The sequence below is a fragment of the Oratosquilla oratoria genome, chromosome 12 (genome assembly GCF_046742065.1).
Source record: "Oratosquilla oratoria isolate Oo_2021 chromosome 12, ASM4674206v1, whole genome shotgun sequence".
Lineage (NCBI taxonomy): Eukaryota > Metazoa > Arthropoda > Malacostraca > Stomatopoda > Squillidae > Oratosquilla > Oratosquilla oratoria.
The window spans coordinates 53,709,697-53,773,912 of record NC_134788.1 but is presented as its reverse complement, the minus strand read 5'-3'; the positions used below and the strand labels follow the sequence as shown (position 1 = coordinate 53,773,912).

The following is a 64,216-nucleotide window of genomic DNA, read 5'->3' as shown; positions in this document are numbered from 1 at the left end:
GGAATTTTTAGTTGGGGAGGCTAAGGAGGGGGGGGGGGTGCTGAGCAAATTTTTGGGGTGGCTTATACTCGTAGTACAGTACTATAATTTCCGCTTTAGCGCCAATCCGAAAGGCGTAGTCCAAGGTCCGCCATGGGGTCAAAGGGGCCGGCCTAGGGTCCTTGGTGGGGTCCAGGGGCACCGCCCTAACGGGAGCTCTGCTAGGATTTTTTTTTTTTTTTTTTTTTTTGGGGGGGGGGGCTGAGGAAGGACTCGACATGTTCACGAGAGGGGGCTCTCAGAAAATAAACGCAGTTGATGATCATTCACGAACATCTGAACATGGGAGGCAAACCATGCTGTTTTGATCCCGGTAAAAAAGTTGATTTTCTAACCTCACTTATCTATTGTTCGAGTGAGGTATATCGAGTTTCCAAATCCACTGCAAGAGGTCTATTATTATCACTTCACCAAACTGCTATTCCACTTAGGTTGCACAAAATTACACGGTACTTTGGGCAGGATTGTAATCAAAACCCCCTCTACATGCTCTGCATGCTGTGACTAGGGTTTCTTGAGCTGGATTGTATGTCTATGAATGGGGTATTATTGTCTGTCAATCATCAAATTGTGTAATTGGGTAAGGAAGGAAATCAAGTGTATATTTTTACCGTGACCAATTCATCATGCAGTACATGCCATAGGAAATTCAGGGCCAATGTGGAAATTCAAAAGCTTCTTATATAGTATTGTGGGCCCTGGCATCTAATCACCCTTTTAACCCATGTAGCATATACGTCTGTAAATTGCTTCATGAAACATTACTTGAAGTAGACTGTATTTCTTCAATTGTAGAATAAACAAAAATTGAAATAAAAACAAAAATAAAAAGGTTTTACGGTTTGTAAAACATTTATATGAATGAAAATGAAATTCGTATATAGCTGAACAAACTTTTGAAACATAAGCACTTCCCTAGAAACTATTGACATATTTCGATAACACAAATGTAATCCTCTTGCCAAACTTAATTGCAAGTTGTTCCTTAAGAATAGTTTTAAAAACAAATAGAAATACATGTTTTCTTCATTCAGTGTCCTTCATATGAAAAAGCCAGTAAATCCTTGATGTTTTGACATTTCATGGATTTCAACCATAAACAGATAAAGTTAAAAAAAGAAGAGAAACTCACGATGATATATCTCAGGAAATACATCGTTCCACCTAATTTAAAATGATACGCCTATTCCTATGGTTGGCAGCAAATGCATCGATAATCATATCCCTGTCTAACAGCTTTGCTCTTTGGGAATTGATGTTTAATACTCCAAGATTACAGGTACGTTTGTCACCGCTACTGTTCAACAAGTAGGTTTTCAGTTGCTTTAGGCACGAAAAGCTTCTTTCACATGATGCTGAGTTAACTGGAAGAATAACATTAATACGCACAGGCTTATACAAATCCATGAATGCATCTTTGTACGGTTGGTGCATGATGGTAAGTTGCATAGGTGTGTCCACTTCCTTTCCCTGCTCCTGCTTTCTGGCAATGAACCCTCTTAGTTGGTGCAGCTCTACGGATAGATCTTTGTCCTCCACCCCGTAATTTGCAGCCATTCCTGATAGTCTTTCCTTGTTCAAAAAGTTTGGATGATTGGGGTTGAGGGCAGATACTCCAATAAGTACCTGACATGCATTGCCGGAAAACCTTCTTCTCAACTCACCGAGAAACTTGTCTATCACGGAGTAGTAAATCCGTCTCTTGGTAACATCGGAGTCATTCGAATCATCATCTTGTCCTATGCCGGATGTTATGACAAACTCATCCAAGTATCGTGGGGCTGCCCTTTGCCTCTGACGTGCAAGTTGTCTGCGAATCCCTACAGTCTGGCACAATTCTTCAGCATGATTTCGTAGTTGCTCCCAGCTCTCTTCGTTTCTCATCTCTGTGATACTAGACATCACTGCTTCAACCAAATCAACTGCTGAGGCAAGCTGGAGATCGGGGGACTGGAGTTGATCTGACAAGGTTTTCGTCAAATGCAGCAAACTCTCAATGAACACCAGATTCGTCACAAAATGGGGATCCAGAAGGGCAGTGAGTGACCTTGCTCCACTGGCCCTGTCCACATTTTCCCCTTCCATTAAATGTTTTAGGGTTGCAACGATGCCAGGCAAGGTCCTCTTAACAGCTTGGCAGGATGAGTGTTGGCATGCCCATCTGGTGTCCGATAACCGTTTGAGTTCTATATGTGGTCTTTGTGGGTTCAGCTCCTTTTGGAATTTTAGACATTCCTGATACACCACCGACGAGGAGAAAAAATTGTACAGTGATTAGATTGTGACGAAAAACCCGACATTGACCTTATATTGTTTACACAGTCTACTAAAACGAGGTTTAGCCTATGAGCATAGCAGTGGATGTATACAGCCTGTGAAACATCTCTTCTGAATCTTTCTTGGACCCCATTGGTGCAACCCTACATAACTGCCGCTCCATCATAGCACTGACCGACACAGGTATTGTGGTCAATTTTACATTTGGCTAAAGTTTCTTTTATTTTCTGGAGTAACGATTCTGCATCAAGGCCTTCAGCTAGTATGAAATCCAAAAATTCTTCATGAAGTTCCTGATCATGGAGATACCTCACAGCAATAGAGATCTGCTCCTTCTTCGCTATATCCTTCGTTTTGTCCACCATGATGGCAAAGTGCACTGCTTGTTTCACCTCATCACTTATCTCCTTTCTGATCATACCTGCCATTATTTCAAATAATTCATTCTGTATATCGTGGTGAGTATATTTTGCATTCCCCGGACCGTTAACTTTTTTTTTTTTCTTTTCTTTTTTGCAACTGTATGATCATACTTGGCTAGCACATTAAGTAATTCCAAAAAGTTTCCTCGATTGTCGGATTCATCCCCTTCTCTGTGCCCTCTCTGGGCAACATTTTGACATGCTGTATGGAGAAGTACATCAATAATTGCTTTAATGTACCGCCGATTATCCACCACTGTCTTGGCATGCTCGGCTTCAATGGCTTGATAAATTGTTGCCCCTGTAACTTTCTGCAATTTGAATTCTCCCCAAGCTTGCATCGCAAATTTATGACATGGTTGCCTTCTTCCAATTCTTGAATCCGTTGTGGGTGAATGATTGTTCAGCTCGACCAAGATGGGAAGTTGTAAAATGACGACACGCAAAACAGTAAGCTGCATCTTTGACCACGGAATATTCAAGCCAAGAATATTGTTGGTGCCATCTTTTATTGAATGATCTTGTCTGACCACCTTGCATGTGTGAAGGATATTTCTTCAAATCAGGACAGGTAGGCCCACTATCTGGCAGCAGGCTGATGTTGTTTGGCCCTGGAGGACGTCTTGTGTTTTTCTGGGTACTGTCATCATCCACCTTCTCTTCCAACTCCGGATTTTCAGTAGAACTAGAAGTACATGGTTCTTGATCGTCGTCATTAACTTGTTGCCTCTTGTGGGGAATTAGGAAGCGATCCATGACCTATACAGAAAAATAGAACACATGATTAAAAATGGGGGTGGGACGAATTTTTCTTTAAGTACTATAGGCCCTATACATAACACACTAACAATCAGAAATTGTGTTCATTTTCGTGGTTCATTCAGCCCTCGCTAGCAATGGCTGATTCGGACCACTTATAGACTTCGTGACTCATTCGTCAATTGTCACCATTGGGAAATACATTAGGTAGGTTAGGTTCACTTTAGGTTAGGTTTTAACTGAATTAGGTTCGGTTAGGTTAGCTTAGGTTAAATATTTGTGTAAATATTCCATCCTTTAGATGACTTTTGTTACAAAAATATGTTAAGCTTATTGATTTTTACATTGATTCTAATTCTCTAAGAAGAGATTAATATTTCTTCTTTAACATTTCTACCTTTCTTCTGTATCTTTTAACACAAAATTCATATAAAACATTATTGGCGTTCTCAATATCACTATTATCAAATAACAACATTTATAGTATAGTAAGAGAGTCATCTTGATAGGGTCGCTGGATTCGTTTAAAATCCAATATTGGTAATATTGGACTCGAAACTGAGCGGATCCCCCTGCGCTAATGTGCTGCGAGCAACAACCACTAAACGAATAGAAATCATTCTTAAGAAACAAGACCCTGTACAGTTATTAGTGGAACTGTGAAATTAAGAAAGAGCATGTGCTTCACAACGAAACAAGAACAATGGAAAGTACATATACAGTTTTTTGTATATTTATGCATACAAATGCCCATATATCAATAGCAGCACCACAATATAAAAACAGATACATGAAGTGAAATTGTTGTGGTTTGGTTCGAACAAGCCAGGGAAAATGAAATTCACTTTGGTCTCTTATTCTAATCTCTTTGGTAAAACCACAAGTAATAGCCACTGCTTAGTGGATCTGATCAGTCGTAGCTGGACGGTGAGCCTAACGTCAGAGGCGGTGGCGGCTGATGACGGCGAGGCTCGATGGGACTGCTACAAGACTGGACGAGATGTTGTTGCTGCTGCCGTGGCTATTACTATTCTGCCCTGACTGGCCGCCGCTGCCCTATTTAAGGGTCGCTCGCGGCTCAGCGTAGTTGGCAAGAGAGGTCGCTAGCCGCTCGAGAACCATTTGCTGGCTCCTGATTGGCCAGCTCATATTCACCTCTTGCCAACTATGGGAAGTGTGTGACCGCCTGTGGCTGCGTCACTACACCACTCCCCCTCTCTTCGAGAGCGGGCGTCGAGGGAGATAGGGAGCGACGCGCGCGACGTGGTTGAATCGGTGTGGCCTTCGTATCACTCGCCCAAAACGTGTGGTCATTCCATCAGGGGGCATGTCTGGCGAGGAGGGCCTTGATGGAGGGGGGCTCGAATGCAGGGTGGTGTGGTCGAAGTCAGATGCCTGGCGAGGTGGGGTCGGTTGAGTATGGAGCTGTGGAGACATAAGGTTGGGTGAGAATTGTTGCATTGCGTGGTAGAGTGGGGGCGTAGGGTGGGGAGGATCTTGCGGGGTGCCGGGAACAGTTGTAGAAGGATGTGGTTGCGGGGTGGGAGAAGGAGAAGGGTTCGCTGTCGTGTGCGTGTGATCTGTGTATGGTGAAGAGTCAGGGGCAGGAGGGGAGTGTTGGTTTGGAAGGGAGAGTGTTTCGGGGGGTGAGGAATGACTTGGTTCGGTGGTGAGGATGGGGTTAGGACCATGTTGTAAGATGTATTGTAGTGGCCCTGGAGGGGAGTGTTGGTTTGGAAGGGAGAGTGTTTCGGGGGGTGAGGAATGACTTGGTTCGGTGGTGAGGATGGGGTTAGGACCATGTTGTAAGATGTATTGTAGTGGCCCTGGAGGTTTGGTAGGGGGATTGATGGGGAGATGGGCCGGCTTGAGCCTGTCGATGGAGACGCTATCCGGTTTGGCACCTCGGTTGATCACGAAGTACTTTGGTGATCTGCTGAGGACTCGGAAGGGGCCGTCGTATGGGCGCTGAAGAGGAGCTCGTGTGGAGTCTTTCCTGACGAAGACGTAGTCACTTGTAGACAGGGCCGGGGGAAGGTGCTCCGGCTGTGGTTGTGGTGGACGAGGGGGTGTTGGCGAATGTGTCCTTGATGAGTTGGAGGAGGGCGTGACGATCCGGATCGCCGACGGCAGGCGTGGCAATTTCCCCAGGGAGGCGAAGGTTCTCAGCGTAAAGTAGCTGCGATGGGGAAATGTCATTGTCGACCTTAGGTGTGACGCGGATCGTGAGAAGCACCAGGGGAAGGGCGTCGACCCAGTCGCATGAGGGTTGTGCCTTCAGCGACTCCTTCAGTTGGCGGTGGAACCGTTCCACGAGTCCATTGGCTTGGGGGTGGTAAGCGGTGGTCCGGTTACGTTTGGTGCCAAGGAACTTGAGGAGGCTGGACCATAGGTCAGATTCGAACTGGGAGCCCCTATCGGTGACAATGATGTGAGGTGCGCCGAATCTGGATACCCATCCAGAGAGGAAAGCACGGGCGGTCGTCTCGGCGGATATATCCGGAAGGGGGATCGCTTCTGGCCACCTGGTGTACCTGTCGATACACGTAAGGAGGTAACGCATGCCGCGAGAAGGCGGAAGGGGGCCCACAATGTCCACATGAACTGACTGGAAACGTGCCGTTGGTGCAGGAAAACGCTGGAGTGGTGCGTGGACGTGGCGCGTAACCTTGGCCGTCTGGCAGGGGAGGCAGGTCCGGGTCCATTGTCTGACATCCTTGTTGATGCCTGGCCAGACGACTCGATCCGTGATGAGGCGTTGTGTCGCGCGGATGCCCGGATGACTGTGGTCATGGAAGGAGGAGAAGACGTCCTTACGGTGACAGGCGGGGATGTACGGACGGGGTTTGCCTGTGGAGATGTCACACCACAATGGTACGGGGTTGTTGGGAAGCTGTCTTAGCTGTAGGGATGAGGTGTCGTGCATACGTAGGAGGCGGAGTTCACCGTCGTTGTTCTGAGATGCGGCGATGCGTGCGTAGTCTATGTTGTGGTTAGGGAGGATGCTGGAGGTGATCCTAGACAAGGCGTCGGCTACCTGGTTATCCTCTCCCTTGATGTATTCAATGCGAGTATCAAATTGGGAGAGGAAGGACAGCTGCCGGGAGACTCTTGGGGAGTGATGGTCGGAGACTCTGTCTAGGGCATGGGCGAGTGGCTTGTGGTCTGTAAGGATAACGAAAGGCCGGCCTTCCAGGAAGTAAAGGAAGTGCTTGACAGCCGAGACTATGGCTAGCAGTTCCCTGTCAAAGGCGCTGTAGCGAATTTGAGGAGGGTCCAGACGTTTGGAGAAAAAGGCGATAGGCTGGAGCTGGCCGTTGATCTTCTGTTGGAGGACGGCGCCAATTGCTGTGGAGGAGGCATCAGTGGTAAGGAATGTGGGTGCGTGAGCTACTGGGTAGGACAAGCGGGCGGCTTCAGCGATTGCCGCCTTGGCTTGTTCGAATGCCTGGGTCGCTTCGGAAGACCATCTCACAGGTTTGACCGACCGCTTGGAATGGTTCTTGGTGAGGTCGTTCAAGGGAGCAAGTTTTGCAGCTGCGTTGGGGATGAATCTGTGGTAATAATTGACGATTCCTAGGAATCGTCGGAGCATCTTGATGGTTGTTGGCTGTGGGAAATCTTGGATTGTGTCTACTTTCTGAGGGAGAGGATACAGACCTGCTGTTGAGATGCGGTGTCCGAGGAAGTCGAGAGATGAAACTCCGAGGAGACACTTGGACGGATGTACCCGGAGGCCATAATCTTGGAGGCGGCGGAAGAGGAGGCGGAGGTGTTGGCGGTGTTGGTCGTGGGTATCGGAGGCTACGAGGATGTCGTCGATGTAAACGGTGATGAAGTCGAAGTCTCTGAGGGCATGGTCTATGAACCTCTGGAACGTCTGGGCGGCATTCCGGAGGCCAAAGGCCATCATCTTCCACTCGAAGAGGCCGAACGGCGCTACAGGTCAATTTTGGAGAAGACCTGCTTCCCGTGAAGCTTGAAGTGGAAGTCTTGAGCGTGAGGGATGGGGTAGCGGTCGGGCTTCGTGATGCGGTTAAGTTGACGGTAGTCACCGCAAGCCCGCCATTGGTTGGGCGGTGGGGGTGGCTTGGGAACCATGTGGAGTGGTGATGCCCAAGCACTCTCCGATGGTTGGATGATGTCCTGGTCTAGGAGTTCTTGGAACTCCTGTTTGGCAGCGGCCAACTTCTCTGGGGAAAGTCGTCGAGGCTTGCTGTGTACTGGCGGTCCAGATGTCTGGATGTGGTGCATGATGTTGTGAGGGGTGGTGGTGGTGTTGGTCTTGTCTGGCGATGTTAGCTGGGGAAACTCCTGCAGGATGCGTACATAATCGCCAGCGGACTGGAGGGACGATATCTGGTGGGATTTGGCGTTAGTGGTGGTTCCCGGTATGCTTGTCGTGCCGTGGTACAAGCAGTTATCCTTGGCGCTATCTACCATATCGTAATGTAGGAGGAAGTCGTAGCCAAGAATGGGGTGCTGGACCGCTGCTATGACGAATGTCCAAGGGAACTTGACATCGTGGAGGTCCAGGACGCTGTGGCTGCCGTACGTTGCAATGGGCGTACCGTTGGCTGCAAGCAGGTCGTAGGATGGCCACCGTGTACCGTGGTTGGGTTCTTCCGTCGGGGGTATGATGCTGACGGCTGAGCCCGTGTCTACCAGGAAAGAGAGGCCAGAGTGGCGATCACGCACTGAGAGGAGGGTGTGAGTATGGTTAGCGGGGGTAGGAGTGCTTACCGACCCCCGCGTTTGGCGTTTCCCTGCGACCAGCTGCATGGTTGTGTGCATCTGAGCGCCTTGGCTCCGAAGCGGGTATGGTACCAACAGGAGGCAGTATCCTGTCGTGGAGCGGGGATAGGTGGTGGTTGAGGGGGGGTTCCCTTCTCGGCAAGCAACTGGTTGAGCAAGGTCTTCATGTCGGCGACTTCCTGCCGTAGTTGCTGCATACTTTGGTCACTGGCACTATATGACATGGGAATGTTTTCACTCACAGCACTATGGTTGGTAACACCTGGGTTGTCACTACATTTTGCACGAACACTATGCACTGGTTTGTGTACCGAGGTATGTCGCTGGAACAACCTATCTGCTATTTCGCAGTATTGTTCGTCGTCCTTATCGCCGGCTAGAGCTTCCAGGTGTAAGTGGAGGGCGTCCGGCATCTTGGAGAGGTGAATGGAGCGGAGGAGTTCCTTGGGCAATGACACCTTTGCCCGGGTGTTGAGGTTGGCCATACGGGTGTATAGCTGTGAGGGGGTGGTGTCGCCGAGTTCGCTCTGCTGGATATCTCGGTAGAGCTGGTCGTCAGGCCTGGCGCATAGCTTCCGTAAGGCAGTCTTGAGGGCGGCACACTTGCCTTCTTCCGGAGGAGAAGAGACGGCGTTACGGACAAGGGCGATGACGTCCGTTGGTAGAGCGGCGATGTACGCGCCGAAGGCTTGGTGGTCCGGAACGTCACCTTGAGTGGCTAAATAGGCTTCTGTGTGAAGTAGCCAGCTCTCCAAGTCACGGGAGAAACTGGGAAGTTTCACTTGTGAATTTTCCATAATCCTGGTTGTCCTTCACCGGGGTCACCAATTTGTAGTGGTTTGGTTCGAACAAGCCAGGGAAAATGAAATTCACTTTGGTCTCTTATTCTAATCTCTTTGGTAAAACCACAAGTAATAGCCACTGGTTAGTGGATCTGATCAGTCGTAGCTGGACGGTGAGCCTAACGTCAGAGGCGGTGGCGGCTGATGACGGCGAGGCTCGATGGGACTGCTACAAGACTGGACGAGATGTTGTTGCTGCTGCCGTGGCTACTACTATTCTGGATTCTGGATTCCAAGAAAAGACCACCTCGCTTGCGCGGGATCGGGTTTTGTGGGAGGGGAAGAATGTCTGTTAGAAAATGAAAAGATAGTAGTGTATAAAAGAGGGCTATTGCCACCGGGCGAATTGCGAGCGATTAGGGGCTAGTTTGTTGTCGTGGCTTTAGGAGAACTGGGCTAGGAACTTGGACGGTGGCGCCAATGCCGGGAGGAAGAGCATATTATATCACCAACGAAAGTTTGGAAAATGGTAGGAGACGTAGTAGGAGAGAAAGGGGGAAAAACGGAAAAATCTTTAGTGGGAGGTAAACTGAAATGAGAAGATGTAGTATAAGAGAAAGTGAGAAAGGAAACGAATTTTAGTCGAAGAAAAAGGAAGTGTATATGTTTGTGCGTGGGATGCGGCTATGTTCGTGAGAGGTGTATGTGTGTAATTTACGGTTAGTGAGTAGATTTCACTTCCCGCGTGTAGAGGGCGTACCTGATTAGCCCCAGGTAAGGCATGAGAATTACTGTTTTACCCCAGGTCGGGTTTGAGTAGCGATATTATTATTATTATTATTATAATTATTATTACCATTACTATTATTATTATTACATTATTACGGTTATCACCAGTCAAGCCGGTGAAGGGGTGTGTTACTTGTTGCTGCGGATATACACGTTTTATCGTGTACACCGCACGTGGGACGGGCGCAGCTGACAGATAGTCTGTACGGTGTGGTCTAGGTGTAATATGTTGTATCAGATGTTTGTGTTTGGCGTGCAGTTTTTCTAGGTGTCTTGAGTGAAGTTTGTGTTTGTGTTGGTTGAGTGGACGGATGTTGGAAATTTGGTGTAGAGACTCAGTGGTTCTGAAGTCGCTCCATCGCGAGCCCGTGATGAACTGGACAGCGGCATTCTGAACCTTCTGATGCTCGTAGTTATTGGTGGCACATGTCAGCTGGCTTAGTCCCGGGGACTGGCACAGAATCGGTCTGACGAGGGCTAGGTACAATCGACGTTTGGTTCTCAGTGTTGCAGTTTTGAAGCGTCTGAGCTTACCCAGCACAGCCCTAGCCTTCGCTCCCTGCTTGCGGAAGTGTGGGGTCCAGGTAAGGCCATTATCAAGTGTGCTACCCAGCACACGGGTATGGTCCTTCGCTGGGATGTTTGTGTTGTTTATTTTAAGAGGAGTGTTTGTGATTGTTCTGTTGGTTCGTTTGCAGCGGAAGTGTACAGCATTGCATTTCGACGCGTTGGTCTTAATGCGCCACTGTTGCTCCCACGCGTGTGCCCCGTCTAGGATGTTTTGCATTACGTGTAACGCTCCCTGCAGCGTTTTGTGTCTGCTTATGTGGTTAGTGTCGTCCGCATACGAAAGAGTTAGAGCCTGGTTGCGAGGATAAGCCGGCTCTGGCAGGTCATTCGTATATAGATTGTACAGAGTGGGGGCAAGGACTGACCCTTGTGGTACTCCAGCCTTCGGCACAAAAGGTTGGGACAGACAGCCCCGCCACTTTATTCTAATTGACCTGTCGTCCAGGTAGTTGCAGAGCAACCTTGTGAACGGCAGGGCAAAGTCGAAGTTGTGGTACAATTTGTACTTAAGGCCTTCGTGCCAGACAGTATCGAATGCCTTCTCCACATCCTTACAAACCAAAATGGCCTTACCAGGGCGACCGTCTGGCGGTCTTTGAACCCATTGAGTGATTATGGATATTACGTCTTCTGCACCGCGCCCCGGCCGAAAACCAAACTGGCAGTACTATTCTGCCCTGACTGGCCGCCGCTGCCCTATTTAAGGGTCGCTCGCGGCTCAGCGTAGTTGGCAAGAGAGGTCGCTAGCCGCTCGAGAACCATTTGCTGGCTCCTGATTGGCCAGCTCATATTCACCTCTTGCCAACTATGGGAAGTGTGTGACCGCCTGTGGCTGCGTCACTACACTAGTAATGATAATAATAATAATAATAACAATAATAATAATAATAATAATAATAATAATAATAATAATAATAGTAATAATAATAATAATAATAATAATAATGATAATTATAATAATAATAATAATAATAATAATAATAACAATAATAATAATAATAATAATAATGATGATGATGATAATAATAATAATAATAATAATAATAATAATAATAATAATAATAATAATAATAATAATAATAATAATAATAATAATAATAATAATAATAATAATAATAATAATAATAATGATAATAATATATAAGTTTATTTGGCAATAAATACATCAAATACAGATAAAGGAAAACACATAGTTCGAAATTATACTTACAATTACTGAAGATAACACAAAAAAGCATGTAAGCCTATTTCCATTGTGGTCATCATATCAATCCCAGCCTTCAACCCCGAGTCTCCTGCCCACACCTCCAAAGCCACGACTCCAGGAAATGGATATCCCTAATCGCCCGGTAGCAGAAGCCCTCTTTTATACACAACTATATTTTCATTTTCTTACAGACATTCTTCCCCTCCCACAAAAACCGATCCCACGCGAGCGGCTGTTCTTACCTAGCTAGTCCACTACACGGACAACATTTGTAGGAGGGGACCAGAACAGTCATGAGTAATACCAATCAGTACACATAATACACATAAACATTATCATCGGTTTGTGAATAATACAAAATGTTCGTAACATATAGGATTGAGACTAAAATTTGAGCACCATCATATTAAAGGAACATTGTATTATGCATCAGGAACTACAGAAGAGTACTAAAAGGTACCAAAACAGTATGAGTGAGTACCAGATCAGGTAAGTGGTCATTGCAAGGATAGTAATATATTTCAAAATATCAGGTAACAAAGCTTCGTCGTTGTTGTATTGAATTCTTTGTGTGACATCAACCAGAATAAAACAGCATAAGTCTTAAGTAAGACTAAAAAATTAACTTTTAAATGTCAAGAGGCATATTTCCTCCGAGTCAAGGGATCTTTGATTGTTTACCGTACGAACAGCCACGAACGGCCAATTGTTGATCCAGATATTGACTGGGAGGAGACTGTTTATCTTAACCCAATTATTCACCAGTTTGATTACACACTTACTTTGGCAGCTAGTAGTTGTTCTAATCCCCCCCCCATAAAAAAAATGCAGGTCCTCAAATGGCATTCGTAGGTCAGAACAGACTTTGAGTTTGATACGTTGTTTATATTTCTAGTCTGTCAGAGAGTACGAGATTATTAAATTTTTCTACCCGTCAACGGACAATTTCACTTAATTATGAGTGTCCTTTTTCTGGTCAAGTGTTAGGCCTGGTTCAGAGTAATTCCAGGACAGCAGATATTCAATTACCAATCCAACTGATACCTAACCTAACTAAACCCTCTACTCCAGTAGGGGTCCAGCTTTTTTAGGTAAAATTGTAGAAGTGGACACCTACATGATATAGTAATGGAAAATTAAACAATAGTTTTGTAAATTATATATTAATGTAATATACATTATTATTACCAATCCAAAGAATATAAGTTTTAGAGATATGCAGCATCCCTAAACACAGATTCTAAATTGTAATTCCTGCAGTAATCTAGAGTAGTTGCATACCTTAAGTAAAAATCTGCCTTGTTTGATTATCTGTTGGCCCCTTGTATAAACATGAACCCTGTCATCATGCAGCAGTGGTCTATATGTCCAGATCACTTCCAAATTGTGTAGGCTCTGTTTTGTGTCCTCTGTGTCCTCCCCTCAATTGACCTTGACCGGATGTGTCCACAAAGACTTCCCTCAAAATTAAGTTTAGTCTCCTAATTTGCCCAGAATTAATCAAGTCTCCTTTCAAATTGTACTACAGTAGAATCCTGATTTAATGAGTCCCTTTCATTAGCTCGAGTTAATGAACATAATTCCATTCAACCAAGCATATTCCATTATTTGCAGTCATAATGAAAGTAGGCTGAAAAATTATTCAGCACATGAATCCACCTTTCATTATTCACCTGATTTGGATGGCAATTATAAATGCCGGTCAGTTTTTCTTGTATTTTCTTTATATTTCTGGCTGTGAGTTCTTCATTCTTTATCTAACATTTCACATTTTGTGAGCTTATTGTAGATATTTTTTTAGCCCATTCCATCCATTTACCAATGCTACAAAACAAATATTTTCTGATGTTTGATTGTGAGCATTCCTTATTTATATATGTATTTTTTTATCTTACCAATCACCCTATCATCTGATTCATTTAACCGATATGCTTTTTAAATGATTTTTTCCCTTAGTTTCCCTTGGAGTGACACCAGTATGGGTCTGGATTTTCCAGTTGCACTTGACCAATTTGTGTCAAATGTTCCAATTCTCCTTACTGCAGTAATATCAACATTGTGGAAGTTTTGGCCCAGGACGTAAACCCACTCTGAGAATTGGCACAAGAGATAAAACACCAATTCCTGAAGTGGGTTTATGTCCCAGGTGAATATGCAGATAAACAATGAATCTGTCACATGATCCAATAATATGCTGGTTACTGCTAGGAAAAGGAAACAAAATTTGCAAGGGCTTCTCTGTAATTCATATATTCAGGGGAGATACAGAAGTGGTATAAAATCAGTTGCACCACTTTTGTGTCTTGCCTGAAGATGTGAATTACATGAAAGTGCATGGGACTTTTGTATTTCTTTGTCTTTAGATACAGTGTGTGTGTGTATATAAACATATATAATATATATATATATACATATATATGTATATATATATATACATATATATGTATATTATATCATATATATATATATATATACATATATATATACACACATACATATATATATATATATATATATATATATATATATATATATATATATGTATATATATATACAAACACACACACACAAATTTGACATACAAACAAAGATTGGATAACTCACATCTATTACTACTGGAACAGAGAAGAGAAAGAGGTGGTTTGCTGTTTACAGAATTATGAAAACTATGGAAGATCTTGATAGAGATGACTTATTGAAATGGGACAGAAGAGAAACAAGAGGACATGAGAAGAAGCTAAAGAAGGACAGTTACAGAAGAGATTTGAAAAAGAATAGCTTCCTACACAGAGTGATTGATGTCTGGAACAAACTAAATGAGGAAACAGTGAGTGCCAAAACTATACAAAATTTTAAGAACAAACTGGATGCGGAGAGATACAAGAATGGGTCACTACGAGCATAGCTCTCTTCCCATAAAATACTAGGTAAATACACACACACACACACACACACACACACAAACAGAGTGAAGAAAAAAAACAACAAAGGAATCTACGAAGAGAGGATTGGAAGTGAGTATAGTTGAGAGCCCAAGAGGTGTGATACCCAAGCACCACAGCATTTTGGATACTCCAAAGAGAAACACAAGGTGGGAAAACAATGTATTTTCAGGTTTTCAAAGAAATGCAAACAAAATAGGAAGAAGTTTTGATATATATAGAGAAAGTAGGTATAGCAATGCACTAAGAAATCGCAAATTAAGTGAACTAATGGAAGAAATCATACACTTGAAATATAACTACCGGGCTGTTGAAAAGGAACTGATTACACTACAAAAAAGCAATGAGCAAACTATCACAGAAATGAGTGACCTATAGAGTGAAATAGAAAGTCTTAAGAGAGAAAACGAAATACTGAAAAATGAGGATAAAAATAAAAATGACAAACTAAAAAAGGAGGTAAATGAACAGTTGCAAGTAGTGACTGGTAAAGTAGCAGAATCAATTATAGAAAGAGACCTCATTGAAATAAAGAATCAATGGAAGAAAGAACAGGAAAATGAAGAAATATCATTTAGAAAAATATTAAAAGAGCAGATGGAAGAAAATACAAAAGAAACAGTTATAAAAGTAATCGTAGAGAAGGAAAATTTGGTGAGAGACAGTTGACAAAGGCAAGTGCATTGCAGTCCATGGCATACAGGACAAGCATGATATGTATAGATACCAAAAAGAATAGGAGGAGAAGGAACTAGTCAAAGAAATTCTGAAAGAAATACAGGATGAAGATCAAAATCTCGTTAAAGAAATCTACGAGATTCACAGGATAGGCAAATACTCAAAAGAAAAACACCGAAGACCTCTAAAAATAAAACTAAGAACACAAATGATGGCAAAGGAAGTATTATCAAAAGCGGTCAAACTGGCAAATAGCGAGAAATTCAAAAATATAAGAATACAAAAGGAAATGAGTGATGAGGAAAAAGAGAAGACAAAGTGCTCAGAATTGAAGCAAGTGATAGAAATGAAAAGAGAACAGAGACGGAAAAAACGAGTTTTTTTTTTTTAGAGTGCTGGATTTGAGACTGAAAAAATGGAATATAAAAAATGGAAACCTAAACAGAAAAAGAAAAGAAAATACGAAAATAAAAGTGGCATACACAAACATCGATGGTATGATCTCTGGAATCAAAGAACTGAATGACTATCTAGAAACAGAAAAACCTGACATCATGGGCATAGTAGAGACAAAACTGAAAGGACCGCTATTAACAAGCATAGTGAAACATGGTTTATATAACCACTGGGCAAAAAACAGAACTGATAAGCTAGGAGGTGTCATGATATTGACCAAAAAAGGTTTAAATGTAACGAAGATAGTCGAAGGTTAGAAGTAATTATGACTGAAATTGCTAACAAAAAGATGAAAAGCAGAAAATTTGTAGTAGTGTATGTACCACGAAAACCCATGCGTGGCCAGATAGTGAACATTCCAAAATATTGGAAGAACCAATAAAGGTACTAAACGAATCACTGAAAGAGAGTGGAAACATAGTAATCAAGGGCGATTTTAATGCAAAAGACATAATTTGGGAAGAAATGACAGTCAAGGGGGGAGATGAACTCTGGAGCAACATGCTACTAGATATGACCATCGAATACACTCTAACACAATGGGTTAAGGAGAATATTAGATATAGAAACAATGAGGAACCATCAAAACTAGACCTAGCATTAACCTCTGAACCAGATATTGTGAACAGAATGGAATATAAAACACCAATTGGAAAAAGCGATCATATACTAATAGAGTTTGGATTAAAAGAACAGAACAACATAGAAATGACAAACATAGTGAAGGAATATTTATGTACAACAAAACTTTGTAGAACAAAGGAAATTTTCCAAAATGCAAATTGGGATAGGTTCTCTAAAAAAAGGAAACAACTATGGATGACAAATGGAACATGTTTAAAGAAAATTATAAAGAGGGAGTTAACAAATATGTACCAAAAAAGAAACAAAAAGAAATTTATATAAAATGTTGGTTCAACAAAGATGTAGTGAGGCTAAAGCCAGGAGAGATAAAGCATGGAAAAAATGGGGGAAAGAAAGACAGGAAAACATCCAAATGGCAAACATAAGAAAAACTTAGAAATGAATATGTAAACATACGCAGGAAAGAAAAAAGCGAATATGAAAGGGATGTCATAGACAAATGTAAGGATCAACCAAAACTCTTTTACAGATGTGTAAACGACAAACTAAAGGATAAGCATGATATAGTAAAATTGCGTGAAAGAGATAAAGAGTACATAGACGACACAGAGATGGCAGAAGTTATGATCAGACACTTCAGGTTTGTTTTTACAATTGAAAGCTCACAACCCCGGGAGGACAAACAACTAGAAAGTTCACCCATGATGAAGAAAATGAAAATGACACAGAGGGAAACAAGAGACCAAATTTAAAGCCTAGGTGTCAGAAAGTCGCACGGACCAGATGAAATTGCAAATTGGATATTGTAAGAGTGTATAGATGAACTGACATATAAACTACACAAGATAATAGACTTCTCATTTTAAAAGAGGGAAAGGTACCGCAAGATTGCAAAGATACAAACATAGTACCAATATACAAAGGAGGAAACAGAGAAGATCCTACAAACTTTAGACTGGTGTCCCTCACAAGCACAGTAGCAAAAATATGCAAAAAGGTTATCAGGAACAGATGGACCAAACACTGGGAAGAAAATAAAATAATAAACCCCAAACAATTTGGTTTTAGAAGTGGAAGATTGTGCACCACAAATCTAATCTGCTTTTACTCGAGACTAATTGAGATAATACAAGAAAGAGATGGATGGGCAGACTGCGCCTTCCTGGATCTACAGAAAGCTTTTGGCAAGGTACCTCACAAAAATTAATAAGTAAAATTGAAAAAATAGGAGGAATTCAAGGTAAACTATTGGAATGGGTGAAGGACTTCTTAACTGGGAGAAAAATGAGAGTGGTACTTAGAGACAAAAGTCCAAAATGAGAAGATGTAAAAAGTGGCATCCCACAAGGCTCTGTTTTGGCTCCTTTAATGTTTGCCATATACATAAATGATATGGAAAAAGGAGTAAATTGTTACATAATTTTTTTTGCCGATGATGCCAAATTACTCAAGAGAATGAAAACAGAAGAAGATTGCAGATTGCTACAAGACCTGGATAAAGTATGGTAATGGAGCCAGAAATATGAGATGAACATCAACATCAAGAAATGTAGCATAATGGAATTTGGCAGAGGCAAAAACAGAGTTTCGGAAAGATATACGTTTGGAAACAGAGAAGTAAAGAAAGTAAACTCAGAGAGGGACCTATGAGTAATCATCTCAAGTGACTTGACACCTGACAAACATGTAAATACACTGTTTGGAGAGACTTACAACTTATTAAGATCAATGAAAGGGGCCTTCGACTACATGGATGAACAGATGGTTAAGAAAATAATTACTAAATTGATAAGACCAAAACTAGAATATGCTATATCAATGTGGGCACCAAGCACAAAGAAATTAGAAAGAATCCAAAGAGCGGCAACAAAGATGGCACCCACACTATCAAATTTGACATATGAACGAAGATTGGAGAAATTACAGCTGTCAACATTGGAGCAGAGAGGGGAAAGAGGCGACCTGTTGACTATCTTCAGAATTATGAAAGGGATGGAAGTTCTCGATAGAAATGACCTATTGAAATGGGACAAGAGGACACGATAAAAGGCTACAGAAGAGACCTGAAAAAGAACAGTTTCCCGCACAGAGCAATCGATGTCTGGAACAAACTAAACAGTGAATGCCAGAACTATACACGAGTTCAAGAATAAATTGGATGTTGAGAGATACGAAAGCAGGTCACAACTAGCATAGCTCCCGTTCCGTAAAATACAACTAGGTAAATACACATACACACACACACACACACACACACACATATATATATATATATATATATATATATATATATATATATACAAACATATATTTACCTAGTTGTATCTTACGGGAAAGGGAACGATGCTCATGGTGTCCTCTGTATCTCACAGTATCTAAATTGTTCTTAAATTTGTGTATGGTTTTTACAAACACTATCATTTCATCCAGTTTGTTCCATACATCCACCACATTGTGGGGAAACCTGTTCTTTTTCAGGCCTCTTCTATAACTGTCTTTTTTGAGTTTCTTTCCATGTCCTGTCATATTTCTTGTATCCCATTTTAGTAAGTCTTCTCTCTCTGACTTCCATACCTCTCATGATTCTATAGATGGTCAACAAGTCTCCTCTTTCTCTTCTTTGTTCCAGGTTCGGTAACTCTAGTATTGACAGTCTCTCTTCGTATGACAATTCTGAAAGTGTGGGGGCCATCTTTGTAGGTGCTCTTTGGATTCTTTCAATTTTCCTTATATTGTTTTTAGTACTGGTGTGACCAGTATTTTCTACACCATTTCTTTGTCCAAGTAAGTAAATGCCACTTTTGTTTACCTCACCAAGTTGTAGGTTTCTCTGACAATTTTGTTTATCTGTTTGTCAGGTGACATGTCCTTTGTGATGATTACTCCCAGGTCTTTTTTAAAAACCACTTTCTTTAAATTCTTTTCACCAATTTTATATTTTCCTGATATCCTGTTTTTACTTTTTCCAAATTCCATTATACTACATTTCTTGATGTTGAAGTCCACTTCCCACTTCTGAATCCATTCCCAAAATTTGTTTAGATCTCTCTGCAGTGACTCAATCTATTTCAGTGCTCACTTTTCTCAAAAATTTTGCATCATCAATAAAGAAGTTCATGTAACTGTCCACACCCTTGTCCATGTCATTCACACAATAGCAATCATTATTGGAACCAGTACCAATCACTGTGGAACTCCACTAATCATCTCTTCCCAAGTAGAACCTTTTACCTCTGAGCACTATTATTTTTCTTCCATGCAGGAAGTTCTCCATCCATTCCATTAGTTTACCTTGTACCCCTCCAATGTTTTTCAGTTTTGTATGTGGCACTTTATCAAAATCTTTTTGTAGATCTAGGAAAGCATATTCAGCCCATCTGTCCCTTTGCTGTATTATATCTAATAGTCTTCAGTATGAGCAGATCAGATTTGTGGCGCGTGATCTTTCCTGTATGAATCCAAAATGTCACAGGTTTAGTACATTATTCTCTTCTAGATGTTTTGCCCACATATTTTTGATAATTTTTTCACAAATTTTGGCTGCAGTACTTGTAAGGGAAATCAGTCTGTAATATGATGGGTCTTCCTTGTTACCTCCTTTATGTATTGGTATGATGTTAGCCTTTTTCCAGTCTTCTGGTATTTTTCCTTCCTGAAGCAAACAACCTATTATATTGTATATTTTGCCTACCAATTCTTCTTTACACTCCTTTAGTATCCAGTTTGTAATTTTATCTGGGCTGTGTGATTTTCTGACATCAAGGCTAGTTATTTGATTCCTTATTCCAGGTTGTGTTGCTATTATTTCCCCCATAGGAATGTGTTGAGGTATGGCTGTTGTATTTCTTTGGCTTTATCTGTATTATAGTGTGTGGATGTAATTATTTCATCTGTTTAGGAAGAGATTTGTATTTCTGAGGTGTGGGGTGTGGGTATGTCATGCATGTATAGATTAAAGGTGGGGTAGTCTGTCCCTAAAATTTCTGGTGTGCAATGATTGACCATTATTTGACATATAGTCATTTCTACCTGCCAAATAAGATGTCATGATACCCACACAGGTATTCTACTGGATGTGACAAGAAAAAATATGTAAAGCACCTCTACAATATCTCAGGTCAATATTATTGATTATGTTTTGCTTAAATAATAACAGGTACACCACTTATCAGTGTATCTTAAACGATGTGACTTGCATCACTTTATAAGTCAGATGAATGAGATGAACTGAATAAATCTTTGTAGAGTAGTTCATATTGAGAGTCAGGTCTTGTAAGCCCAAATGTGGAATTTTATTGAGTTAAAACAAAATATGCCTTTTTGGCCAGCTGGGCCATTCCCCATCACATCTCATGACACGAGGAAAAAGCTACAACAAAATTTGAGTCATTCTGATCGTAATGGAGTGAGTATGCATGTAGATTTTGGATGAATTTCAGTACATTTCTAAAAAAGTACAAGTAGAATGCAATATATCATAGCACCCTGTTAGTGTTTCTACACATGTTGGTGATGGCAAGTACAAAGAATCTGTTTAGGTATGAAGGGACTTGAGTATGAAATGTTTTGTGTACAAAACATCCACAATCTGATTACAGTGTATTACACAATTTCAAAGAGTTACATGTCAGTCTTATAATTACATTTTTTTTTTCCAGGATGAGGATAACTATCACCATTTCTTTGGAAGAGCTATCTGTAGATTTCATATATATATGATGAAATCGATCCAGTATGATATCTGCAGCACAGGTATGTCACGAGTCATCTTAGATATTGTATGATGACCCACACAAAAGAGAATAACCAGTGTGACCTGTATAATTCTACTTTCTCACAAAAGGGTGATCTCAAATGGCACAAAAGTCACCTAAAAACATGTGGTGACCCACTCAGGAGAAAGTCAATCCACTGTGAGCTGTGAGATTCTGCTTTCCCAAAAAAAGATGGTATTGCAAAGCATATGAAAACCCAAACAGGAGAAACGCCTTTCCAGTGTGACGTGTGTAATTATGCTTTCTCACAAAGAGGTAATCTCACACAACATATGAAGACCCACACAGGAGAGAAGTCTATCCAATGTGAGCAGTGCAATGGAGCTTTCTCATGAAAGAATAACCTCAAATTTCATATAGTGACCCACATTTGAGAGAAGCCATTCCAATATAGCCTGTGCAATAAAGCTTTGTCACAAAAGAATCAGCTGGAAGATCAGACAATGATCCACATAGGAGAGAAGCCTTTCCAATGTGATGTTTGTGATTCTACTTTCTCACAAAAGGATTCTCTCACAAATCATATAAGGACCCACACAGGGGAGAAGCCTTTCCAGTGTGACCTTTGTGATTCTGCTTTCTCCCGAAAGGGTCATTTAACACAGCATATAAGGACCCACACAGGAGAGAAGCCTTTTCAGTGCGACCTGTGCAATTCTGGTTTCTCATGTAAGAGTGCTCTTACAAGGCATATAAGGACCCACACAGGAGAGAAGCCTTTCCAGTGTGACCTGTGCGATTCTGCTTTTTCAGAAAAGGGTCATCTCAGAAATCATATAAGGACCCACACAGGAGAGAAGCCTTTCCAGTGTGACCTTTGTGATTCTGCTTTCTCAATAAAGGGTTCTCTCACACAGCATGCAAGGACCCACACAAGAGAAAAGCCTTTTCATTGTGACCTGTGCAATTCTGGTTTCTCATATAAAAGTGATCTTACAAGGCATATGAGGACCCACACTGGAGAGAAGTCTTTCCAGTGTAATTTGTGTGACTCTACTTTCAAACAAAAGCGTTCTCTTACAAATCATATAAGGACCCACACAGGGGAGAAGCCTTTCCAGTGTGACCTTTGTGATTCTGCTTTCTTACATAAGATTTCTCTCACACAGCATATGAGGACCCACACAGGGGAGAAGCCTTTCCAGTGTAACCTTTGTGATTCTGCTTTCTCACGAAAGGGTCATTTAACACAGCATATAAGGATCCACACAGGAGAGAAGCCTTTTCAGTGCGACCTGTGCAATTCTCGTTTCTCACGTAAGATAATTCTTACAAAGCATATAAGGACCCACACTGGAGAGAAGCCTTTCCAGTGTAACTTGTGCAATTCTACTTTCTCACAAAAGGGTAATTTAACACAGCATATAAGGACCCACACAGGAGAGAAGCCTTTCCAGTGTGACATATGTGATTCCACTTTCTCACAAAAGAGTTCTCTCGCACAGCATATGAGGACCCACACAGGAGAGAAGCCTTTTCAGTGTGACCTGTGCAATTCTGGTTTCTCAAAGAAAAATGATCTTACAAGGCACATAAGGACCCACACTGGGGAGAAGCCCTTCCAGTGTGACCTGTGTCATTATGCTTTCTCAGAAAAGGGTTCTCTCACAAAACATATGAGTACCCACACAGGAGAGAAACCTTTCCAATGTGGTCTGTGTGATTTTGCTGTCTCACTAAAGAGTTCTCTCACAAGGCATATCAGGACCCACACAGGAGAGAAGCCTTTCCAGTGTAACCTGTGTGATTCTGCTTTCTCAGAAAAGGGTTCTCTCACAAAACATATGAGGACCCACACAGGAGAGAATCCTTTTCAGTGTGACCTGTGTGATTCTGGTTTCTTACGTAAGAGTTCTCTTACTAGGCATATAAGGACCCACACTTGATAAAAGCCATTCCTATGTGAACAGTTTGATGCAACTTCCTCACAAAAGAATTGCCTCAAATATCACATGATGACCCACACAGGAGAGTAGCCTTTCCAGTGTGACCTGAGCAATTCAGGTTTCTAACAAACGAGGTCTCTCAAATGTCACATGGTTACTAAAACTGTTGAGAAGCCATTCCATTGTGACCTGTGTAGTGAAAAGTGTTCCCTCTAAGTTTTATGCACATGTGTGTGCACACATGTTTTACAACTAATACACAAAGGGAAAAATGTGCACACGCAAGGCTTTTAAGATGAAATTGAATTGTTCTAGATAAACTTTATGATTTTATAATGATGAATTCAAAATAAAAGAAAGATGTGATCTTGAGAATCTGTCAGTGACCTTTAAAATGTAAGTGTACAATTTCATAATGTCACATGTGGGTTTAAGATGGTTTGTATTGTGTTTAACGGTTATTTATCACCAGCACTTAATCATTCAAATTAATTAAATCAAGAAGAATGTTTACAATTTCACTCCCTCAAATTAAATACTCTTAATGGCCTGAATAACAGCATGAGCAAAAAAGATGATGATGAAAATATGGCTACTAAAAGAGCTTTGCATAGGTAGAAATTCCAATCAGCACAACACTGAAACAAAGCAAAGATTAGAAGTTAAAAATTATGATAAGGGGAAAGGGAGGTGTTGGAAAGGCCCATCCTGACTTACTAGTTGACTTTAATTGAAAGGTAAGCAAAGGAAAACAAAAGAACATGTCAAATTCAAAGGAGGCAAATGGTGTGGTGCAAAAAAACAAACTATGCCCATTCACAGGATAGGTTCTCAGAGGATGGTCAGTGTTTGATATCTCCTGTATTTCACATTATGATTTCTCATTTGGTAGTGAACATGTTAATGCCCTTTGTCTTGAATATCATAATTGTTTTGGCTGATACTACAGAAATGATTAGTCAGTTTAATGATTTCAAATATTCTGTGCAGAAAAAAATCAAACCCAAAATGATATGAGATTTTACACAAATGGTGGTATTTGCTCCTCAGAATGAACAGTTATGTGACTTGGCAATGTTGATGGATATTGGACGAACCTTCCTTGTGTCTCATGCAGACTATGAGCGAGGTTTTACCCAAATGAATAAAATAAAGAACAAACTTAGAACCAATTAGGGGAATGTCATTTGGATATGCTTATGAGAATGAAAAGCTACCAATTGTATGGGAATTCAATCACTTTAGATAATGTGTACAAAGAGTCGGTGAATGCCAAAGACAGAAGAGAGAAGAAATAAGGGGAAGCTAGAACTAATGCTGATAATTGGTAATGGGCTCTTTTATTATGTATATATTTATTTGCAAATTTAGACATTTTAAATAAAGGTAGTCAGTCATCAGTGTTATCTTTTTTACTTCATTTCATTCTACTAATCAAATAGATATATACCAAGAGCTTTTTCCTCCTTATAAGGGAGGTAGGTAAGTCAGAGGCACATACCTATTCCCACCCATTTCACTCCGCCTTTTCCAACCATCCCATCTCAGCTCTTCATGGATGATGGGTCATCCCTGCATCCTGCCAACTGCCCCCCTGGGTCAAACGCAATGCAGCAAGACACAGTGTATCCACAGCAAGGCCGTTTCACTTAATTGGTGAACCCCCCTCTCCATCCCCTCAAGCAGGAAAGGAGAAGAGGAAAAATCCCTTCAGGCTGCATCAAAATATCATTCATAACAATATCACCCATACACATTCTCCACTCAAACCTATTTTCTGCCTTCTACCTTCCTTGCTCAACAGACATTCCCCTCATGATGGTCGTCCCCTCAAGTTCATTCTCCCCACCTCTGCCTTCCACACCTCTTATACTAGTCTTTCACCACTCGTTCTTTCCATGTGTCCGAACCATCCCAGTAACATTTCATCAGCCATATCTGCCATCTCCTTTTCCACTCCTGCTCTCCTCCTCACCTCCTCGTTTTTCACTCTATCCAACCTTGTAACCCTTACTATACTTCTCAGACATTCCATCTCAAACACATTTAAAATTTTCCTCTCTGCCTCTCTTAAATTCCAAGCCTGTGCCCCATACAATGCCATCAACACAATCATCCCTTCATACATTCTCCTCTTTGCATCCATTCCCAGTTGCCTATTTCTCATACCACTTTTTAATCTTCCATGACATTTACTTGCTTCTCTCAATCTACAATTTACCTCCATTCCTCCCGTTCCTGCCATACATACTGAATATTTTTGTCAGCTCTGTCATTGTCACACAAAGGACTCTTGAAATACAAAATCAGTCGTTGCAAAGCAAATAAAAACAATAGTCACTACAGGTACTTTGCGCATTTTTTCCTTAAGTGCCCTTGGTTTAGCACTCTTACTAACAACAACAGGCTTCAGTCTGTGGGAGCTGTCAGCATTACCACAGGCCATAACTGACAGCCTGTCCTTTACAAGTATCCTGCCGGTAGTGCTGCTTATCTCGGTGGAAACCTGGGTGTTACTGGGCAGAGACTTCCAATGTAACCCGCTTTCATCAGCGATTTAAATTTGAAAGTCGTTAATGCTCCACTTCACTAAACTCAAGAAACCTGTCCATAAACGAATCCCCAGCATTGGCGTCGGCACTAAGCAGCTCCCCAGTGATAGCTTTGTTTACAATGGCGTGGCGCCGTCGAAACCATCGCAGCCAGCCATCACTATACTTGAAGTTGGTGTGGCTAAGATACTCAGCAAGTCTCTGTGAAACATGTTGTATATGCACGCCAAAGACGTCTGGGGGGGGGGGGTGCCAACCGCCCGTCCCCGTCCTATCCACATACACTCACTCACACCACACCACACCCCCCTTTGATCTCGAGATCAACCTACTCCTCGCCTCCTCCTTCCTCTACATCATAGTCCTGCAGCCACCTTGGCGGACGCCTGTCGCGGTGGGGTCTCCGAGACACCCCCTCCTCATTCGCTGTCGCTCCGTGGCCTTCCTCCTCGTCTTCTCCTTCACTCACCACACGCCGAACATCCAAGATATACCTAGGCACTCCCTCAACAGAGACGTTGTTCCATGAATTCACCTCTGTCACTGTCCCTCTCGTCCATTGTGACGTACACTTTCTGTCCTTTGGCCTCACCCATACCTCCTCCCCCACCTGCACTGAGGCGTACTGGGCCTTCTTCGGCATTGGCCGGCGGTTCCGGCCCTTTCAGCGGATGCCGCCAATCGTATTTGAACACGGCCTTTTGCGGGACCGAGCGGTCGTCTTGGCCTGACTTGGGGGACATGTTATACCAAAAAACTGCCTCCGTCGGCAGTAAGTTAAGGTGCCTAAGCCTCTCTTCGTAGGGCAAATTTCTGAGTCCAAGTATCATTTTGGCCATTCTTCTCTGTACTGATTCTAGTGAATTGATGTCAATTCTGTAGGAGGGAGACCAAAACTGTACCGCATAGTCAAGAATGGGTCTAACTATCGCTAGAAAGAGTTTAATAATTACCTCTGCACTTCTATTCGTTACTGTCCTAGCAATGTAACCTAATGCTCTGTTAGCTTTATTCATGGCGCTAATGCACTTTTTCCTAGTTTTAAGGTCCGGACTCACTAGAACTCCCTAGTCTCGCACTCGGTTTTCTCTAAAAGCGTGTTATCTAAGCTGTATCTATTTTTGGGGTTGTATAGCCCTACGTTTAACACGCTACATTTAGAGATATTGAAGTTCATTTGCCATTTCACCGACCATGTGAACAATTTAAGATTATCCTGCAGAATCTCTACGTCGTCTCCTGACCTAATTAGGCGTCCTATTTTAGTGTTGTCCGCAAACTTAGTAACATCACTATTTATCCCGTCGTCTAAGTCGTTATATACATAATGAACAACAAGGGACCCAAAACCGAGCCCTGGGGGACCTCATTAGTAACACCGCCCCACTTAGATTTTACTCCAGTTATGGTGACCCGCTATTTTCTGTTACTAATCCAAGCTCTAATCCATTCTAACACTTTTCCTCCTATGCCATGGGCTTTGATTTTATTTAGTAGTCTCTGTTGTGGCACCTTGTCGAACGCTTTGCTAAAGTCAAGGTAGATAATATCGTAATTATCATTGTTATCTGACGCCTTACATACTTTAGTGTAAAAGGATAGATTAGTCACACATGCCTTACCCTTGGAGAAACCATGCTGTGAATCACGAATTAAGATATGTCTTTCGATGTGTTTCCTGAGTCTATTTACTATTACTGATTCAAGCATTTTTTCCTATAACCGATGTCAAACTGATTGGCCTGTAGTTGCATATAGACGATCTATCTCCCTTCTAAAACAGGAACAACGTTTGCTTGCCTCGAAGCCGTAGGGATAAAACCAGTGTTTACTGATTTATTAAACATTTCAGTTAACTGGTCGCATATTTCAAAGTTACACTCCTTTAGCATTCTAGGAAAAAATTCGTCTGGACCCGGGGATTTTGTACCTTTAAGTCTGTCAATCTGCTTGACTACTTCTACTTTACTCATGCTGATATTAGATAGACTACTTTCTTCATCCCCTCTGAAAATCAGATCGCAGTCAGGTACTTCATCTAACCTCTCCCAGGAACTGTCCACTTCCGTCGATGATGTGAGGGCACTCCCCCCTCTGGCGGGAAGGGGGATACCAACGCTCGTGCCCTTTGACCCCCCTCCCCCCAATCGGAGGGGGGAGTTGCCAACCGCCCGTCCCCGTCCGCGCCACATACACTCGCACAATAAAAATAATAAAAATGGCAATAATAATAATTATGATAATAATAACAATAATAATAATAGTGATGATAATGATAATAATAATAATAGTAATAATAATAATAATATAGATTTTTATTTGGCAATAAATACATCAAATAAAGATTAAAGGAAAACACATAGTTCGAAATTACAATTACAGTTACTGAAGATAACACAAAAAAGCATGTGAGCTTTTTTGCATTGTGGTCATCACCAGCGGCGGCGCCAGGAATTTTTAGTTGGGGAGGCTAAGGGGGGGCTGAGCAAATTCTTGGGGTGGCTAATAGTAATATGATAATACACATATATTATCCTCATTTCAGAAGGGGAGGGGGTTAATGGTTGGGCTAGCACTGATGGCTGACAAATCTTTAGCCCTGGCAATTAAAAATTCCACTTACCAAAATTATTTCAATGAGTTTTTTAAATTTTCAATTTGCTCATTTCAGTTGGGGGGGGGCTGGCCACTTTTTTCTTGGGGGGGCTAAAGCCCCCCAAAGCCCCCCCCTGGCGCCGCCACTGGTCATCACTAGACTTATTTTACACATATCAATCCCAGTCTCCAACCCCGAGTCTCCTGCCCCCCATACCTCCAAAGCCACGACACCAGGAAATGAATATCCCTAATCGCCCGGTGGCAGAAGCCCTCTTTTAGACACTACTGTCTTTTCATTTTCTTACAGACATTCTTCCCCTCCCACAAAAATCGATCCCACGCGAGCGGCTGATCTTACCTAGCTAGTCCACTACACAGACAACATTCGTAGGAGGGGACCAGAACAGTCATGAGTAATACCAATCAGTACACATAATACACATAAACATTATCATCGGTTTGTGAATAATACAAAATGTTCGTAACATATAGGATTGAGACCAAAATTCGAGCACCATCATATTAAAGGAACATTGTATTATGCATCAGGAACTACAGAAGAGTACTAAAAGGTACCAAAACAGTATGTGTGGGTACCAGATCAGGTAAGTGGTCATTGCAAGGATAGTAATATATTTCAAAATATCAGGTAACAAAGCTTCGTCGTTGTTGCATTGAATTCTTTGTTTAGCTGACATCAACCAGAATAAAACAGCATAAGTCTTAAGTAAGACTGAAAAATTAACTTTTAAATGTCAAGAGGCATATTCCCTCCGAGACAAAGGATCTTTGATAGTTTACCGTACGAACAGCCACGAACGGCCAATTGTTGATCCAAATATTGACTGGGAGGAGATTGTTTATCTCAACCCAATTATTCACCAGTTTGATTACACACTTACTTTGGCAGTGAGTAGTTGTTCTAATCCACCCCCACCCCCCATAAAGAAATGCAGGTCCTCAAATGGTATTCGGAGGTCACAACAGGCTTTGAGTTTGATCCGTTGTTTAAATTTTTAGTCTGTCAAATACGAGATTATTAAATTTTTCTACCCGTCAATGGACAATTTCATTTAATTATATGAGTGTCCTTTTTCTGGTCAAGTGTTAGGCCTGGTTGAGAGTAATTCCAGGACAGCAGATATTCAATTACCAATCCAACTGATACCTAACCTAACTAAACCCTCTACTCCAGTAGGGATCCAGCTTTTTTGTGTAAAATTGTAGAAGTGGACACCCACATGATATAGTAATGGAAAATTAAACAATAGTTTTGTAAATTATATATTAATGTAATATACATTATTATTACCAATCCAAAGAATATAAGTTTTAGAGATATGTAGCATCCCTAAACACAGATTCTAAATTGTAATTCCTGCAGTAATCTAGAGTAGTTCCATATCTTAAGTAAAAATCTGCCTTGTTTGATTAGCTGTTGGCCCCTTGTATGAATTTGCCTTGTACAGCACATTCTATGACCTAACCCAACCAAAACCTAGCAGTGAAGAGATATGGAGGTTTGTATGCAGCTTCCCATCTTTGTAGTAGTGGAAAAAAAAAATCAGAAGTAAAGCAAGTTTACATATTTTATCTTGAACTATGCCCCCTATTTTATGACCTGCAAAATATGTATGGGGGCCTGACAACCATTGCTACATACATAGGGGTGCCCCATCTGTTATAGAATTGTAAATTGCAGCCATGTTGAATGGGTTAATTCCTGATATATCAACCTTACATTGGGATAACTAGGAACATGGGTATTTAGATAAAGATGGGCAAAATGGTTCTTCTCTGAAAATTTAGGATTTCCCCAGAGATAATCACTGCAATTTAATTCTTTCTTTCCATCTCTTCTCAGGGTTGAGATCCATTCTCTTTGTCTCGGGGCTTTGAGTTTGTTACATCTTTCTCCCTTGGTTGAAATGGAGGGGATCCTATAGAAATATTTCTTTTCACCATGCCTTGCTCTGAGCAGCATACAATCGCACAATGTTAACCATAACTACAATTCTCCAACAATTCCTTCTTGCTTGTGGTTTTTTCTCCAATATGGTGGCATAGGCACATCACATGAACCTTGACATCGTTCAGCAATGGTGTCTATATGTCGAGATCACTTCCAAATTGATGAACAAAACATAGATAGAAATTATAAACATAGAGAAGGAAGATTTATGTACAACAAAACTTTGTAGAACTAAGTAAATTTTTCCAAAACACAAATTGGGATATAAGAGGGAGTTAACAAATATGTACCAAAAAAGAAACAAAAAGAAATTTATATAAAATGTTGGTTCAACAAAAGATATAGTGAGGCTAAAGCCAGGAGAGATAAAGCATGGAAAAAATGGAAAAAAGACAGGAAAACATCCCAATGGCAAACATATTTTTAGAAAAACTTAGAAATGAATATGTAAACATATGCAGGAAAGAAAGAAGCAAATATGAAAGGGATATCATAGACAAATGTAAGGATCAACCAAAACTCTTTTACAGATGTGTAAACGACAAACTAAAGGATAAGCATGATATAGTAAAATTGTGTGAAGGAGAAAGAGTACATAGATGACACAGAGATGGCAGAAGTTATGATCAGACACTTCAGGTTTGTTTTTACAATTGAAAGCTCAACCCCGGGAGAACAAACAACTAGAAAGTTCACCCATGATGATGAAAATAAAAATAACACAGAGGGAAATAAGAGACCAAATTTAAAGCCTAGATGTCAGAAAGTCGCATGGACCAGATAAAATTGCAAATTGGATATTGAAAGAGTGTATAGACGAATGACAGATAAACTACACAAGATAATAGACTTCTCATTAAAAGAGCAAAAGGTACTGCAAGATTGGAAAGATGCAAACATAGTATCAATATACAAAGAAGGAAACAGAGAAGATCCTACAAACTTTAGACTGGTGTCCCTCACAAGCACAGTAGCAAAAATATGCAAAAAGGTTATCAGGAACAGATGGACCAAACACTAGGAAGAAAATAAAAAAAATAAACCCCAAACAATTTGGTTTTAGAAGTGGAAGATCATGCACCACAAATCTAATCTGCTTTTACTCGAGACTGAGATAATACAAGAAATAGATGGATGGGCAGACTGCGCCTTCCTGGATCTGTAGAAAGTTTTGACAAGGTACCTCACAAAAATTAATAAGTAAAATTGAAAAAATAGGAGGAATTCAAGGTAAACTATTGGAATGGGTGAAGGACTTCTTAACTGGGAGTAAAATGAGAGTGGTACTTAGAGACAAAAGTTCAAAATGAGAAGATGTAAAAAGTGGCATCCCACAAGGCTCTGTTTTGGCTCCTTTAATGTTTGCCATATACATAAATGATATGGACAAAGGAGTAAATTGTTACATAAAATTGTTTGCCGATGATGCCAAATTACTCAAGAGAGTGAAAACAGAAGAAGATTGCAGATTGCTACAAGATGACCTGGATAAAGTATGGGAATGGAGCCAGAAATACGAGATGAACTTCAACATCAAGAAATGTAGCATAATGGAATTTGGAAGAAGCAAAAACAGATTTTCGGGAAAATATACGATTGGAAACAAAGAAGTAAAGAAAGTAAACTTGGAGAGGGACCTATGAGTAATCATCTCAAGTGACTTGACACCTGACAAACATGTAAGTAAACTGTTTGGAGAGACTTGCAACTTATTAAGATCAATGAAAGGGGCCTTCGACTACATGGATGAACAGATGGTTAAGAAAATAATTACTACATTGATAAGACTGAAACTAGAATATGCTATATCAATGTGGGCACCAAGCACAAAGAAATTAGAAAGAATCCAAAGAGCGGCAACAAAGATGGCACCCACACTATCAAATTTGACATATGAACAAAGATTGGAGAAATTACAGCTGTCAACATTGGAGCAGAGAAGGGAAAGAGGCGACCTGTTATATATATACAAACATATATTTACCTAGTTGTATCCTATGGGAAAGGGAACGATGCTCATGGTGTCCTCTGTATCTCGCAGTATCTAAATTGTTCTTAAATTTGTGTATGGTTTTTACACACACTTTCATTTCATCCAGTTTGTTCCATACATCCACCACATTGTGGGGAAACCTGTTCTTTTTCAGGCCTCTTCTATAACTGTCTTTTTTGAGTTTCTTTCCATGTCCTGTCATATTTCTTGTATCCCATTTTAGTAAGTTCTCCATCTGACTTCCATACCTCTCATGATTCTATAGATGGTCAACAAGTCTCCTCTTTCTCTTCTTTGTTCCAGGGTTGGTAACTCTAGTATTGACAGTCTCTTTTCGTATGACAGTTCTGAAAGTTTGGGGGCCATCTTTGTAGTTGCTCTTTCGATTCTTTCAATTTTCCTTATATTGTTTTTGGTACTGGTCATGGTCTTATCAGTGTGACCAGTATTTTCTTCACCATTTCTTCGTCCAAGTAAGTTAATGCCACTTTTGTTTACCTCACCAAGTTGTAGGTTTCTCTGACAATTTTGTTTATCTGTTTATCAGGTGACATGTCCTTTGTGATGATTACTCCCAGGTCTTTTTCAAGTCCCACTTTCTTTAAATTCTTTTCACCAGTTTTATATTGTCCTGATATCCTGTTTTTACTTTTTCCAAATTCCATTATACTACATTTCTTGATGTTGAAGTCCACTTCCCACTTCTGACTCCATTCCCAAAGTTTGTTTAGATCTCTCTGCAGTGACTCAGTCTATTTCAGTGCTCACTTTTCTCAACAACTTTGCATCATTAGTAAAGAAGTTCATGTAACTGTCCACACCCTTGTCCATGTCATTCACATAATAGCAATCATTATTAGAACCAGTACCGATCACTGTGGAGCTCCACTAATCATCTCTTCCCAAGTTGAACCTTGATCTCTGAGCACTATAATTTTTCTTCCATGCAGGAAGTTCTCCATCCATTCCATTAGTTTACTTTGTACCCCTCCAATGTTTTTCAGTTTTGTATGTGGCACTTTATCAAAATCTTTTTGTAGATCTAGGAAAGCATAATCAGCCCATTTGTCCCTTCCCATGCAGGAAATTCTCCATCCATTCCAGTAGTTTACCTTGTACCCCTCCAGTGTTTTTCAGTTTTCTATGTGGCTCTTTATCAAAAACTTTTTGTAGATCTAGGAAAGCATAATCAGACCATCTGTCCCTTTCCTATATTATATCTAATAGTCTTGAGTACGTGCAGATCAGATTTTTGGCGCATGATCTTTCCTGTATGAATCCAAACTGTCTCGGGTTTAGTATATTATTCTCTTCTAGATGTTTGACCCATATACTTTTGATAACCTTTTCACAAGTTTTGGTTGCAGTACTTGTAAGGGAAATCATTCTGTAATTTGTTGGGTCTTCCTTGTTACCTCCTTTATGTATTGGTATGATGTTGGCCTTTTTCCAGTCTTCTGGTATTTTTCCTTCCTTAAGCAAACAACTTATTATGTTGTATATTTTCCCTACCTTTACACTCCATTACACTTTTTTACACTCCTTTAGTATCCAGTTTGCAATTTCATCTGGGCTGTGTGATTTTCTGACATCAAGGCTGGTTATTTGATCCATTATTTCAGCTTGTGTTGCTATTATTTCCCCCATAGGGAGGGAATTCTCTTTTCACCCTTCCTCCCAGTGCCATACTTTTTTCCAGTGAAAACCAATTTGAAATGTTTACTCATGACCTCAGCCATTTCTATATCTTCTGTGTATTCCATGTTCCCTTGGGGTAGTTTCTCTATTTCATGCTTGTTATTCAATTTACTATTTACATATCTATAGAATAGTTTTGGTTGATCCTTAAATTTTTCTATTATGTCCTTTTCCTGATTTCTTTTTTCTTCCCTGCATATTTTTACATATTCACTCATTCCATTTTTTTTTTTTTTCTTCTCTTTTTTCATCTTTTTTGCCATCTAGTTGGTGAGAAGTGTGGTTGTGGATTTGGATGGGACTATTTTGAATCTATTTGTGGTGAAACAGGTGTTGAATATGTTGAGGTATGGCTGTTGTATTTCTTTGGCTTTGTCTGTATTACAGTGTGTGCATGTAATGATATCATCTGTTTAGGAAGAAATTTGTATTTCTGAGGTGTGGGGTGTGGGTATGTCATACATGTATAGAATAAAGGTGGGGTAGTCTGTCCCTAAAATTTCTGGTGTGCAGTGATTGACCATTATTTGACATATAGTCATTTCTACCTGCCAAATAATATGTCATGATACCCACACAGGTATTCTACTAAATGTGACAAGAAAAAATATGTAAAGCACCTCTACAATATCTCAGGTCAATATTATTGATTATGTTTTGCTTGAATAATAACAGGTGCACGTATCAGTTTGTCTTAAACGATGTGACTTGCATCACTTTATAAGTCAGATGAATGAGATGAACTGAATAAATCTTTCTAGAGTAGTTCATTTTTAGAGTCAGGTCTTGTAAGCCCAAATGTGGAATTTTATTGAGTTAAAACAAAATATGCCTTTTTGGCCAGCTGGGCCATTCCCCATCACATCTCATGACACGAGGAAAAAGCTACAACAAAATTTGAGTCATTCTGATCATAATGGGGTGAGTATGCATGTAGATTTTGGATGAATTTCAGTACATTTCTAAAAAAGTACAAGTACAATGCAATATATCATAGCATCATCCCTGTTAGTGTTTCTACACATGTTAGGTGATGGCAAGTACAAAGAATCTGTTTAGGTACAAAGGGACTTGAGTATGAAATGTTTTGTGTACAAAACATCCACAATCTGATTACAGTGTATTACACAATTTCAAAGAGTTAGATGTCAGTCTTATAATTACATTTTTTTTTCCAGGATGAGGATAACTATCACCATTTCTTTGGAAGAGCTATCTGTAGATTTCATATATATATGATGAAATCGATCCAGTATGATATCTGCAGCACAGGTATGTCACGAGTCATCTTAGATATTGTATGATGACCCACACAAGAGAGAATCCTAACCAGTGTGACCTGTATAATTCTACTTTCTCACAAAAGGGTGATCTCAAATGGCACAAAAGTCACCTAAAAACATGTGGTGACCCACTCAGGAGAAAGTCAATCCACTGTGAGCTGTGAGATTCTGCTTTCCCAAAAAAAGATGGTATTGCAAAGCATATGAAAACCCAAACAGGAGAAACGCCTTTCCACTGTGACATGTGTAATTATGCTTTCTCACAAAGGGGTAATCTCACACAACATATGAAGACCCACACAGGAGAGAAGTCTATCCAATGTGAGCAGTGCAATGGACCTTTCTCATGAAAGAATAACCTCAAATTTAATATAGTGACCCACATTTGAGAGAAGCCATTCCAATATAGCCTGTGCAATAAAGCTTTGTCACAAAAGAATCAGCTGAAAGATCACATAATGATCCACATAAGAGAGAAGCCTTTCCAATGTGACCTTTGTGATTCTACTTTCTCACAAAAGGGTTCTCTCACAAATCATATAAGGACCCACACAGGAGAGAAGCCTTTCCAGTGTGACTTTTGTGATTCTGCTTTCTCACGAAAAAATTATCTCACACAGCATATAAGGACCCACACAGGAGAAAAGCCTTTTCAGTGTGACCTGTGCAATTCTGGTTTCTCACATAAGAGTATTCTTACAAAGCATATGAGGACCCACACTGGAGAGAAGCCTTTCCAGTGTAACTTGTGTGATTCTACTTTCTCACAAAAAGGTTCTCTCACAAATCATATAAGGACCCACACAGGAGAGAAGCCTTTCCAGTGTGACCTTTGTGATTCTGCTTTCTCAAAAAAAAGTTATCTCACACAACATATAAGGAACCACACAGGAGAGAAGCCTTTCAAGTGTGACCTTTGCAATTCTGCTTTCTCAATAAAGGGTTCTCTCACACAGCATGTAAGGACCCACTCAAGAGAAAAGCCTTTTCATTGTGACCTGTGCAATTCTGATTTCTCACATAAAAGTGGTCTTACAAGGCATGTAAGGACCCACACTGGAGAGAAGCCTTTCCAGTGTAATTTGTGTGACTCTACTTTCAAACAAAAGCATTCTCTTACAAATCATATAAGGACCCACACAGGAGAGAAACCTTTCCAGTGTGACCTTTGTGATTCTGCTTTCTTACATAAGATTTCTCTCACACAGCATATGAGGAACCACACAGGAGAGAAGCCTTTCCAGTGTGACCTGTGCGATTCTGCTTTTTCACGAAAGGTTTCTCTCACACAGCATATGAGTAACCACACAGGGGAGAAGCCTTTTCAATGTGACCTGTGTGATTCAAGTTTCTCACGTAAGAGTTCTCTTACAAGGCATATATGCACCCACACAGGAGAGAAGCCTTTCCATTGTGACCTGTGTGATTCTGCTTTCTCAGAAAAGGGTTCTCTCACACGACATATGAGAACCCACACAGGAGAGAAGCCTTTTCATTGTGACCTGTGTGATTCTGCTTTCTCACATAAGAGTGCTCTTACACAGCATATAAGGACCCACACAGGAGAGAAGCCCTTCCAGTGTGACCTGTGTCATTATGCTTTCTCAGAAAAGGGTTCTCTCACAAAACATATGAGGACCCACACAGGAGAGAAGCCTTTCCAGTGTGACCTGTGCGATTTTGCTGTCTCACTAAAAAGTTCTCTCATAGAGCATATGAGGACCCACACAGGAGAGAAGCCTTTCCAGTGTGACATATGTCATTCTACTTTCTCACAAAAGGGTTCTCTCACACAGCATATGAGGACCCACACAGGAGAAAAGCCTTTTCAGTGTGACCTGTGTAATTCTGGTTTCTCACAGAAAAGTGTTCTTACAAGGCACATAAGGACACACACTGGAGAGAAGCCTTTCCAGTGTGACCTGTGTGATTCTGCTTTTTCAGAAAAGGGTTCTCTCACAAAACATATGAGTACCCACACAGGAGAGAAACCTTTCCAATGTGGTCTGTGTGATTTTGCTGTCTCACTAAAGAGTTCTCTCACAAGGCACATGAGGATCCACACAGGAGAGAAGCCTTTCCAGTGTAACCTGTGTGATTCTGCTTTCTCACATAAGAATTCTCTCAGACAGCATATGAGGATCCACACAGGAGAGAAGCCTTTTCAGTGTGACCTGTGCAATTCTGGTTTCTCACGTAAGAGTTCTCTTACAAAGCATATAAGGACCCACACTTGATAGAAGCCATTCCTATGGGAACAGTTTGATGCAGCTTCCTCACAAAAGAATTGTCTCAAATATCACATAATGATCTGCACAGGAGAGTAGCCTTTCCAGTGTGACCTGAGCAATTCAGGTTTCTTAAAAATGAGGTCTGTAAAATGACACATGGTTATTAAAACTGTTGAGAAGCCATTCCATTGTGACCTGTGTAGTAAAAAGTGTTCCCTCTAAGTGTGCACACATGTTTTACAACTAGTACACAAAGGAAAAAATGTGCACATACAAGGCTTTCAAGATGAAATTGAATTGTTCAAGATAAACTGTATAATTTTATAATAATCAATTCAAAACAAAAGAAAGATGTGATCTTGAGAATCTGTCAATGACCATTGAAATATAAGTGTATAATTTCATAATTTCACATGTGGGCTTAAGATTGTTTGTATTGTGTTTAACGGTTATTCATCACCAGTACTTGTGCATTCAAATGAATTAAATCAAGAAGAATGTTATCAATTTCGTCCCCTCAAATTAAATAGTCTCTGAATATTTGACACAATTTTTTTTTGTATGTATCAAATTCTATTTAGTAAAGAAAAAAAAAATCGGTAGAGTTTCCTACTAAGCCCTACTATGCAAGAATAACAGCATGAGCAAAAAAGATGATGATGAAAATATGGCTACTAAAAGAGCTTTGCTTAGTTAGACATTCAAATAAGCACAACACTGAATCAAAGCCAAAGCAAATATTAGAAGTTAAAAATTATGATAAGGGGAAAGGGAGGTGTTGAAAAGGCCCATCCCGACTGTCTAGTTGACTGCAATTGAAAGGTAAACAAAGGAAAACAAAACAAGGGAACATGTCATATTCAAAGGAAGCAAATGGCGTGGTGCAAAAACAAACTTTGCCCATTAACAGGATAGGTTCTCAGAGGATGGTCAGTGTTTGATATCTCCTGTATTTCACATTATGATTTGAAAGTTTTGTTAATGCTCCACTTCACTAAACTCAAGAAACCTATCCATAAACGGATCCACAGCACTGTCGTCTGCACTAAGCAGCTCCCTAGTGATAGCTTTGTTTACAATGGCGTGGCGTCGTCGAAACCGCCACAGCCAACCATCACTACACTTGAAGTTGGTGTGGCCAAGATGCTTAGCAAGTCTCTCTGAAGCATGTTGTATATGCACACCACAGACTGGTACACATTTTCTCTCGTGAATATACCATTTATACACGGATTCATCAGTGTTATCCATGGGAAGCTGTTGTAATGTTCTGCGGGTAATGTTCGGTATGTACAACCAAGGCAGAAATCAAACTCCTGAATTCACAGTATTCTCTATCTCTAACAATCACAGAGTAAGGTGAGTACAGAAAGAAGTATATGGCGAGCCGTGGATGGGGGGGGGGCGCTCGTTCGTGGCAGGGATAGAAGTCTAGAGCTGGAGGTCCTCGATCATTGCTGGGAGAGAGGAAGTCCGGGGCTGGAGGTCCTCGTTCGATGCTAGGAGAGAGAAGGTCAGGAGCTGAAGGTTAGCTATAGCTGCGGCGGCGGTTGAAGCTGCACTGGACTATGGACTGCCTAGAAAAGACCACCCGCTCGCGCGGGATCGGTAGTTGTAGGTGAGGGGAAGAGATGTCTGTATGAAAAGATAGTTCTGTATGAAAGAGGGCTTTTGGCACCGGGCGATATCTGCTCAGGGATATCTGCTGCGTGATGTCGTGGCTCAGGAGGGATGGGCTGGAGGCTGAAATCAATGTCTAACTTTTGCTTTTGGAATATTCATTCAACAATAACCTCGACCAACGAAGAAAAGGAATAGGAGGCTTAGTCGTAGGGACAGGCAGAAGAATTGGAAAGGATTTTAGCGGTAGGTAAACTGAAATTAGAAGATGCAGTAGGAGAGAAATAAATGAAACTAATTTCAGTAGGAGAAAAGGCTTACATAGATGTTTTTGCGTGTAGTCGTGTTTTTGTTTGCAATATGCCCATGTGTGTATGATACGCATAGGTTTCCTCTATGAGGGTGTACAGTCGCTCAAAAAAGTATCGGTTGGTGGTTTTAGCTGTTCGTGGGAGACGAAGTGAAACAACAGAATCGATGTTTCTGTACAGTTGGTAGTCGTGACAGAGCTCCACCTACATATTCCCCCCGTAGAAATACGTGGTGTAGAATAAGCAATTATAATGCATGAAGATGTGACAAGATTGAAAGTAACTATATTTGCACCGACAAGAATTGTTGATATTTTATTGTTACTGAAATCACACACCCCACACACACACCTGTACCCCCTAAACTGTGGATGGAATACCAGAACTCATCTAATATATCATGTGGCAAGAGGTGACGACAAACAGTTTCTGTCGACTGTGAAGCATTATGAATGTGATACCAATTCCATTCGAAGGCGTACCAACAGTTTCCAAGTCATTTGAACAATGTGTCAGCTTAGCGGTTAGTCCATTTACGTACGATTCCTTACCGATACTTTTTTACTGACTGTACATTCAACTGGATATCTAAGGGTCGAGCAATATCCTGGTTCTAGCCGACGAAACAGACTTTGCGGGAGTAGTGGAGCCATTTTGCCGGCGAGAGGAGAACAGGTAATAGTATATATTCTGTTGAGGTGTGAATACATATTAAATATGCATATGAACATGTATATAAATAAATAAAAGTAAAAGTATACTGAGAATCTGCTACCTTTCTTCACGCTTGCCGCTGGATACAAACGGACTCATGTCTGTGGTACTTTGAACCCAGCACATCGCGCCACGTCTGGTCACGATCAAAGCTGGTAAAAGGATACGTTGTAAATACGCGTGGCTATACACGATTTTTCTTGTACACCCGAGGAAGAGGCGGAGCTGAGAAGTAGTCAGTACGGTGTGGTCTAGGTATGATGTGTTCTATCAGGTATTTGTGTTTGACGTGCAGTCTTTCTAGCTGTCTCATGTGAAGTTTGTGTTGGTTGAGTGGACGGATGTTGGCATCTTGATGTAGAAACACAGTAGTTCTGAAGTCGCTCCATCGCGACTCCGTGATGAACATGACTGCGGCATTCTGAACCTTTTGGTGGTACGGGTTAATTCCCTGGTGTCTTTGTTGACGCCAGGCCAGACGACGCGATTTGTGAGGAGAGGTTGTGTTACCCGAATTCCAGGATGATTGCGGTCGTGGAACATTGAGAAATCATCCTTGCGATGACAGGCCGGGATGAATGGTCGGGGCTTGCTTGTAGATATGTCGCACCACATTGGTGCGGGAGTATTGGGAAGCTGTCGGAGCTGCAGGGAGGATGTGTTGTCCAGGCGGAGGCAATGGAGTTCTTCGTCGTTAGTCTGGGAAGCTGCGATGACTGCGTAGTCGATGCGTCGGTGGTCAGGGATGACGCTACAGGTGATCCTGGACAAGGCATCGATTACATGGTTATCTTCTCTCTTGATATTTTCGATGTGAGTATCGAATTGGGACAAGAATGACAGTTGCCGAGAGACTTTTGGTGAATGGTGGTCCGATACCCCATCCAGTGCATTGGTGAGAGTCTTGTGGTCGGTAAGGATGGTGAATGGACGTCCTTCTAGAAGGTAGAGAAAGTGCTTGACGGCCGAGACAATGGCCAGAAGCTCTCTATCAAAATTACTGTAGTACGTTTGGGAAATTTCCAGCCGTTTGGAGAAAAAAGCAATCGGCTGGAGCTGTATGTTGACCTTCTGTTGGAGTACCGCACTTATGGCTGCACTCCCAGATGGTACTCCTAGAAGGCACTTTGATGGAGGTATCCTGAGGCCGTAGTCGGCGGAAAAGGAGGCGGAAATGGTGGCGGTGTTAGTCGTGATCGTCAGAGGCCACAAGTATGTCATCGATGTAGACGGTGACGAAGTGGAAGTCTGAGGACGTGATCCATAAACCGCTGGAACGTTTGGGTTGCATTGCGGAGGCCAAACGGCACCATTCTCCTCTCAAAAAGTCCGAAGGGAGTGACAATGGCTATTTTCTGGACAACCTCTAGTGCTACAGGACTCTGGTGGAATGCCCTGATGAGGTCGATTTAGAAGAACATCCGCTTCCCGTGGAGTTTGAAGTGGAAGTCTAGGGAATGTGGAATGGGGTAGCGGTCGGCCTTGGTGATGCAGTTGAGTTGGCGATAATCACCACAGGCCCGCCACTGATTGGGTGGTGGAGGTGTCTAGGAACCATATGAAGTGACGATGCCCAATTACTTTCAGAGGGTCGAATGATGTCCTGGTCGAGAAATTCTTGAAATTCTTGCTTGGCTGCTGCCAATTTCTCTGGGGAAAGGCGTCCCGATGGTATCTGGTCGTTTCGCTACATGGCCAGTTCGCTACCAACCATTTCGCTACATTGCTTGGTCGTTTCGCTACATTTCTTCGGTCGTTTCGCTACATTCTTCGGTCGTTTCGCTACATTCTTCGGTCGTTTCGCTACATTCTTCGGTCGTTTCGCTACATTGTTTTTTTTTTCGCGTTTGTGATACGAATATGATAGAAAATACAATGTGTGCAGGTAAATAAAGTAATTTTCTTTTCACTACATGGCCAGTTCACTACCAACTATTTCGATACATTGCTTGGCCGTTTCGCTACTTCCTTCCGGTCGTTTCGCTACATTCTTCGGTCGTTTCGCTACATTCTTCGGTCGTTTCGCTACATTCTTCGGTCGTTTCGCTACATTCTTTGGTCGTTTCACTACATTCTTTCGGTCGTTTCGTTACCCTCTTTCGTTCGTTTCGCTACATTTAGCAACATTGTTCGGTCGTTTCGCTACATTCTTTCGGTCGTTTCGCTACATTCTTTGGTTGTTTCGCTACATTTTGCTACACAGTTTTTCTTTTTATCGCATCTGAGATACGAATATGATAAAAAATACGATGTGTGCATTTCAGATACAAATATGATAAAAAAAAAATACAATGTGTGTAGCTTTATAAAGTCACTTTCATTTCTCTAAATGGCCAGTTCGCTACGAACCATTTCGATACATTGCTTGGCCGTTTCGCTACATCCTTTCGGTCGTTTCGCTACATTCTTCGGTCGTTTCGCTACATTCTTCGGTCGTTTCGCTACATTCTTCGGTCGTTTCGCTACATTTGGCTACATTGTTCGGTCGTTTCGCTACATTCTTTCGGTCGTTTCGCTATATTCTTTGGTCGTATCGCTGTAATTCGCTACACTTTTTTATTGCATTTGAGATACGAATATGATAAAAAAAAATACGATATGTGCAAATTTATAAAGTAATTTTGTAGGCTACGGAAGTAGAATTTACCTAATGGGCGATATATAAATTTGTTTTTATCAGGCCTTGTTTTATGCAATCGTCAGGCAGATTATTGGGCAGATAATTATAAAACAGTGACTTATCATGCACATTACCAGAGCTGGGATCGTTGGCCGGTCGTTTCGCTACATATCTTCGGTCGTTTCGCTACATTGTTTTTTTTTCACATTTGAGATACGAATATGGAAAGGAATACAATGTGTGCAGGTTTATAAAGTCATTTTCGTTTCACTACATGGCCAGTTCGCTACCAACCATTTCGATACATTGCTTGGTCGTTTCGCTACATCCTTTCGGTCGTTTCGCTACATTCTTCGGTCGTTTCGCTACACTGTCTCGGTCGTTTCGCTACATTCTTTGGTCGTTTCGCTACATTCTTCGGTCGTTTCGCTACATTGTTCGGTCGTTTCGCTACATTCTTTTGGTCGTTTCGCTACATTCTTCGGTCGTTTCGCTACATTCTTTCGGTCGTTTCGCTACATTCTTTGGTAGTTTCGCTACATTTCGCTACACTGTTTTTTTTATAGCATTTGAGATACGAATATGATAAAAAATACGATGTGTGCAAATTTATAAAATTATTTTGTAGGCTACAGAAGTGGAATTTACTTAATGGGCGACAGATAAAGTTGTTTTTATCAGGCCTTGTTTTATGCAATCGTCAGGCAGATTATCCAGCAGATAATTATAGAACAGTGACTTATCATGCACATTACCAGAGCTGGGCGCGTTCCTCGGTGAGTTCCAATTTAGTTTGGCTGAGGTTAGCGCTCCTAAGCTATTAAACCAATATAGGTATCGGTTTAGTATGTGACCTACGAAAATTTTCTTTGGTATGTTATGTGGCCTACCGGACTTTTATTTCGGAACGCACCGAAGAACGCGCCCAGTTCTGTACATTACTATTAGAATGCCCGTTCATTTCACGCACATGACATACTAACTATATATGTCATGTGCGTGAAATGAATGGGCGTTCTAAAATGAAATGTTTGTCATCTTCAGATTCAGTTGGAATTAGGGGGGACCTAAATTATTTAAAACTGGGATGAATAATCCTTATTTTAATTCATTTTTCTTTCTTTTATTCGAAATGTGCTTATTACAAAATAATGTGTATTGTTCAGTTTCAATAAACGTAATTGTATTTAGATAGGCCGCGCCTATGACATAGGCTGACTGTTTGCGCTAAATGTTCCCCTGGGCAACATAAGTCGAATCCTGCAACCTGATTGGTTCGAGATTTAAACGGAATATTTCCTAAAGTTTATATCGCAAGAATCTTGCAGTTCAACCGATTGTGTCTCCAGGGTCTGACGACGCGACCCGAGATTGGAGGAAGACCCTGGGTACAGAGAATTAGGTTTCATTGCTAGGACGGTAACAAATAGAAGTGCAGAGGTAATCATTAAACTATCTAGCGATAGTTAGACCCATCCTTGACTATGCGGTACACTTTTGGTCTCCGTCCTACAGAATGGACATCAATTCACTAGAATCAGTACAGAGAAGAATGACCAAAATGATACATGGACTCAGAAATTTGCCTTACAAAGAGAGGCTTAGGTACCTTAACTTACACTCTCTGGAAAGACGCAGAGTGCGGGGTGATCTAATAGAGGTGTTCAAGTTGATCAAAGGCTTTATTATGGGTAATACAAACAAGGTCATCATCTTAAAACAACAGGACAGGACTCGCAGTAATGGTTATAAACTGGACAAATTTAGATTTAAGGAAATAGGCAATAATTGGTTTATTAATAGGGTGGTCGACGAATGGAATAAACTTAGTAACCATGTAGTAAGCACTGAAACTATCAATTGTTTTAAGAAACTATTAGACAGCTTTATGGATGGGGATGACAGGTGGTGATGGATACGGAGCTGACAAGTATAGGCTTTATGGCCTCATGCAGTCTCTTTCATTCTTATGTTCTTATGAGGTTGATGCCCCCTTGAGCAGGTAACACTACCTCCATGGTTTAGGCATTTTCAGATCTATAAGAAATATTTGTGATGGTCGGTCGTATCTGTGTGCCCCAAGACTGATGATGCGTATCTTCGATGGCCTAAAAAGGCCGGAAGATACGTTTCATCAGTTTCGGTCTTTTTTCATATATATATATATATATATATATATATATATATATATATATATATATATATATATATATATATATATATATATATATACATATATATAAACTGTGCTCAGGGCCTCATCAGCTGGGAAGCGCAGTGCATTTTTTTTTTTTTTTTTTTTTTTTTTTTTTTTACAAAAATTAAATGAATAAATAAAATGGAATTATATTGTTCAGCTTTTGATCAACACCCCCTCCTCAACTGTGTCCAGGACCTCATCAGCTAGGAAGCACAGTGCAAAATCATTTATTTATTTATTTATTTATTTATTCATTTATTTGTTTATTTATTTATTTATTTATTCATTTATTTATTTTTACAAAAAGAAAAAATGGAGTTGGATTGTTCAGCTTTTGATCACCCTCCCCCCCCCCAAATTGTTTCTCAAAAGCTAGGCCAAAAATAGGTAAAAATAAGCTGGAGTTTTATATCCCTAGTATGGAGTAGAACAGTATTTTCATTGTTTTGAAACACAGAATTGGTAATTATCGGCTGAAAGAAACCTGCACAGCGAAGCTACAGCGATAATTCCATACCACACTGGTCATATGTGTGTGGTTGGAATTTTCCGCCAAAATCATCGGAAATTTAAAATTCCCGGCTCTGTGCAGGCATGCGCATTGTCGACCCCACCTCGACAAAAGTGTCGACGTGAAATGTTTGTCGAAGGGAGATATTCACGGTTTGTCAAACGGTTTATCAAACATTCTCACGGTCAAACACCACTTCAAGTACGTTTGACAAACATGTTTGTCAAACATTCCCACGGCCAAACACCACTTCAAACACGTTTGACAAACATGTTTGTCAAACTCCCACGGTTAAACATCACTTCAAACACGTTGCACAAACCGTTTGCCAACCATTCACACGGTCAAACGTCACTTCAAACACGTTTGTCGAACGTGTTTGACAAACCGTTTGACTAAACGTGTCGACTAAACGTATCGACGTGAAATGTTTGTGTACAAATCGACATGTCGAAGGGAGATATTCACGTATAAAGGACCATTCACACGGTCAAACAGTTTGTCAAACATTCCCATGGTCAAGCATAAATTCAAATACGTTTGACAAACCGTCTGACAACCATTCACACGGTCAAACATCACTTCATACACGTTTGACAAACATGTTTGCCCGCAAATAATCAACGACCTTGCTATATGAAGGATATCTTTCTACAATGTTTTTTTTTTCTTTTTTTTTTTTAATCCGTTCAGAAGATTCACGATATTTCTTTCTTTGAGGTCGAGATGAAGCACCAGCCAAGTATTGATCGACTTTGACTTCATTATAATTTTGTTCGTTGATTTAGCACACTTTACCTTTGATAATGAAATAGTTACTTTCATAGCCTTTATTTAGAACACTACAAAAACAAGGTAGAAATTCTTTTCGTATTTATTAAGAATAGTTAAAATTCTTTAATGACAGAACTATTGAAAATGACAAATTAGTACTTAAAACTATGGCATAGGACATTTGAGACACATGTTGCTGGACACCACGTCCCTAATATTTGGAAATTTTTCGACTGCCTGAAGAAAAAACAAAACTATAATGAAGTCAAAGTCGATCAATACTTGGCTGGTATTTCATCTGAACCACAAAGAAAGAAATATCGTGACTTCTGAACGGATAAAAAAAAAACAGTGTAGAGAGATATCCTTCATATAGCAACGTTGTTGATTATTTGAGGGCAATAGCCCATAACCTAGCTTTATCATTTTAATTAAGTAAACCAATTTATAAGTTTAGTTTAGACTAATTTGTCACTTTCAATAGTTCTGCCATTAAAGAATTTCAATTATTCTTGATAGATACTACGAAAAGAAATTCTTATCCTAAATAAAGGTTATGAAAGTAATTATTCAATTATCAAAGTAAAATTATGCTAAATCAAGGATGAAAACACGACCTAGTTATATATTTCAAATTAGAATATTTTTATTTTTTATTTTTCGATGAATTGTGTATATCGATGAACTGAACGTGTCGATGAATTGTTGTCGGTGAATTCGCCGGATGCCAAAATATATATTATTATTTTCATTTTTTTATATTTCTTATCGTTAAGGGAATTTTCGTTACAAATAGTTTGATCTTTTAATAATTGTCGTCAACTTGCGTAGCATCTAGGTGCAGACTTGCAAATCCAATATGGCTGACCTCCAGGAAGGTTATCACACTGGGCTATTTTTCCTCCGACATCCTACCTCCAACCTCCAACATTTGAATATAACTAGAATATGACTTCGCTTATTACAGAAACCTAGACATCCCTAAAAACAATTCAACAGTATGTCTAACATCCGTATCTAGGTTTACACAATCTCTTTGTTCATCCTTCATCTTTGCTAGATGTAACGGAAATATTATTTGAATATTTGAAAATTTGAATTTTGTCACCGAAGTCGTTTCTGACTCGGACAAACTCTCAACGGTCGTCGGCGTCCAGTGGGATGAAAACATAAGAACGAAGATCACAAGAGACCATGTGGCCTACACTAGGCAGTTCCATGTCCATTACCACCTGTCATCCCCGTGCATAAAGTTGTCTAACCGTTTCTTAAAACAACTTAATCTAAATTTGTCCAGTTTAAATCCATTACTGCGAGTCCTGACCTGTTGTCTTGATATGATGACCTTGCCTGTGTCGAATCCATGACAGAGTCCCAGAAGGTCATAATCCCATTGGTAAAAATCCCACGCCAATTAACCTAGGCCTATATTCATTAATAAATTTATCCAATGAATATAATACTTTAACATATAGTGTTTATTAATACTATCAACATCCTGGAATATTATGTGTGTGATTATGAACAATGGGATAATATTGACTATGGTATTTTGATTCGTGGGGTTTTGATATATGGTTACAAATTTCAATTTTTTCAAAGTTCCAAACAACAAATTGTCTTTCCGTCATATGCTGTTGAATATGTCCTTAGAGACGTCTAGATGTCTGCAACGGAAGTCATATTGTCGTTATTCAAATAGAGGTTGGAAGTACATTTGCTATTGTGTTTGCGAATTTTGACGATTAACATTATATCATCTTGATACTTGGTATCTTTATAATTACTTTTGTTGATTAATTTGCAATATTAGGTTCTTTAAGGAAGAAGAAATCAAATGAAGACATTGTATTTAATGTAGATACTTTGCAGTACACGGAATGCGCCAAAAAGGTTGAGTTTGGACAAGGAATATTTACATTTTGGTGGAAATATGTTGTTGTCAGAAATATAATCTATGTATAACAACTGCTTAATCATACGACTGTGCTCATGCATAGATGACAAAAAGAAAAGAAAAAAAAACACTAATTTTCAGATTCTCACATTGGGAAAGACGTCATTAATCCCACAATGCACCGCGCTCCATTGCCGTCATTATTTTCGTGACGTCGATAGAAAACGCTATCTTTGCATATATATGTATATATTAAGTTTCCTGATTATCTCCATCGAGTTTTTGGTCCCCAAAATACAGAAATATGTCTTCATCGCCAAAAGTCAAGGAAAAAGTTGCCTACGCGGAATGACCATACACAAGGACCGACAAATCTTCCCGCGCTCTGATGGCGACGTTATGACGTCACGTCGCATCAAAATCCATCATATTTTATATATATTTTTAAAGCATCTTTCTCTCCACGTGTTTAGAAAAATTCTCAGAATGTTTCGTTCAACACAATTGTCAAAATTCATCGTCTTTTCTGTATTTTTAAAATGTTTCTCTCTGCATGTATTTAAGGATTTTCTCAAAGTTTCGCTCAGTTTTAATAAGAACACAATTGTCAAAATTCATTGTCTTTTCTATATTCTTAAAACACTTTTCTCTACACGGCTTTCTCAGAATGTTTCGTTCAGTGTTACGTAAGATCACATACTGACCTGAAAATTTCGCTCACTGATACATGACAACATCTTGATTTCCCTATCACGTCGTTTTAAACTAGGCAAACACACCGTCGATTTCCATCTTCACACTAGGCAAAAATACCGTCGATTTCCTCCTTCACACAGGGCAAAAATACCGTCGATTGCCATCTTCACACAAGGCAAAAATGCCGTCGATTTCCTCCTTCACACAGGGCAAAAATACAGTCGATTTACATCTACACACTAGGCAAAAATACCGTCGATTTCCATCTTTACACTAGGCAAACCTGCCGTCGATTTGCATCTTCACACTAGACAAAAATGCCGTCGATTTCCTTCTTCACATAGGGCGAAAATGCCGTCGATTTCCATGTACACACTAGGCAAATATACCGTCGGATTTAATGTACACACTAGGCAAAACTGCCGTCGATTTCCTTCTTCACACTAGGCAAAAATACCGTCGATAACTATATTCACACCAGGCAAAAATACCGTCGATTTTCTCCTTCACACTAGGCAAAAATGCCGTCGATTTCCATCTTCACACTAGGCAAAGTGCCGTCGATTTTGGTTTTCTATGTCGATGTCTTCCTTCACATTTGGCAGAAAAATAATTTATTTTTTTGTTTTATTCGCCATGACCATACACAAGGACCGAAAAATCTTCCCGCGCTCTGATGCCGACATTATGACGTCACGTCGCATCAAAATCCATTATATTTTCTATACTATCTTTCTCTCCACGTGTTTCAAAATTTCTCAGAATGTTTCGTTCAATACAATTGTCAAAATTCTTCGTCTTTTTTAAAACGTTTCTCTCCATATGTATTTAAGGATTTTCTCAGAATGTTTCGCTCAGAACACAATTGTCAAAATTCATCGTCTTTTCTATATTCTTTTTTATACATTTGTTAAACATTTTTCTCTACACGGCTTTCTCAGAATGTTTCGTCACGTGCTGACCTGAAAATTTCGCTCCCTGATACCATGACAACATTTTGATTTCCCTTTCATTTCGTCTTAAACTAGGCAGAAACACCGTCGAATTCCATCTTCACACTAGGCAAAAATACCGTCGATTTCCTCCTTCACACAGGGCAAAAATACCGTCGATTTTCATGTACACACTAGGCAAAAATACCGTCGATTTCCATCTTCACACTAGACAAAAATGCCGTAGATTTCCTCCTTCACACAGGGCAAAACTGCCGTCGATTTCCATCTACACACTAAGCAAAAATACCGTTGATTTCCATGTACACACTAGGCAAAACTGCCGTCGATTTTCATCTTCACACTAGGCAAAACTGCCGTTGATTTTCATCTTCACACTAAGCAAAAATACCGTCGATTTTCATCTTCACACTAGGCAAAACTGCCGTTGATTTTCATCTTCACACTAGACAAAAATGCCGTCGATTTCCATCACACACTAGGCAAAAATACCGTTGATTTCCATGTTCACACTAAGCAAAACTGCCGTCGATTTTCTCCTTCACACAGGGCAAAAATGCCGTCGATTTTCATCTTCACACTAGGCAAAATTACCGTCGATTTTCATGTACACACTAGGCAAAAATGCCGTCGATTTTCATCTTCACACTAGGCAAAATTACCGTCGATTTTCATGTACACACTAGGCAAAAATGCCGTCGATTTTCATCTTCACACTAGGCAAAATTACCGTCGATTTTCATGTACACACTAGGCAAAATGCCGTCGATTTTCATCTTCACACTAGGCAAAATTACCGTCGATTTTCATGTACGCACTAGGCAAAAATGCCGTCGATTTCCATCTTCACATTAGGCAAAATGCCGTCGATTTTGGTTTTCTATGTCGACGTCTTGCTTCACATTTATTTTTTGTTTTATTCGCCATGACCATACACAAGGACCGAAAAATCTTCCCGCGCTCTGATGCCGACGTTATGACGTCACGTCGCATCAAAATTCATCATTTTTTTTTTCACGTGTTTAACAAATTTCTCAGAATGTCTCGTTCAACACAATTGTCAAAATTCATCGTCTTTTCTATATTTTTATAACGTTTCTCTCTACATGTATCTAAGGATTTTCTCAGAATGTTTAGCTCAGTTTAATTAAGAACACAATTGTCAAAATTCATCGTCTTTTCTTCTTAAAACATTTTTCTCTACACGGCTTTCTCAGAATGTTTCGTTCATTGTTACGTAAGGCCACGTACTGACCTGAAAATGTCGCTCCCTGATACCATGACATCGTTACCTTTCATGTCTTAACCCATTCAACTCCGATGACAAGATGTCTTGTCATTTGGTCAAATAAAACAAAAAATCATAAAACACCAAAATGTTTGATCAAACACCAGAAAAATATGACGTCATCAGTCCTCCTCGAGGAGGACTGATGACGTCATATTTTTCTGGTGCTGTTTGATCATCAAACATTTTGTTGTTTTATTATGATTTTTTGTTTTATTTGACCAAATGACAAGACATCTTGTCATCGGAGTTGAATGGGTTAAACAAGGCGAAAACTTCGTCTATTTCCACCTTCACACTAGGCGAAAATACCATCGATTTCCATCTTCACACAAGGTAAAAATGCCGTCGATTTCCTCCTTCACACAGGGCAAAAAGCCGTCAAAAATGCCGTCGTTTTCCTCCTTTGGTTTCCATCTACACACTAAGCAAAATTACCGTCGATTTTCATGTAAATCGACGGCAAAAATGCCGTCGATTTCCATCTTCACACTAGGCAAAACGCCGTCGATTTTGGTTTTATATATAGATGTTTTCCTTCACATTTGGCAGAAAAATCGTTATTTTTTTGTTCTATTCGCGTCTTGTCAAAAAAAAAAAAAAAAAAAAAAAAAAAAAAAAACCCACATTGTGTTCCTTTAATGGGACAGAAATACTGTAGTAATTTCCTCACATCGACAGTCGATATTTTTTCCCCAAAAACCCGTATATTTTGTCCCTTGAGAATATAAATAATTACTAAAAAAAAAAAACCATGAAAATACAAATATAATTAATAAAGACAAAGTAAAGGAATAAATAAAAATTAAAACACATACAACAATATGTAAATAAGTAAATAAACAAATAAAATGATTAAATGAAATAAACTTAATAAAACAAATTGCATTCATAAGATACACAGTATATGTACATCAATCAAAAACAAAAATACATAGAATATAGATCGAAATTAATATAGATTAATATAGATAATTATTACTAACAAAAAAGTACATAGAAAATTTACGTTATTATTCATTATTTATCGTTTATTATTTCATTTATTAATTCTAAGAGACCAATGAGGAACTGGGTAGAGTGGAGAATCTACTTCGACCTTTTTATCTAAATGAATGAATAAATAATTTGATAAATAGATAGATTAATAAATAAATAAAGATAATTAGAGAAATAAGTAAATAAATGAAATCGATAAATAAACAAATAGTATATAAATAAATTATAGATAAATAGACAATTAAAAATATATAATATACATATAAATAGATAAAATAAGTAAATAAACAAATAATATATAAATAAATTATAAATAGAAAAACAAATAAGAATAAATAAATAATAAACATATGAATAAATGAAAAACAAATAATAAAAAGTAAATAGATAAATACATGAATAACAGTATGTACTAAAATGCCTATTCCCCCTTGATATCAGGGGGGTAGCTGTATCACTGCATATATACAAACATTCGTTGTCCCTTCCTTTCTTAGGTCATCCCCCGTCTCCTGGCACATCGTTCAGGTTAGAGGTAATTTAGAACGATTGTAATAATAATGATAAAAACAGTGGTAATAACAATAATGATAAATATAATAATAATAGCAATAGTAATGACAATAATGATAATAATGATGATAATAATAATAATAATAATAATAACAATAATAATAATAATAACAATAATAATAATAATAATAATAACAATAATAATAACTGTAATAATGTAATCAATAATAAACAATAATAATCAGATAATTATACATTAATATCAATAACGATATCATTAATGGCAACATTATGACAACAGCACAAAAGTGATAAATAATAGATAAATAAATAAATAAGAATAAATGAATAAATAAAATAAATTATCAAATAAAAATGAATATATATAATAAATAAATAAATAAACAAATAAGGTCCACAAAGGCTTGTAATGGTTATAAAAAGGTCGACCCTTTAATTATAAAGGGTTCTTGAACAATTATCTAAATTGTTATCTTTTTGTCATATGGCAACACGACGATGTTGCCATAACGTCATTCATGGTTAGTGAGTCACTCTCACTGGCGAGTCACGTGGTGACGTCATGAGATGTACACAAACGCTTTGTGCGTTATACTACTCGCCAGTACTTGAGGACAGTTTCTCACGCACACGCGTACATACGTACACATACGTACACACACACACACACACACACACACACACACACACACACACACACACACACACACACACACACACACACACACACACACACACACACACACACTCGGTGGCGGATTGGTAAAGCACTGGCCTCACAAGCCAGAGAACCGGGGTTCGATTCCCCGGTCGGGCGGAGATAAGTTGGGTTTGTCTCCTTTCACGTGTAGCCCCTGTTCACCTAGCAGCGAGTAGGTACGGGACCTTAGTCAAGGAGTTGTGAAGTTGCTGTCCCGGTGTGTGGTGTGTGAGTGGTCTCAGACCTACCCAGAGATCGGCTAATAAGGAGCTCTGAGCTCACTGCCGTAGGGTGGTGTCTGGCTGTCTCGACAGAGACTGCAGCAGATCCGAGGTGAACACACACACACACACACACACACACACACACACAATTTTTTTCAATTAATGTGATATATTTTCTTAATTTCTAAGGTCTACAATCTAGACTCTAGGTAGAATATAGGAATCGAACCTAGAGTGGAAATTAATCTAGAGAAAAAATTGTTCGTACTTTGATACACAAAACATAGATAGATAGATAACAAGAGAAAGAGGTGATATGATAACATAATTATGATTTTTTTTTTTTTTTTTTTTTTTGACAAAAGAAGCTATGAAGTTTGTGTGTGTGTGTATTCACCTTGGTCTTGGTCTTTTGGATCACGTGTTGGACTCGTGATCGACAGCTATTTCCCTCCCGGAAGAGAGCTCAGAGCTCGTATGACCGATCTATGGGTAATGCTATGACCTTTCACACACACACCCAACTCCCCGCCCACGAGAGTCAGAGTAACGACCCGAAGCACAGCGATACCGAAATAATTCCGGCCCTGGGCAGGATTCGAACTGGGTACTGCGAGCACCACCGTACTTTGCAGTCCAGCGCTCTACCAACCGCGCGACCGAGTCGTATGTGTGTGTGTGTGTGTGTGTGTGTGTGTGTGTGTGTGTGTGTGTGTGTGTGTGTGGGTGGGTGGGTGTTATGATGATAATAAAGCACCTTTGTAACAATTTGTGAGGGATGTAACTCTCACAGACCTTAGGGAACTGTGTTTATTTCTTGAAATAATTCGTTGTTCCAGGATTTGTGTAACACAAATCCTGGAACAACGAATTATTATTTGTATTATTTGTTATTATTATTATTATTATTTGTATTGTTATTATCATTATTATTTGTATTGTTATTATTATTATTTGTATTGTTATTATTATTATTTGTATTGTTATTTGTATTATTATTATTTGTATTGTTATTATTTGTATTATTTGTTAACACAATTTACATAGTATTTATTGATTGAGACCATTTGGATATAAAACAATTACATACGATAAAAGCACGTGTATACTCGTAGAAGTAAAATAGAAACAGAAATGTAGAATAGAAATAGAAATACATAAATGCGTATACAAAAGATATATGAATATAAGATACAAATAGAAATATATGAAAATATATAAAATATCAGAAAATAGAAAATTAGAATATGAGATAAAATCTAATATATGAATTATGAAATATAAATCACATGAAAATCTAATACCCAAAACACGGGATAGAAATTAGAAATAGGAAAAGAGAAAATATATAGAGAATCTACACCTACGCCTTTATATCATGTGTGTTTACATTTGGATTTGACGCCATAGACCGATAAGCCTGGGGTTACACTCATTCATCCATTTGTCGAGCTTGTTTTCATGGCTGTGCTATGTACAGGGCAAACAAGTGTGCTCTCTTCTTGAATTAGTTAGTGCAATCATATAGTGGTAACGTAACTGAATGCATGAGTTGTGTTCGCATTTGGCACTTGCTACAATTCAGTTCTCGTTTCGGATTGATTGTGTTTGGCTCTCTGAGGAAGGGATGTGTGGGTATTTGTCACGATGTTTACCATTCTCACTACTGCAACTACTAATGTTATCGGCAAGCTCATTCATATAATTGTATTCCGAGCTTCATGTATAAGTACCGCAATATAATAGTAGTGACCCTAGTATGTAATATATATATATATATATATACATATATATATATGTATATATATATATATATATATATATATATATATATATATATATATATAGATAGGTAGATAGGCAGATATATGGGCAAACATCTATATGTTTACCAAGGGTATAGGTTAGGTAAGTTCTGATCAGGTCTCAGAGCTGCAGTTCTTACCTCTGTTATTAGCTAGTTCTTATCATTAAGTATTTTAAATCCTATACATATAAGTATTGCAAATTAGTATCAATGTTGGTAATTATGTAAAAAAAAAAAAAAAAAAAAGGAGACAGAAGTCCAGTAAAACTTTCCTCAAAATTATATTTAGTCTCCTGATGTGCCCACAATTGTACTACAGTAGAATCCTAATTGAACGAGTCCCTATTTTGCGGAAGCCAGATTTTACGGAATTTATAATAATTACGTGAATATTGTAGAAAACTCAAATTAGTGGGCATAATTCTGTTAAACCAAGCATATTCCATTATTTGCAGATATTCCCCATTAATTGTGGGATATACAGACTGGCCACAATGAGTAAGAATCTGCCATAAAGAGAGAATGCCCAAAAATATTAATATTTATAGTCTAATTTCTGTCCTACACTCTTAAAACACATTGTAGAAACATTCAAACAGAAAAGAAAACTTGCAAGTATAAGAATGTATAGAGAACATATGTGCATAAATATATATATATATATATATATATACATATATTATATTTGAAATTAATATACATTTTTACACACACACACACGGCTCGGTGGCGGATTGGTAAGGCACTGGCCTCACAAGCCCCTGTTCACCTAGCAGTGAGTAGGTACGGGATGTTAGTCAAGTTGTGACCTTGCTGTCCCGGTGTGTGGTGTGTGAGGGGTCTCAGACCTACCCAGAGATCGGCAAATAATGAGCTCTGAGCTCACTGCCGTAGGGTCGTGTCTGGCTGTCTCGAACAGAGGCTGCAGCAGATCCGAGGTGAATACACACACACTTTCGTCGGATGGATGGCAAAGATTGGAGTTCTGAAGAAAAATAAAATTTTACATGGATCTGTAAGTCAAGGAAGTACCTTATTGTATTTATAGGGAAGGGGAAAGCTCGTGGTGTAGTGGGAAGGTGAGAAAAAAGAAGGGGAGGGATTACTGAGGGAAATGGAAGGAAATGAGGAAGGGGAGGACTTGGTCCAGGAGGCCAGGAGTCTTGTAAACAAGCGGAGGACTGAGGATTTTGGAGAAGGGATTAACAAAAAATGTAAAGATTAGAAATATGGATAAGAGCAGCACAATGGAAGGTGAAGATGATAATTTCCAGGGATTTAATGAGGGGGGGGGAGGATACCAACCTTCCCAGATTAGCAAGACTAGAGGAAAAACTTGAAAAAATTACTGAACAATGGGAGAGCAGGTTTGGTAACAGCAAAGATTGCACATAGTTGAAAATTTGGAAGAACTAAAGAAGGTGAACAAAAACTTAACTAAAGAAATAGAAGAATTAAAAAGACAGTTCAAAGAAGTAAAAGATGAGAATGAGGAATTAAAGAGGAATAATAAAGACAATAAAGAGGCCATAGTAAAAGAAGCACAGGGTTGGAAAAAAATCCAAGAAAACAGTAAAGTTGCATTTAGTGACATAATAAAACAGCAAATGAAAGAACAAACTGAAGACTCAGTTATTAAAGTGATGAGACAGAAGGAGAATATAGTAAGAGACTTAGCAGATAAAAAGAAATGTATAATTATATTAGGAATAGAAGAGAAGTGTAAACTAAATAGAACCACAAGAATCAAAGAGGAAAAAGAAAAAGTAAGCAGTTTACTAGAATTAGTTCAGGAAAATGAACCTGAAATCGTGAAACAAATTGAAGAGATGTATAGACTCGGAAAGTATAGTACAGATAAGACCAGACAATTAAGATTAAATTCAGGTCACAAACGACAGCAGAGAATATCTCAGCAAAAACAGGGAAACTAGCAGCAAGTGAATAATATCAAAAGGTATGGATAAAAAGAGGAAAGAGAGGAGAAAAAAATGAAAAGACAAGAAGCTAAGAGAAAAAACGAGAACAGAACAGAGACAGAAAAAGAGAAATTCTATTGGAGAATATTAAATATGAAAGGGAGGAGATAGACCATACCGGAGAGAAACAAAGAAGAATCAGAAAATACAATGGAAGTAGCAGAAAATTAAGAGTGTCTTACACAAATATAGATGGATTACGAGTAATAACAGGATTGAATGAACTGAATGATTATCTGAAGGAAAAAGAACCGGACATTATGGGAATTGTAGAGACAAAATTAAAAGGTCCACTACCACCCAACAGTGTAGGACATGATGCATATAACTATTGGATTAGAAACAGAGAGACAAAACAAGGGGGTGGAGTTATGTTCCTGACTAAGAAAGATATAAACGTGAGGAGTGTCACATATGGAAAGAATACAGTAGAGATGATTATGATCGGAGTGGAAGACAGAGATAAGAAGAGCAGAAAGTTTGTAATAAACTATGTGCCTCCAAAAGCAGCCTCGTGGGAAGAGAGTGAACATAAAAGTATGTTAGAAGACACAAGGATAACATTAAATAAGATAATGGAAGATGGAGGAAGAATAGTTATAATGGGCGACTTTAATTACAAAGAAGTCTGCTGGGAAGAGATGACAGTAAAGGGTGGAGACGACTCATGGGGAAATGTTCTACTTGAGATGATTATTGACCATACAATGACACAATGGATACAAGAGAACAATGGTATAGAAATGAAGAACCATCGAGACTAGACCTAATAATCACATCTGAACCTAAAATTGTGGAAAAGATTGAATATAAAACACCAATAAGTAAAAGTGACCACATATTGATTGAACTGGAACTAAATGAGGAGAAATACATGAAAATAAATCAACAATATAGAAAAGGAAGAATGATGTATGAAAAAACAAATTTTGATAAATTAAGAAAATTCTTTCAAAAGGAAAACTGGGAAAGAATATACAAAGAAGAAACAAAAGTGGAAGACAAATGGAATATTTTGAAAAAAAAAAAAAAAAAAGGAATGGGAAAAGTATGTCCCAAGACAAAAACAAGAAAAAGAATATGTAAAGTGCTGGTACAACAAAAGTTGTAGGAAGTTAAAAGACAAAAGAGATAAAGCCTGGACCAAATGAAGAAAGACAAAAGACCTGAAAAATGGAAATCATATACTTGTTATAGAAATGAATATGTACAAGTGTGCAGAGAGGAAAAGAGGAAATATGAAAAAGATGTCATAGAAAAATGTAAAGATCAACCAAAACTATTTTACAGATTTGTAAACAACAAACTGAAAAACAAACAAGATTTAGAGAAATTAAGACAAGGAGGAGTTGAATTCACAGAGGAAATAGAAATGGCAGAAATTATGAACAAGCATTATAAATCAGTGTTTACAAGGGAGAACATACAACCTGGGGAGATCGAATGAAAAGAGAAAGTCCTCCCATGAAACAAATAGAGGTAACAAAGAATGAAATAATGAAACACTTGAGTAATCTTGATGTCAGAAAATTGCATGGACCAGATGAAATGGCAAGCTGGATTTTGAAAGAATGCAGGAATGAACTGGCAGACAAAATACACAGCATAATAAACAGTTCCTTAAAAGAAGGAAAAGTTCCAAAAGATTGGAAAAAAAGCAAATATAGTACCTATATATAAAGGGGGAAATAAAGAAGACCCTACCAACTATAGACCAGTCTCTCTAACAAGTACAATAGCAAAAATTTGTGAAAGAATTGTCAAAAGTAGATGGGTAAAATATTTAGAAAAAAAAAAAACAAAGTGCTAAATCCAAGGTAATTTGGATTCAGACAAGGACAATCATGCATCACCAATTTAATATGTTTCTATTCAAGGCTAATAGGTATAATACAAGAAAGAGATGGATGGGCTGATTGTGCATTTCTAGACCTAAAAAAAGCTTTTGACAAAGTACCACATAAGAAGTTGCTTAAGAAATTAGAAACTCAAGGAGGAATACAGGGAAAACTGCTTAAATGGATGGAAGACTTTTTGCAAGAAAGAAAAATGAGAGCAATGATAAGAGACAAACACTCAAATTGGGATGAAGTAATAAGTGGTGTTCCACAAGGAACAGTTCTGGCCCCAATAATGTTTGCTATATATACTAATGATATGGATGAAGAAATTGAAAGTTATATGAGCTTCTTTGCAGATGATGCAAAACTATTAAAATAGTGAACACGGAAGAAGATTGTGAGTCACTACAGAGTGATCTAAATAAAGTATGGGAATGGAGTAGGAAGTGGGAGATGGAGTTCAACACTAAAAAGTGTAGTATAATGGAATTTGGAAAAAGCAAAAACAGAATAACAGGATCATATAAATTGGGAGAAGAAGGAATAAAAAAAGTTTAAAATGGGAAGGACCTGGGAGTCATTGTTATGAATAATATGTCACCTGAGAAACATATAAATAAGATTTTTGGAGAAACTTATAATTTAATAAAAACAATCAAAGTGGCATTTACATACCTGGACGAAGAAATGGTGAAGAAAATACTAATCACTCTGATAAGACCAGAATTGGAATATGCAGCAATGATGTGGTCACCAAGTACAAAAAGATGTATAACAAAACTTGAAAGAATACAAAGAGCAATTACAAAATTGGCACCAACACTCAAAACTATCATATAAAGAGAGACTAGCAAAACTTGAGCTACAGACACTAGAGCAAAGAAGAGAGGAGATTTGATAGCTATTTAAAGAATCATGAAAGGTATAGAAATTATTGATAGAGAGGATCTAATAAAATGGGATGATAGAGATACAAGAGGACATGGAAAGAAAATCAAGAAAGACAGCTATAGAAGAGATTTGAAAAAGAACAGCTTTCCTCACAGAGTGATAGACAGTTGGAACAAGTTAGATGAGAAAGTGGTGTGTGCAAAAACAATACATGAATTTAAAAATAGTTTAGATAAAATGAGATATGGAGACGGGACACCACGAGCATAGCTCCCCTTCTCATAGAATACAACTAGGTAAATACACACACACACACACACATGGAACAAATTTGACAACGAAACAGTGTGTGCAAACACTATACAAGATTTTAAGAAAAAATTTGATGCTGAGTGGTACAAAGATGGGTCACCACGAGCATAGCTCCCTTCCCATATAATAGAATTAGGTTCAACTAGGTAAATACACACACACACACACACACACACATATATATATATGTATATATATATATGAGTGGAAGGTGGCAAGGAGGCGCAGGAAGATGCAGGAGTGAATATTCTCTTACGTTTCGACGGATGTCTTCCGTCGAAACGTAAGAGAATATTCACTCCTGCATCTTCCTGCGCCTCCTTGCCACCTTCCACTCATCTGTCTCCACTTTATACTACATATATATATATATATACATATATATATATACATATATATATATATATATATATGTTATATATTTATATGTACATGCATGTGTGAATGATATTTTGACACAGCCTGGAGGGATTTGTCCCTGTCTTCACTTTTTCCCCATGAGGGGATGGAGAGGTGGGGGGTTGCCAGTTAAGTGAAATAGCATTACTCTAATTGTACTCAGTCTTGCTGCATTCCTTCTGACCCAGGGCAGTGGACGGAATGCAGAGATGACCCGTCATAAGAACATAAGAATGAAGGAGACTGCAAGAGTCCATAAGGCCTACACTAGGCAGCTCCATATCCATCATCACCTGTCATCCCCATCCATAAAGTCGTCTAACCATTTCTTAAAACAATTGATAGTTTCAGTACTCACTACATGGTTACCAAGTCTATTCCATTCATTGACCACCCTATTAGTAAACCAATTCTTGCCTATTTCCTTCTTAAATCTAAATTTTTCCGGTTTAAATCCATTACTGCGAGTCCTGCCCTGTTGTTTTAATATGATGACCTTGTTTGCATCACCCTTGTTAAAGCCTTTAATCCACTTGAACACCTCTATTAGATCACCCTGCACTCTGCACCTTTCCAGAGAGTGTAAGTTAAGGTGGCTAAGCCTCTCTTCATAAGGCAAATTTCTAAGTCCATGTATCATTTTGGTCATTCTTTTCTGTACTGATTCTAGTGAATTGATGTCCATTCTGTAGGATGGAGACAAAGACTTTTGGCAAATGAATCACATGACATGATGGATGAAGAATTAGACCAATCAATTCAATCATCCATCATGTTATGTGATTCATTTGCAAAAAGGAGCATCATTAAAAGTTGTTTGATAAAAAAAATCTGAAGGTTCTAACATTAATATTAGCCATGGGATTTTTAAATTGGATAATTTTATCACTGACAAAATTTGTAATCATATTAGATTTTTTCAAAAATAATTTGTTTTTTGTATTTATTTGTTACATTTTCTCGATGTGTATTGTACCTTTCCCAGTTTATTTTCAAACCTCTTATATACCATGTGTAACTTTTTTCTTTTGTATTCCCCTGAAGATGTGAAATATCACGAAAGCACTTGGGAATTTTAGTTTCTTTTTCCGGTTTCCTTTGTGGTTATCAGCAATTTATTGGATCACGTGGTTTTGTGATCTTTTTGTATATATATATATATATATATATATATATATATATATACATATATATATATATATATATATACATATATATATATATATATATATATATATATACATATATATATATATATATATATATATATATATATATATATATATATACACACACATATATATATAAACATACATACATATACCAAGGGATTTTCCCCCTTACAAGGGAGGTAGCCAAAAAGGAAAAGGCATAAAATCACTCCCACCCATTCCATCCCTGAATACACTCCACACCCCTCCATCCTCCCTCTCATCTTTGCACCTCCCGGATGACGGGTCATCCCTGTACCTTGTCCACTGCCCTGGGTCAGAAGCAGTGTCGCAAGACACAGCACATCCACAGCAAAGCCGCTTCATTAAATCGGCGACCCCCCCCCCCCTTTCCGTCCCCCCATGCATAAAGGAGAAGACGGGGAGAAATCCCTTCGGGCTGTGTCAAAATTTGTTCATACACACTACCTCACCCCCCATCCCCCCGCCCATTCCACCTCATGCATCACAACATCATCCATATACAACCATTCTCCATTCACCCCTGTCTTCTGTCCTCTCCCGTCCTTCCTCAACAGACATTCCCCTCTTCCCCAAAGCCCCCTTCACCCCATCCATCCACCTCATCCTAGGACTACATATATATATATATATATATATATGTGTGTGTGTGTGTGTGTGTGTGTGTGTGTGTGTGTATTTATTTACCTAGTTGTATTTCATGGGACTGGAGCTATGCTCGTGTTGACCCATTTTTGTATCTCTCTACATTTAGTTTGCTTTTGAATTCATGTATATTTCTGGCATTAACTGTTTCACTGTTCAATTTGTTCCTGACGTCAATCACTCTGTGTGGGAAACTGTTCTTTTTCAGGTCTCTTCCGTAACTGTTTAGTTTCTTTGCTTGTCCTCTTGTTTCTCTTCTGTCCCATTTTTTATAGGTCATCTCTATCAAGAACTTCCATTCCTTTCATAATTCTAAAGATAGTCAACAAATTGCCTCTCTCCCTTCTCTGCTCTAGTGTTATCAGTTGTAATTTCTCCAATCTTTGTTCATGTGTCAAATTTTATAGTGTAGGTGCCATCTTGGTCGCCGCTCTCTGGATTCTTTCTAATTTCTTTGTGTTTTTCTTTGTGCTTGGTGCCCACAATGATATAGCATATTCTAGTTTCGGTCTTATCAATCCAACAATTAATTTCTTAACCATCTCTTCATCCATGTAGTCAAAGGCCACTTTCATAGATCTTAACAGTTTGTAAGTCTCTCCAAATATCTTGTTTACATGTTTGTCAGGAGTCAAGTCACTTGAGATGATTACTCCTAGGTCCCTCTCTGAGTTAACTTTTTTGACTTTTTTATCTCCAATCATATAGTTTCCTGAGGCTCTATTTTTGCCTTTTTCTGAACTCCATTATGCTACATTTCTTGATTGTGTGTGTGTGTGTATACATCCATATACCAATGGCTTTTTCACCCTTACAAGCAAGGTAGCCAAAAAACAAAACAAAAGCATAAAATCCACTCCTACCCATTCCATCCCTACATACTCCACTCCCATTTGCCCCCCTCCTTCTCATCTTAGGTCCTTCTGGATGACTGGTCATCCCTGCACCTCGCCCACTGCCCTGGGCCAAAGGTAATGTAGCAAGGCACAGCACATCCACAGCAAAGCCATTTTATTTAATCAGTGACCCCTATCTCTGTCCCCTCATGCATAACAAGAGAAGACAGGTTGAAATCCCTTCAGGTTGTGTCAAAAATATAATTCAAATATACTCCTGCCCCCCTGTCCTACACCTATTCCCTTCCATACATCTCAACATCATCCATACACAACCATTCTCTACTCACCCCTATTTTCTCCCTTCCCTCCTCAACAGACATTCCCGTCTTTCCCAGTGCCCCATTTATCTCATCCATCTATCTCATCCTTGGTTGACCCCTCATGTCCACTCCTTCCACCTCTTTTACTAATCTTTTTTCACTTATTCTTTCCACGTCTTCAAACCATCCCAGTACTCTTTCATCAACCCTATCTCCCAACTCCCTTTCCATCCCCGCTCTACTCCTAACTTGGTTTCTCACTCTATCCAGCCTAGCAACTCCTACCATACTTCTCAGGCATTTCATCTCAAACACATTCAAATTCCTCCTCTCTTATGTTCCATGTTTCTGCCCCATACAGTCCTGTGGGCACAATCACTCCTTCATAAAAGCTCTTCTTAGCATCCATTCCCAAATGTCTGTTTTTCACTACAATTTTTAATACCCCAAGGCATTTACTCGCTTCTCTCAATCTATATTCTACCCCCCCCTCCACTCCTTTCTCACCATATTTGCACCCAAGTATCTAAAACTATCCACTTCCTCCAGTCTCTCTCCTTTAATACTCACTTCCAATTTGCTGCCACATTCTCTCCTTATTCATCTCATCACCTTACTTTTACCCACATTTATCTTCCACTTCCTTCTTTTGCACACCATCACAAACTTTGTCACCAACTTCCGTAATCCCTCCTCTGAT

General features: G+C 39.3%; 2 protein-coding genes across 3 annotated transcripts; both read left to right on the top strand.

Annotated features, from left to right (window-relative positions):
* The first annotated feature begins 11,880 nt into the window (after positions 1-11,880).
* Positions 11,881-23,522, top strand: LOC143030770 (uncharacterized). Its single transcript, XM_076193979.1, has 2 exons — positions 11,881-12,089; positions 20,920-23,522. The coding sequence occupies exon 2, from the start codon at positions 21,480-21,482 to the stop codon at positions 22,920-22,922; it is 1,443 nt and encodes a 480-aa protein (XP_076050094.1). The 5' UTR covers positions 11,881-12,089; positions 20,920-21,479; the 3' UTR covers positions 22,923-23,522.
* Positions 23,523-28,301: 4,779 nt separating this feature from the next.
* On the top strand, positions 28,302-37,847 carry LOC143031780 (uncharacterized). Of its 2 annotated transcripts, XM_076196049.1 has the most exons (3): positions 28,302-28,677; positions 34,914-35,007; positions 36,227-37,847. In XM_076196049.1, exons 2-3 carry the CDS (start codon positions 34,990-34,992, stop codon positions 37,253-37,255), a joined length of 1,047 nt encoding a protein of 348 aa, XP_076052164.1. In that variant the 5' UTR covers positions 28,302-28,677; positions 34,914-34,989; the 3' UTR covers positions 37,256-37,847. The 2 variants fall into 2 exon arrangements, with proteins under 2 accessions (XP_076052164.1, XP_076052163.1); XM_076196048.1 differs by having other exon boundaries at positions 34,914-37,847.
* Positions 37,848-64,216: the final 26,369 nt, after the last annotated feature.

Excerpts from the sequence above, each read along its gene's own strand:
- LOC143030770 (XM_076193979.1), top strand. The coding sequence starts at position 21,480 with ATGATCCACATAGGAGAGAAGCCTTTCCAATGTGATGTTTGTGATTCT.
- LOC143031780 (XM_076196048.1), top strand. The coding sequence starts at position 35,477 with ATGATCCACATAAGAGAGAAGCCTTTCCAATGTGACCTTTGTGATTCT.